The sequence below is a fragment of the Theobroma cacao genome, chromosome 10 (genome assembly GCF_000208745.1).
Source record: "Theobroma cacao cultivar B97-61/B2 chromosome 10, Criollo_cocoa_genome_V2, whole genome shotgun sequence".
Classification (NCBI taxonomy): domain Eukaryota; kingdom Viridiplantae; phylum Streptophyta; class Magnoliopsida; order Malvales; family Malvaceae; genus Theobroma; species Theobroma cacao.
This window is the reverse complement of record NC_030859.1, coordinates 1148005-1217232: the sequence shown is the minus strand read 5'-3', so window position 1 is coordinate 1217232 and position 69228 is coordinate 1148005. Positions and strand designations below refer to the sequence as shown.

The 69228-nt window shown below is 35.3% G+C and overlaps 10 protein-coding genes across 12 annotated transcripts; 7 read left to right on the top strand and 3 right to left on the bottom strand.

Moving 5' to 3' along the window:
• On the top strand, positions 1745–5490 carry LOC18585918 (glycosyltransferase family 64 protein C4). 2 transcript variants are annotated; one of them, XM_007008994.2, is made up of 5 exons: positions 1745–2225; positions 2848–3244; positions 3953–4113; positions 4218–4288; positions 4670–5014. In XM_007008994.2, exons 1-5 carry the CDS (start codon positions 2017–2019, stop codon positions 4678–4680), a joined length of 849 nt encoding a protein of 282 aa, XP_007009056.1. In that variant the 5' UTR covers positions 1745–2016; the 3' UTR covers positions 4681–5014. The 2 variants fall into 2 exon arrangements, with proteins under 2 accessions (XP_007009056.1, XP_007009055.1); XM_007008993.2 differs by lacking the exon at positions 4670–5014 and adding an exon at positions 5044–5490 and having other exon boundaries at positions 1746–2225.
• LOC18585917 lies at positions 6319–9538 on the bottom strand. The gene is made up of 2 exons (XM_018128680.1): positions 7194–9538; positions 6319–6890 (listed from the first exon to the last, which is right to left on the bottom strand). Exons 1-2 carry the CDS (start codon positions 8327–8329, stop codon positions 6635–6637), a joined length of 1392 nt encoding a protein of 463 aa, XP_017984169.1. The 5' UTR covers positions 8330–9538; the 3' UTR covers positions 6319–6634.
• Positions 10650–12797, bottom strand: LOC18585916 (nematode resistance protein-like HSPRO2). The gene has a single exon (XM_007008991.2). It carries the CDS (start codon positions 12717–12719, stop codon positions 11289–11291), a length of 1431 nt encoding a protein of 476 aa, XP_007009053.2. The 5' UTR covers positions 12720–12797; the 3' UTR covers positions 10650–11288.
• On the bottom strand, positions 20373–22348 carry LOC18585915 (60S acidic ribosomal protein P0). The gene is made up of 4 exons (XM_018129361.1): positions 21882–22348; positions 21718–21786; positions 21139–21237; positions 20373–21033 (listed from the first exon to the last, which is right to left on the bottom strand). The coding sequence occupies exons 1-4, from the start codon at positions 22137–22139 to the stop codon at positions 20497–20499; spliced, it is 963 nt and encodes a 320-aa protein (XP_017984850.1). The 5' UTR covers positions 22140–22348; the 3' UTR covers positions 20373–20496.
• On the top strand, positions 22721–25414 carry LOC18585914 (syntaxin-31). Its single transcript, XM_018129360.1, has 6 exons — positions 22721–22943; positions 23363–23613; positions 23734–23879; positions 24222–24260; positions 24548–24745; positions 24947–25414. The coding sequence occupies exons 1-6, from the start codon at positions 22721–22723 to the stop codon at positions 25104–25106; spliced, it is 1017 nt and encodes a 338-aa protein (XP_017984849.1). The 3' UTR covers positions 25107–25414.
• Positions 32608–37292, top strand: LOC18585913 (auxin transporter-like protein 2). Of its 2 annotated transcripts, none has more exons than XM_007008986.2 (9): positions 32608–33247; positions 33532–33714; positions 33836–34021; positions 34129–34241; positions 34363–34546; positions 34641–34738; positions 35418–35625; positions 35715–35972; positions 36742–37292. In XM_007008986.2, the coding sequence occupies exons 2-9, from the start codon at positions 33544–33546 to the stop codon at positions 36946–36948; spliced, it is 1425 nt and encodes a 474-aa protein (XP_007009048.1). In that variant the 5' UTR covers positions 32608–33247; positions 33532–33543; the 3' UTR covers positions 36949–37292. The 2 variants fall into 2 exon arrangements, with proteins under 2 accessions (XP_007009048.1, XP_007009047.1); XM_007008985.2 differs by having other exon boundaries at positions 32608–33257.
• Positions 39085–41387, top strand: LOC18585912. Its single transcript, XM_007008984.2, has 5 exons — positions 39085–39270; positions 39491–39586; positions 39709–39783; positions 40238–40604; positions 40950–41387. Exons 1-5 carry the CDS (start codon positions 39244–39246, stop codon positions 41219–41221), a joined length of 837 nt encoding a protein of 278 aa, XP_007009046.2. The 5' UTR covers positions 39085–39243; the 3' UTR covers positions 41222–41387.
• LOC18585911 (probable zinc metalloprotease EGY2, chloroplastic) lies at positions 42359–47139 on the top strand. Its single transcript, XM_007008980.2, has 12 exons — positions 42359–42680; positions 42761–42833; positions 43138–43281; positions 43839–43889; positions 43987–44097; positions 44392–44466; positions 44552–44657; positions 44744–44837; positions 45182–45335; positions 45790–45997; positions 46252–46412; positions 46606–47139. Exons 1-12 carry the CDS (start codon positions 42526–42528, stop codon positions 46852–46854), a joined length of 1581 nt encoding a protein of 526 aa, XP_007009042.2. The 5' UTR covers positions 42359–42525; the 3' UTR covers positions 46855–47139.
• Positions 55580–60322, top strand: LOC18585910 (anthranilate synthase alpha subunit 1, chloroplastic). Its single transcript, XM_018128631.1, has 11 exons — positions 55580–55853; positions 56361–56545; positions 56653–56842; positions 57567–57718; positions 57846–57961; positions 58056–58302; positions 58399–58455; positions 58579–58731; positions 58966–59046; positions 59400–59486; positions 59706–60322. Exons 1-11 carry the CDS (start codon positions 55703–55705, stop codon positions 60027–60029), a joined length of 1743 nt encoding a protein of 580 aa, XP_017984120.1. The 5' UTR covers positions 55580–55702; the 3' UTR covers positions 60030–60322.
• On the top strand, positions 60853–64076 carry LOC18585909 (putative receptor-like protein kinase At3g47110). The gene is made up of 7 exons (XM_018128756.1): positions 60853–61181; positions 61266–61468; positions 61536–61763; positions 62105–62485; positions 63124–63358; positions 63509–63570; positions 63853–64076. The coding sequence occupies exons 1-7, from the start codon at positions 60853–60855 to the stop codon at positions 64074–64076; spliced, it is 1662 nt and encodes a 553-aa protein (XP_017984245.1).

Below are 69228 nucleotides of genomic sequence, written 5' to 3'. Positions count from 1 at the left end.
CTCTTTTTCTTTTATGATAATAAATATTAGATGATAAATTGATAATGATTCAGACCTTAAGATATCATTGCTGTCTAAATAAGATTTAAATATTTTGCTTAAGGATGAGAATTGATGAGGATATAAATGAGTCTTGAAGTTTTTATTACTTGATTATATACTTATGTTTATGGGATAATAGTTTGTGTTAAAGATTTAAACTTTATTTATGTAATTTATTTGTTTATTTATATTTGGTTTTGTAACATGTTTTTATTATTCAATTTATGAATAAAATCATAGAACAATTTTATTGATAGAAAATTTGTTAGGTAGAATTATAAAAATAATTTTTTTTGAAAAAAAATGGACTAACCCAACCAGGTCCATGGGCTAGCAAGAGGTGGGTTAGACTGAGGTTTTGATGGCCTATATAAAAAATGAGCTGACCCGACCTATTTCATATTTTCTTAACCCACAAGGGCTTGGGCTGGGACAATCCATATTGACACATCTAATAATTATGAGCCCAACTATGTTAAACAAATGAAGTATTATTACCAGAAAATTACAAGTTCATTGAATTTGTTTAAACAATTTAATTGGTAATTGCATTGTACTACCACTTGAAGATCAAAACTATCATGACTTCTAATTAAATTTTGTAGATGAGAATTTCGAGTTAAACGATGAGGATTAGACATGTTTGTTAGGTTCAAGACCCATTTTCTCATTCACCTACAATAGGAAAAGGGAGTCATCTTGATTTGGGTCCTATCTCAATCCTGTTATGTTTTACTATGAGGATATCATTTGTTACGAGTCTACATTTTTACTCTAAAAGATTTATTTGTTAAGTGAAGAAAGATTTTTATTTTTAAGCCCAATTTTGATTTTGGGCATAGTCTTTCAGCCCCAATATCTCTTAAAATGGGTCAAAAAACAAGGCCTGGAAGTAGCAGATTTAACCATCTGCCAAGCCCAAGATTAGAACAAAATTTCACATCCAAAAAGAGCAAAATCAACAAAATTGTCTTCTGCAGCAGCAATTTATTAATTCTGCCAAGCAAGCAACTCTCCTCCAGCTGTTCATAGTTGGTCCCACCTTCTGCCTGACCAATTTTAAAATATTTTTTCTTCTCTTAAACGTATAGAATTTCTTGGCGCATGCTTTTACGTTACATTCAGTGGTCCAATCCATTAAGTCAATTTTTATGACTTTTATAAATTGTCTCAACAGTCACTGCTAACCGTGACCGACACCAGAAATTGTTAAAATATAATCACATTATATATTTTAAATTTTATAGTATAATAATAAAAAATTAAAAATTAAAAAATGACTGTCGTTTACCGTCACTTCGTTATAAACTAATCAATTTTTATAAAAGTTTATAATTACATTATTTCAATTTCGATTTTTTATATAATAATTTATAATTTTTTTAATTAGCATCGTGTGAATATTATTATTTAATAATAAGTATATAAAATCATTTGACTAAATAACAATGGCATGTATTTTTTATTTAAAAAATTGAATTTGACTTTAATTTTTCTCGAAATAGAAAAGAACATAATAATCCATTACTATTCTTACTTATGAAACCAAATTAAAATAAAAAAAATGTGAAAAAAAAAGAAGAAGAAAAAATTTACCAAAATAAATAAAAGAATAAAAACTTTGTAAGTTTCACTGATTTCAGCCAATAGTCTTCCTCCACGTGTTCACTTAAATCCATCTAGGGGCATCTACTCCCTTAACCCCCTGCACTTCACCACGGTCCATCATTTCCTCCTGCCGTCGTCCTCCCGGCGAGAACCGTACCTTCACATCACCTCTCCGGAACCGAAAAAATATATATAACAATTATATAGTAACGGGATGAAACGGTCCGTTTCGTGACTCGGGCTCCATTCCAGAGTCACACGTCTGGAGTTCCGACCGAGTAAGTCCATTTTTTTGTCTTTCTTCTAATAAGAGAAAAGGAAAAGAGAGAGAGAGAGAGACAGAGAGACAGAGAGAGAGAGAGGGTGATGAGAGGCAGCTTACCGGTTAACCGTCGAACGGTTTTCAAGTTACGTCAAGTTGGGATCTCGACGCTCGGATCGGTGAAGATCAGGATCCTTCTCTGCGGTTGCGTCGCGTTAACTCTACTCGCGGTCGCGAACCGTAATCGCGACAGTTCTTCCTTTATGAGATGGACCGATGACGTTGATTCGCTCCACAGCTCTTCTTCTTCACGGTACGTTTCGCAACTAATCTCCTCTGAACTTTCACCTTTAAGTGTAGATTAGATAAATTAGTGAATCTTCCATTAGAATTCGTTGAGTGCTTTCCAAGGTTAAATAAAGCTTGATTCTTTTGAAACTTAATAAACTTAATATCTAAATTAGGAGTGTAATTAAAATCTGATTAGATTTGCAGATAGTTTGGTTAATTAATAAAAGCATCGTTAAAAGATTTTTATTTATGGAAGTTAACACTTTTAAACCATAAGAACAATTAGGATCTGAGACTAAACCAGTTTTCAGCTAAAAATTCTACTAAGACATTGAGAAATGATTGGCATTCAAGTAAAAATTCAAAAGCTTTAAACTTTGTTGAGTGTTCATTATGTTTGGATATTAATTAGAATATTGCCAGAAGGTTTATGTTTAGGAAAGTTAACATCTTCAAAATTTTTAAAGAAAATATTTAGGATCTCAAATTAAATCAATTTGAGCTTAAAAATGTTACTAAAAATATCTAGAGATGATTGATATTCAAATAGAAATTTGAAATCTACTTAAGTCAGTTTGATGCAAATGAAATTTGATGATAAAGTGGTGATGTTCGTTGCTGGATTGTGTATTTTTGTTGTACAGGGGAAGATATGCGATTGTAATGAACACTTGGAAACGATATGATCTCTTGAAGAAGTCCATTTCTCACTATGCGTCATGTCCTAGGCTCGAGTCTATTCATCTTGTGTGGAGTGAGCCTGATCCTCCATCGGATTCTCTTAAAAGATTTCTTAACCATGCTATACAATTGAACTCAGGAAATGGTCACCGAGTTCAGTTGGTATTTGATATCAATAAGGAAGATAGCTTGAACAACAGATTTAAAGAAATTAGAGATTTGAAGACGGATGCTGTTTTTTCGATCGATGATGATGTTATATTTCCTTGCTCTTCAGTAGAATTTGCTTTCACTGTATGGCAAAGTGCCCCAGATACAATGGTGGGATATGTGCCCCGTATGCATTGGGTGGATGAAAAGGTATGCAGCTGTCCTGCAAATTCTTAGTTTTAATAATTTTTTCTGTTGATTGCGATGTTAGCCTTGCTGTAAACTCTTGTTATCAGTTTCCTTTGTTAAGTTTCATGGTCATAAACTTCAGACTTCAGACATGTAATTAGAAATATGCCTATTTCTGGTGTCAAGCTTCGTATTTGTTGTCATTGTTCTCTGTCTTAGAAGATAAATTTCCTGTAACTTAACATTTAAGCATTGACTAAAAGTCTAACCTCATGCTTCTGATTGACTGAAGTGGCTCAATGTGTTGGGTCTTGAAGTTGCCATTTCAGTTAATTTCCATGTCTCTAGATCTGCATGAAGTCATATGAATTCCATTGTTGATAGCCTTGTTGATAGTACACATTGCCATAAATGGAAGGAAAAACTATAATAACTACAAAAAAAGCGAAGCTTGTAGCTTTTTCAGGATCTTGATATCGTTATGTCTTATGGATGAGATTATAAATGAAGCTTAGAATTCATTGAAACTTTTACTTGGATTATAGACTTTACAAAAGACCATTTATAACTTGTGGTATCAACTGATGGATTGAATTCTGGAACTAGTATAGATTATGCATGAAACCTTTTTTCTTTTTTGGCATGAATTTGACAATCATAAGCCTCCTGGATGGTAAAACATGGTAATTAGTAAAAAAAGACCTTCTTCATATGTTCATCTCTATGCAGAAAGGCAAGGATAATTACATATATGGTGGATGGTGGTCTGTTTGGTGGACTGGTACATATAGTATGATCCTCTCAAAGGCTGCCTTCTTCCACAAAAAGTATCTCAAACTTTACACTGATGAGATGCCCGCATCGATTAAAGAATACATAACCAGGAACAGGTCCCTCTTTATTTACTACCATTGCAGGCTTTTTAAATGTTTTCATCATTTTATGCATGTTACATGTTTTATTAATATACTAACTCCTGTGCTGGATTCACCAGGAATTGTGAAGATATTGCAATGTCATTTCTTGTTGCAAATGCAACAGGTGCTCCTCCCATATGGGTGAAAGGTAAATCTAAAGGAGTCTTCAACATATTATATATTTTTCGTTCTCTTTTGTCATTCATGTTCTGTATGTGAAAATGATTGGAGGCATGCATATGAAAATCTTTGAAAAAAGGATAGGAAAGAAAGTTAACACTTATCATCAGGCATCAAGGAAGCAGCAATCCTTGTTAAAAAACTGGATATTAACTGATAGCCAGCTGTGACAGAGTTGACATGAGACAAGTCATAGTTTACTTCTACTTAAAGAAGCAAAATAGCGAATGGATAAAATGGAGAACATTACAAACATGATGTTTGCCAATAAGAACTACGGTCTGTTAGACTATATTTTTGAACCTACAGACATGCCATGATTGCTCATTCCTGTTAGATTGCTCATCAGAAGTCCTATGAGGGAGATGCTAAAACTGTATGCAAGTGATGATGTTCGTTCTGTTTGATCTCTCAAAAAGATGCTTTTCTTGGGTGCTCTCTTCCAGATACTTGAAGTTAAAGCCGTTAGACTTTAGATGTCAATCGATGATATGGCTACCTTATTATGCATCCTTAGTTGTCTCTGACTAACTTGTACTTCATTCGTTGGGGAGAGAAATTTAATCTTCAAACTGGTTTGAATTGAATTCATTCTATGATTCAAAATTTTAATGATAAACCGCTTGTTGCTTACTAAATTGTGAACAAGCTTTGCATGTTATATTTCCTTTTAGGCTTCAATATCCTAATAATGTTAAATAAATTCTTCTGCACCAATTGTAGGTAAAATATTTGAGATTGGTTCAACTGGAATTAGCAGCTTGGGAGGTCATAGTGATAGGAGAACTCAATGTGTTAACAAATTTGTCGCCGAGTTTGGTCGAATGCCCTTAGTATCTACTTCTATGAAGGCTGTCGATAGCCGGAATGTCTGGCTTTGGTGATGCTGGAGATTCGACCACATTTCGATTTCAAAATTTCCACTCTTTTAGCTCAGTAAGCAGTTGAGATATTCCAACTCTCTTTTTTTGTTTTTGGTCTCGAGTTGTATAATATTGAAAATAGCTTATATGTTTTGGGGATACAGCTTTTTTGGTCCTGTTGCTCTTGTAGCCTTGATTTTCTTGTACTCTTAACAACTATGGCAGTCGCCATTGGAGATTACTACTTGAAGTCTTTTTTCGTCTCCGGTTCTGGAGATCTTATGAGATGTTCTTCGCATTCGTATCAGTGTATTTCTATCTTTGTATTTCGCTAGATAACACAGAAAATAAAAATCTCATCAGAGGTGATGTCAGGGCATTTGATCTCTTTCCGTCTGGCTATAGGGTGTGATAGCCAGCAAAAATCATCTGGTTATAGGGACATTGCCCCTTTCAAGCAACAAAGTAAATTTGCTCAGTCACGGGATGAGGGAAAAGGGTTTCCTTGTCAATGGTGAAAGATGAAGTTGCTAATCTTAATAATTTTGCACATGTGAACCCTAGAGTCTTGCCATTACCCTCAAGGTACAAATATTTTGTTTATATTAAATTAATTAGCGCAAATCTCGGATATGGATAGGTAGATAATTACAAATAATTTTAAAGTCTCGTAAACCAAAAAACAAGTTTTCAATCGAAAATCAAATTGATATCAGACAAAAACACCGTTTATATTATATGTTCAAAATATCTGACTTAATAGATGTAGTGAATTTTGTCGAACTTATCGACATTAATACTTACCCTTTTTTATCAACTCGATCAAAACGTTAGGTTTTTTGTCAAAAAAATCGCATTAAATTTCCTCCCATTAATCTTGTCCTTTGACTTGAACCATGTCGTTCGATGTCAAAAAGATAACTTAGTCAGGAAACCATCCTTATTGAGCTATCCATCAGGATAAATTAGAGCTAAAGATTTTAGCAATAATTTCAGTTTAAGTTCTCATTATTTTGAGATTGTATGGTAACTCATCTATGTTAAGCTTTGGAGTGTGATGCTACTTTTAGGAGGTTTGAGCTGACAATGGCTGGACCGTACAGGCCAAGAACAATACTTCGAAACTCAGCATTACCACAGTGTCCATCTACATTAACCCATATATTTATATAGAACAAGAAGGAATTTCTTGGCAGAAGCCTTTGATATCATGCCAGGTTTATATCCCAATTAGCTCCAAAAGCATTACAAATCTATGCATCTACATTTGTGCAACAAATTCTTTTGGGAGTTTCTTTCTTACATATTTAGTTTACTGCATTGATAGCTAATAAGGTGACATATTTTGGGGTATTGGTCTGATCCGATACACGAATGCCAGAAGGATCAGATGAACAAAAATTCCAGGGGGAAAACATATTGCTCTTATGATCAATCCTATTTCGACTAGATTAAGAAACCTTGTTATAGCTGTCATGAGGAGAGCTGAGAGGGAAACAGATATCTTTAGCACCAGTGCTCCATAGGAAATCGGCATACTTGGATGCATAATGAGGGTTTTCAGGGTCAGCTGCAACTGCTTGCAGGTACCTTTCTTCTGCCTCCCAATGGTCATTCCTCACCTTCCACAAGAAGTCAGCGTATTGACCTAATGCCTCTGCGTCTGGTGGTTCGATCTGAATAGCACGTTTGAACCACTCCTCTGCCCTGCATAATCCCAAAAGAACCAGAAGCTACAATATCAGCAAGCTATTTTCATTTTCTGAAGCCGGTAAGAGCTCTGACAGTTTAGTAATCTGCTATACTAGAAGGCAAAGAACTAGATTGCCAGTGAATTAGGCCATGGTATCCTCCCACAATTTCTAAACATTCAACTTCTTTTGCATATGCAGGAATGATATACTTATCCCTAGCATTCAAGCTATAGTCCTACCATTCATAAGGAATTCATGAGAACGAAAAGAGCTTGAATACAAACTCGAATCACATAAAGAGGACCAGGAATTTTACCTGTCATGGTCATGGGCAACAAGGTAAAGAAACCGGGCATAATTTACAACCAGAAGAGGATTAGTCGGCTCCTCAGCTATACACATCTGGTAAACGATGTTCCTTTTGACAAGCTCCTCATGGTTATCTGGTCTAAACTGCATATTTATCTTCTGATGATGTCCTCCCTGCATTCTTGCGGCCTCCTCCACCATCGACTTCCATAAATCTAGCTCTCCACTAGTATGTTGCAGTGAAGTAGAAGAACCACTCCCGGATGTTTCTTCACTCTCTTCCTCTGTAAGAGACATGGTTGCTGCAATAGCCTTTTGAGTGGTACTTGGTTGTTGAGGAGCCATGGAATGTACAGAGAAATTGGCCAAAAGAAGCATCAAATAGACCATAAGTGTGGGTGTTTTCGAGAACACTTGTTGGAATAGCCACACAAACATGGAATTCAAGTCTCCTTGCATCTTAGTCAGAATCACCCGCAAGTCTTCAGGCTGTAGATTCTCTCTTATCTGCCATGTGTGGTTCTGTAGCTCTCTGATGATGAACACCAGTGACGAAAAAGCATTTTTCACAGAGCAATATGCATACTCCCCTGCATCCACAAAACCCTCTTTCCATCTTTGCTTCTTCTTTATGATCCTCAGAGAAAGGGGGATGTCTAGACTGTTTGCTTTATGCTCAATGCTGATCCTGCTGACCTCATCTCTCTCAGGCCAATAAGGTGGCTCCGGCCTGATTCCAAGCAGATAAGGCTCGAGAAACTCAACCTTCGATGGTAAAAGCTGCATTGACAATTCCATCTCTTTGCCCTCCTCACCACTTTCTTCATAAACTGCTGGGGCAGGTTCCTCTTCATGGTTTTCTTCATCTTCGGTATAATCAAAAAGCTGAAAATCTCCTCCAAACCATTCCGACGATTCTCCATCGGAGAAATCATTGAATCTTACACAGCGAGCAAGTTTCAGGTTATGTCCTCTAAACTTTCTTGAGCTAAAAAGAGTCGAACGATGGACCAAGCAATAGGCCAAAGGTTGCCTGCGTCCACCATGAGTTGCAAACCACACAGAGGAGATGAAAGAGGCTGGTTTTGGGAGGAGTTTGAGCATTGACATCTGCATACTCTTTGGTGCAAAACTTAGCTCCATACCCTTTAATCTGGTCTCAATCTGCTATAAGAAGATAACAACCAGAGAAACCCTGTTAAAGCAAGGAAAGGGTTGAAGCTGGCAAAACCATTAATAAATAAGAGGAAGCAATAGGGAAAACTTGGGTCAAAAGTCCCATGATGCCCGTGTAAGGGAAAAGGTGTTAAAAGGGTTGAAACTTTTGTTTTCTATCTGATATAAATCTAAACGGAAAAAGTCAGATCCTAACAAAAACAAAGCTGTTAAAAAGTCAAGAAAAACAAATCACAGTCTCCCTCCAGTACTACCCCTTTCACACCAAACAAAGCAATTTTCATGGAGAAGAACAGTTTACCCTTCAAAGGATCAAACAAAGTTGACAATGGAGATTGAAAAGCTTATCGGAATATGGATATTTGCTTGGGGGGAAGGGAAAAAAATAAAAAAAATTAAAAATCTTTTGGTTCACATCAAACATTGAAAGAGGCAAAGGCTCTGACAAATAGCTTATTCTAAAACAAATTTGGTTTTTTTTCCAAAAAAAGGCACATCTTGTGAAGTGGAAGAATCATTCAAAAACTCTTTCACCACTCCTTTCCCCTTTCTACTGGTTGTCCAAGGTCGAGAGCTTTTCTTTGGTTGGCATTAGACCCACGTGGTTTAACTACATTGTTTGCTGAGATAGGTGAAAGCCCCATGGCTCGCTTTTGGTGAAAAAAGATCCGATGATCAGGTGTACTAGCTTAGCTTTAGGCGGTTTAGGTCCGATTCATGTGCCATAAAATTGCAGGAAGAAGCATTGGAAACTGGTTTTTGGGTTTTTTGCTATGACACTTGGCGTTATGAAAAAGGTGAGTAGGCAAAAACTATCAGAGAGACACGTTGCTGCTGGCCATGCATTGGACTGACAAGTGAAAACCATGGAAAATTTGGGATGTTTTCTAATAACGAGAAGGAGCCTGGTGACAAACTAAATTCGGGATTTGCTTGGAAAACCCTAGACTCACAGGAGTGTGAATTGCACTCTCAGACTTGTCCTGAAGTTAAACCAAACCAATCCAATCCTGGAAAAAAAGCTGGCGCCTGGAGACAAACTAAACTTCGAGATTTGCTTGGAAAGGAAGGGACAGTTTGGGTGTCTTGAAGCTGTCAAACTAGCCTCACAGGAGTGTGAATTTTTACTCAGACTTGTCCTGTAGTTAAACAAATCTAGACCCGGAAAGAAAAGCTGGAGCCTGGAGGCATACGAATTCAGCACTTTTCTACGAGTTTTGTTGAGTTTTAAGTCGGTTAGAATTCTATATCTTATTTGATTAAAATTTTTATTTGTATATAATATTGAGTAGTTGTATGATTTTAAACTTCTTAACTTATATCGAGTGTTAATCACATTCTATTTTAAACTTTTATATTATAAAAATGGATCTATAAATTTTAGAATTATAAGTAATGCTTTGAGAGCTTTAGAGAATGGATACATTGTAACTCTATCTTTTGTTTTAGGTGGAGTTAGAGTGGTTTGGGTGAGTGTTTTTGAGAAGTTATTGAGAAAAAGTGTGGGTTTAAAAAATCATAGAGATTAATTTATTATATTTTAATTTTTCAATAATAAAAAAACAGTTTCATTCTATGGATGTAGGTAAGAGGCCGAACCACATAAATATTTGTATTTTTCTATTTGCTTGATTTCTTTGAATTTTATTTTTATTGTTTTTTGGGTAATTTTCATAGCAAGTTAAGTACAAGTTAGTTTGATCAAAGACAAAGCCTGTTCTTCCGTTAGGTATTGGAGCAATTTCGTCACCAAGCAAGCAAACAATAACATAAAATCGATACCAAAGAGCAAAACAGAACACAAAGGATCTAAACAGCTTCTTATCAGATGACATGATTATGATTTACATAGACAAAAAAAAAAAAATCAAAACATATATTCAAGAAAGTAAAAGAAAGAAAATCTTACTTTACCAAACCTTTTGATATTTTAATGATATTAAAATCAAAGTTGTCAATATATATATATATATATTAATTATTTAATTAGAGTTATAATACAATACAATACTATTAATTATTTAAAGTCAGTTCATGAATAGGATTAAGTTTATAAATAAATATATCTCGTTCACTTATGTAATATACACAATTTAACTACGTAATTAATAATTTATTTTATAAAGAATTATTAATTAAAAAATTATATTCTAATGATAACAATTCAGCATAACTAAAATTTCTTCAGCTATCAAAATTTCTACACATTTGTATTCTTATATTTATATTCAATTTGATCAAATTAGAGTGATCCAGTTAAATACTAAGCTTAATTCGTTATAATGTATAGAATTTAAACACGAGGATGCATCAAATATTAAATTTTTTTCTAATTTGGGCCAGTGGAAACTATGCCTAGAATTGCCCACCACCCAACAAACCAGCATTCAAGCACAAGATTAAATGTATGTGTCCCCATATCCTGATCCTTGGTGGTTCATGGCATACACTGACTTTCACATGCAGCTCAAATGGGGAAAAACCAGGCTCATATCTGGACCAAGAATCATAAATTTTTCCACAGTATTGGTGTCCTGTTTCCAACTGTTATCCCATGTAGCAGTTCGATGGAGTTCGTTTTCCATGTCCTGTCCGCTGACGATTTTCACATGCCAAAGTTGGCAGCGGGGCAAAGCCATGCACGACCCAACGATCTATGGATCCTGTCACTGTCATAACCTTTTTGCAGGTTGCCATTGTTCCAGGTTTCAGCAGAGAATTGGATTAAAAGAAGTGGATAGAGAAAGGATTTAGTGGGCAAACATGGGATTTCCATTTTACAAAAATTTACCAGTATACAAACAATAATCGACCCCCAAACATTTAATACTACAAAAGAATAATTAATCTTTACCCTCTCCTTTTTCTGTTAATCGTTTTTCTTTTCTGTAATTTATCTCTTTAACCAAGAACTGGTACCGAGTCATCACTTCCTCCACCGAGTCCATCCAGACCCACCATGTTCATGGCTCCAAAACTCGCCCAAAAAAGTCTTGGCCGCATCCAGGCTGGGGAAGTAAGTAGGCTCCAAGAAGATCTGACTCAACGAGTCACCCATGTCGGAGCTCGCCACGACTCGGTTCCCTTTCGCTTCCAAACTCCCCATCACTACCACCAGGACTTGCTTGAACCCGTAAAAGAACCGCTTCAAGGCTCCTTCGATGGCTTGCAGGGCTTGTACCAAAAAGACCTTACTACCCTCCTGTTTCTCCGCGTACAATCTCATCGCAGCTTCTTGAATCCTGGGACCTCCCTTGGGATCCACTTCGACGCCGAGGATGAACGGGACCTTGTGTTTCAGCTCCTTGGACATTCTCGTTATTTCGACCAACCCCTTCGATCGGAAACAGAACGCCTCCGTCTCGCTGACGGACTTTATCAGTAACTGGCTCTTCAGGTGAAGGAAATCGTCGGGGTCCATCAGGAGGTGGAGATCTTCGATTTCCGCCAGAAGCTTCCAGATTTTTTCCATCAGGTAACAGTCGCTCGCGGCGGCTTCGAAGCTCTCGGCGTCGATCCTCGAAGCAATGCGTTTCAGCACCTGTTTCGCCGATTGGATCCACGATTCGAGAATATGATGCGTCGTGTACAGCGTCGCGTTCTCGTGGTTCTCGATGTGATCGTACGGACTCTTTTTAAGCTCGTGGAGTTCGTTCGGCCTGCAAACGGCGTCGTAGTCGAGGTTCGGTTTGCCGGAAAGGTTCGGCTCTCCCAGACCGAGAGTGTACGGACACCGCCTCATCTCGCACTCGATGGAGTAGAGGATTTTCTGCGCGACGTCTTTGGATTTCTGCCACGTGGCTAATCGAGGCAACAAGCTGGCTTCGCTGGTCCGGCTCACCACCGTCGCTTCTCCGTGAATCTTCCACACCTCGGTGGAGCTGCTCTCGCGAGCTAAAACTCCATTCGACGATGTCAGATCGACGATCGGCGCCGTACCCGCGGCGGTTTTATCCTCGTTTTCATCCTCACAGAGCAAAGCGATGAGTTCGATCTGACTCGTGGTGAGTGACTCGAGCCTACGCGTCCACTCCCGACGATTCGAATACGGCCTGGGATCCGACAAAACAATCGAAATAAACCGGAACGTGATCTCCAAAGCGTGCAAAGCTGGCTTCAAAACGCACTCGTTTTGCCAACCCGGAAACTCCTTCGTCTCCCATAACTTCCTAAGCTCCGGTAGCCGAAGATAATAGTCGTAATCCGAGGAAGCCGAAGCGGAAGTCGAAAACGGAGACGAAACATTCGAGAAACGAAACGACGTCGGAATCGAAACTTGGAGCTTGTTAGACAGCTTCGCAGATTTGTTCGGAATATCGGAAGAAACCATCTTTGCTTTCCAATCTAAATCAACCATTTTCCAGAACAAAAAATGGGATTATCTTTTCTTTTTTCCGGGATTTCAATTTCTGGGATTTTCTTGACTGTAAGGGAGAAGACAGATTGGGGTATTTATAAGGCGGGCGATTAAGCCAAACAGGAGAAAAGGCGTGTGGAAAGAAAGGATTGGGTGGGGCTGGGCCTGACGAAGAAACAGAAATTTGAAATTTTAATTTTTAAATTATTTTTTTTTTGGGGGGAGGTAACTAAAAAAATTGGAAAATAAATGAAGCTTATCCAAAATATATTTTTTCAGACCGAACTTGGGAATCTCATGGGGTGTTTGGGAAAAGTGGAAGGGAACCGTTCAAGTGAGACTTTGGTCGTTGTCTGTTTTCTAATGTTCAACCAAAGTCCGCTTGGCCAAGTTGATCAGCTACATTGCTTCTTAGCTTATCCACTCATCTCTCCACCAATCATCTTCCGCCACTTAGTTCTCCCAATTTTCTTCACAAAATTTTACATGTATTTTTGAAATATCACAATTTTCGTATTTGTTTTGTTGAGTTTTCAAATTTTAAACTTATTTATTAAACAAGATGATAATATATATAATTCACTGAAAGTGTATTGGTGTTATATATTGATTATGTATCAAATATAATTTAATTGTAAGATATGAGTGAGGTAAAAAATAAAAAAGAAACCCTTAATTTTCATTGCAAAATCTTGATTAATTGAATTATATTAATATCTTAATAAGGTCTAATATTTATGATATAAGTAGTTCATAATTTTGTACATTTATTCACGTAATTTTGTAGAAGATGAATTTAGAGAAATTTTTTTTTTAAAAAAAAAGAAACATCTTTTTCATGGAAAATAGGAAATTGATAAAAATGGAATGTACGATTAAATTAATAGGTAGTGCCGTAGCTGATCCTTTACCCCTTCCCAAATTCGAACAATTATTCCTGTGGAGTTCATGGGATGCTTCCTCAGTGTTCCCCATCGAGGGGGGTCAAATGTCAAGCGCTTACCATCGGACCTGACTTTATCCACATTTATGCCCATCGTTGTGCACTATTTACGATCATGCCATTGTCGGTTCACCGCCTTCTAGGGAAACTTATTCAAATTTACCAGCCACTTGTTGGGGTGGTGAAATTTGACAACGACGGCAGCCCACCCTCTTGATTAACTCCAAAGCTGCCACCCAAAGAAACAGAAGCGATCTAACATTTGCGCCGAACCAGTCATGAAAAGTCAGAACCATTAACGGCTATGAAAGGGCTTTGATTGAAGCCAATTTAGTCAAATAAGTTTTAACACCAATTCCATGTTTGCAACTCGGAAACATCAAACGTATGTATGTATGGATTAAGACATTTTAGGAAAATATTGACAATTTTTGCATTCAGTAATTTTAATAAATAAACAAATTCAATCAAAACTTATCACGAGATTATTGCTCTCTTCTCAAAAAGTTAACTTAATAAGATGTGTAATTCACGTTTATAAGTTTTTTTAAATCGTGAAACATCTTTGTTTATTTTTTTTAAAACGTTTAATATGACTTTCCCCACTCAATCCGACATCCTCTCGATGTTATCATTCATTTTGCTTGTCTCTATCTAGAAGTGCTTGGGATGAGTTGAGTCTAAATTGGATTAATTCTAATATTATTTTACCACATAATTGACTTTATATATTTCTTCGGAAAGGTTCAACCTGACATCAACGTGAGAATAATAGAAAATACAAAAAAAAATTGATAAATTAATTAAATTCGATTTTGGATAGCTAGATATTGATTTGTCACGAGAAGATATATGGAGTTGATTTTCATCAAGAATATATCAAGATCATTGCCTTAGAAAACTATCTATTTCATTTAGTATCGGATATTGCTTTAGTTGCAAGAAACATTAGAAAATCTTTCATATATTCTAATTCTAATAGTGTTCAACTACCAAAAGAAAACGAAAATGGTAAGAACCACCCCTTTGTATTTGCACATGTTCTCATATTCTTGTGTTGAATACATCTCTAAAGGTAGCCATACAAACAATTGCCTGATGCTGATTGTTAACAAATGTTGCACGTTTAAATAAGTTTGACATGATAGGTTTTCTAGCAAGTTCTTGAGGGACTTTGATTCTCCGCAATGTATACCTAATAGTTTTTTTTTCGTAAATTTTGAAGACGCGTTATATTTATATATAAAAAAATTACTTACATTTCATCTTAAAAAATACACATGATCAAGAAAATTATATTCAATAATGAAGTTAAGATTGTGACGACTGACACTCTTTAAATTTTTAATTTTTAATTTTTTTATTATTAAATTTATATAAATTTTGAGATATATAAATTTATAAATACATTTTAATTACCCTCTTATGCAAAATCATAATCCGTCATTATTTATATTTGATGCATTATTTGAGTATAAATTTTATAAGTGTTAGTATCTTAGGTGGTTTAAATGTAAACTTATGATAATTATTATCAATAAAAACTTAGGTATTGAAACTATTTTTTATTATTTTAAATTTTTATTTGAAAAATCGAAACATGGACAGATCCTTTAGTTCAATCAATTGTGAAATAAATGTTTTGTGGATAAGTCTTCTTTCTTTTTCTTTTATTTTTTATTTGGGAATTTGTCTTGTTGCAAAACTTCCAACCTTTCTCTCCCAAACCATATCCAAAGAAGCTTCCCTTAATTGGACTCAATCTCCGCGTTTACCGCCCCAACCCCGCCGAAAAGGCACAGTCCTTTGATTGGAGATACGTGTCACTCTCTCATTGCTCTTCCCCCTAGCCGACTCGGCCTTAATGCTCTCCAACTCGGCCGCGCTTGTTGTATTCAAGCGCCCACAGAAGGTAACACGCGGCCCTATTTTATTGGTCCACATCCATCGTGTCCGTCACGTGTATCGCCCCCCACTCTCACCTGTCGGCTTCCACTTCCCACGGCTTGCCTATCAGGTTCATTTGGCGGTGCCAAGTAGGCGCTTCTGATCTCGCCACGTGGCATTTAATTGCCTTGCACGTCGGGATTTAAACCTTTGATTTATGACCAGCCGCCAAATTCTGAAGGCTAAGATAATTAGATAAACAGTATACTCTTATTTCTCCTTGATTAATTCCATTACTAAATAAAGTCCTTACATTAAGTATAATATCTTCTCTATATTAAAATTTATCATATTAATAGTCAATTACTACATTTAATTTAAAATTTTTATTAATTAATCTTATAAGATGCTTAATAGTTTGATAATTTGACGATTGCTAATACAATGCCCTTATCCGACCAAGATAATATGAAATTTCATATTAATGTGTAAAAGAGGGTCTTAAGTTTATAAGCGTGGAATTACATATAGTAATAAATTAATTTTTTTTTAAAAATAATAATCTTGTGATAAAGTGTTATAAAATTGATTTGGATATGATAATCATATCATGTTTAAAATTTTTAATTAATAAAATAAGTAAGGTGATCAACTTGTAACGACAACATCGTGAATTCAAATAAAAGAAAATATTAAAAATCCCACATTAGATCGTAATTTGCATGAAAAGTTTGGAAAGAAAATAAGAATAAAATAATATTATCCAGTAAGGGAGAATAATCCGTTGTTTTTTGACTTAGAAGGGTGGGCTGGGGTCAGGGTCATTAGGATGAGGGAGGTTTCCTAGAAAGGCAGCATGCTTCGAGGCTGATGTCAAGGGGGCATGTGAAAGAGAACATGCACCACGATGTGAACTGTAATGCACTGCTCCCATTTCCCTTCATTTATCCACTTCTTCTTCTTCTCTCTTTATTCTTTCTTTATTTAATATATATATATATATATATATATATATATTTATATATATATTTTAACCCATTCCAAATTTAGATAGGGAAGAATAAAAAGGGGTAATTCACTTATCCTGAATATGCTTTGCTGTAAGGGTAAGCAATTGCTCACCACAGCATATTGAGCACATTGGTTTTTGTAGGAATGGGGAGAAAGGTTTTCTTTATATGCTTGCTAGCTAGCACATGCAGCTGGATATGTATGGAGAGCTTCTTGTTTGCCAAGAAAATTTGCTTCACATTCAATGGATGTGTACCTTAATTCTATCATTCTATGCACCTAAAACGTATGCTTTGAACATTTTCCATCGAAAAATTTGTATATATAACTTACCCTTTAACATTTTTAATAAAAGATACGATTTTGCAATTTATCATCAGATTAAACACCGAATATCAAGTTATACCGATAAATTACAAATAAGAGATTGTGATCAAGAAAAGACCCAAAGCAAAAAAAAGACAGCTAAAAAGAAAGCAGCATGATCAAATCGAATTGGGGTAACATTTGGAATATGTAAGAGATTTGTGTTCCTTGTTCTGTCGATTTTCTTTATCATTATTGTCTGATTTAGTTGCCATTTTTGTCTCCTTTATCCAAAAAATATACATCTCTTTGTCGATTTAAAGTTAAAAATTTAATCATCATCCATTAACCTTTTTGGCTTCTTTAATTTGATACACACCAACCAATTCATTCTCAAAAAGTTAAAGCAAGAGAAGAACAATAAAGTGAAGAAGGGTTTAGCATATTCAGGGGAATTCAAATGGTAATTTCTTCATTTGAATATTGCACTTTGCATGGCTTGTTGATTGTTGACTTAAGTCTTCCAATTAGGGTTTCTTTTCAAAGAAGAGATTTTCATGGAAATTGTCTTAAAACTACAAAAGCAGGCAAACTATTCATATATATTTTTATATTTTAGGGTTGATTTTTCATTTCAATGACCGCGTAATTTCAAAATTTAATAATTGAAAAAAACAAACGTATTTTAATCTTTGAACATATCTCTCCAAGTTCATGTAAATACTTATTTTGAAGCAACATTATTTTAATCCATTTATAGTATAATACAAAGATAAAGCATAGTTCTTTCATCTTTTCAATCTACCCATTTAGGTGAAAATTAAGGGTCAAAAACCAAAAATATAAAAAAAAATGCGGATAAGATCATTAATACTTTAATTTTAAATTATAAAGTCAAATCAAAAGTCGTACTAAATTAAAAGTTTTAATTTATTTATTTACAGTTGAAAATATTTTAAATATTTGAACAAGTAAATATTTGAGGTTGATACTTACCTTTATTAATAGTACCTTTAGGACAAAAGCATTAGGTTTAACTATTCCTACATCATATTATTCAATACAAAACAATTGATTAGTTTTAAACATTGTTTGTTGGAGGATAACAACGTGGAAAAATCATCTAACCCACCAATAATTTTTTAAAAACAATAAAAAATAAAGACGAAGACCGGCGGCGTCATAGGTATTGTTAATTGCTTGTATTAAGATTAATTTAATTAGGAATTGAAAATTCTCCTTGACAAATTAATATATAAACAAAAAAACAAACCAAACCTTGGTACGACCAGTCTCCCAACTTGTTTCAACATGGTCTTTGTAGTGGATAGCCATTCAAGCAAGAAATGCTGCCATTTGCCTTGGGGGGGACCCAAGTGTTAGTAAAGAATTAGGCAAAAGGATGAGCCCACCCTTATCCTCCTAGCCAGCAGCCTTTTTATGGGTTATCAGGTAATTATGAATTTAATTAGTGTTGTCTAATTAGGGTGTTTTCATTGGTTTGGGACATGATTTATATGCATGCACTTAATCTTTTAAGGATTATGCATGAACTTTATGAACTTTAACACACTTAATTTCCAGGAATCAAGGGGCATAATTTTGTTTCTTAATTTTTTTTTCCCTAAGAAAAAAGAGCTAGCTGGAGCTCTATCCTCTAGGATCAAGTTTGCCCTAGCTATCACAATCCATAGAATATCAAGTTTGAATTTAAAGTGAATCCATATCTTGAAAACATTGAAGTGATTTTGAAATCAAAGATTAATTCATGGGGTCTAAATCAATGACCAGTTTTTTCCTTGTCAAGATCATATTCCTACACTTTCAAGAACCCACTTTTGCAACTAATTCATAGTGCTAAACAACCTCAATATATGGAAAGAAAAGAACAAAAGTAATTGGCACAATTGTTTATAAAGTTTGTTTTAGATGTGTCAACTGAATAAATAAATTACGATTTAGACAATTTTGAATCCGATTCAAGTGTTATTGTATTTCAAACAAATTCTCTATCATTTGGGTTTGGATCATTTTCTTTTGTTGCCCTACATTTAATGTTTGTGTAGCTCTAAGTTGATATCAAAGTTTGTGATCAATCATTTGGCCTCTTGTATGATTGAATATCGGGACAACTTTTTTTTTTTTTTGGAAAGTGAATATTGGGACAACTTGAGCAAGTCGTTTAAGTCATGACTTCTTGCCAAGTACCTTCTAATTAATTCCATCAATTTATAATAAATATTTGGTTAATTAATGAAACATAAAACTTATCCATACCACTTGGAAGGATATTAAGCAAAGATTCTCCAAGGCTCCAATCCTACCATCGGATGTGACTAAAGATGTAACATATCCTTAGCTACTTAAAGGAAGGAAAATCATGCTTCCAAAGAAGAAAGCAGAATCCCAGTTTGAGTGCTTATACCTATAATTTAATCAGACAAAAACAATGACACACGGTACTGCGTTTAGTTCCTTGTGGTATGGAGGAGAGAGCATATCCGAATCCGAAAGAATCTGAAAAGGGAAAGGGACAGGATCTTATCCCTTTGCCTTTGCCTTGATCGAGCTCTTTCTCCCAGTAAGTTTTTTGTCACTGCCTGATCTCATTTGGCAAAGAAACTAGCCCGAGAGAGAGAGAGAGAGGGGGGGTGGGGAAAGTGAATGTGAACAAGGTCTAATCCTTACTTTAGTTCAAAAATGTTAAACCACAGCATTAGACAAACAAATCTTGGATCATTCTTGTGGGACAGCTCCAAAAATTCATCTACCCCACGAAAGAATTTATCAAGAGATCATTACCAAGCAGAATTTGAGTTGTTGGGGTCAATAATTCTTATTTTAAAGTATAAAGAAATGTTTGGAAAACCCTCTATTTCAAAGTTCTAACTTGTCAGAGAAGAGCAGATAGTGACTCTACAATTGTTTAGCAATGAGCTATAAATAGATTTCAACATCAAATTTCACGTGCAAGACTTGAGACACTAACCTTGAGTGTAAAGGGTACCCAAATATTGTGTTCATAGTGCTTCTTCCATTCAGGCTTTGCCACAGGCTAAGTTTTGTTATCTCAGGATTATTTGAGTCAATTAGAAATTCTCGTCTTTCTTACATTGTGTATTTCTTTTTTCAATCATGTTTGAATAGTGAGTCCTTTGGATATAAAAGGGGAAAGGTCCAACATCCTATTGTGGAGTTAGGGATAAGGGCGTAAGGTCACATCTCATTCTTGGAGAAAATGAGATTGGGATAAGACCAAACTTGTCCTCCTCTTTTTCCATGGAAGTTCCCCATGCACATAAACCAGTTTTAGCTTTACATCAAATTGAAAATGCTGCAGGGAACCTTGTCATCAAATAGGAGATCTCATATATCAATTCACATAACATTCCCTATGTTTCTAATGACCAAAATGATGGATTTGGGACTGTGTTTAAATGATGGGTTTGGGACTGTGTGTTTAAATGATGGATTTGGGAGCATAATTCGAAATGCAAACTGAGATATAACAGACAATAAAACTAAATTAAAACGTTCATAAACTTATGAATTCTCCAAACATTAACAAATCAAAGTACACATAAAAAAGAAACTAAGCAAAACAAATCCAAGCAGTTGATGATAAAGAACTTAGTCAAAGAGACTGAATCCCATATCGTCATCAGACTCTTCTTCAGGTTCTGGTTTCTTCTCCTCCACAGCAGCAGCGGCAGCAGGGGCAGCACCAGCATCAGCTGCAACAGGGGCGGCAGCAACTGCAAACTTACTTGGATCCGCCAAGTATTCCTTCACTTTGTCAGCCTGTGGGAATGAATACTCTGTCGCAATAGCAAGAGCCAAGACATTCTTGTAGGCATTGATGAACATGTGTGGTGCAGCAGCAAGGGTTGGGTATGAGATGGCAAGGGACAATGCAGTAACCATGGAGACACCAGCAGCAAATTTCTCAACCAGGTCATCCTCAGTAAGATCCAATACCTCAGGGCTAAAGACTGAGCCATTGTCATAAACAGACAGGACAACAAGACCATATGAGAAGGGCCTAATTCCAAGCTTGGCCAGAAGTGCAGCCTCAGAAGACCCAACCTTGTCACCTTTCTTGATAAGCTCCACAGGGGTGATAATTTCGACAGTACCCTTGTTAATCTTGGTAGGAATATTGAGCACCTAAAATATAACAGAAATACGATAAAAGAATCCAACAAATCCTTTAACAAGGAGCACCAAAAATCAGATAAAAGAACAACATTACTACCAGAAAAATATCGGTACCTGGAAGAAGGAGGTCTGTGATGGATCAAGCCCGGTGTTGCCAGGTGGGACAACAACATCAATAGGTGCAACCAGACCAACACGAGCAGGGGCTCCAACCTATTCATAAAGAAAGATAAAATTAAGTCCAAGCATTTTGAGCAAAAACGCAAAACAAATAGCAAGAATCAACTATACATCAAAAAACACTAAACTTAAAACACCAACAACAATATAGTAACAGAATCATTTAAAATTTGAGACATGACTTCTAAAAAAGAACATGGAATTGGACGCAACAAAGAGAATGGTAACTAATCTATTGTCAAGCCAATAAATAGTTTTTCCTTGCATGCCTTTCCCTAAGCAGCAATGTAATGCGGGTTCTAAAACAGAAGTAAACTATATTAACAAATATAATCTAATCATATATACTCCTATGACTGAACAAAATTAAACAAGTTCACATGTTCTTTAGATTATAAAGCAAAATTTTCATCTATCTACTAATTACTATTTAAATCATCATAAAAAAGAACTGATAAAATAGTTCTAGTTTCAAGTATTCCAACTTCCATTTATCGAATAACAATTACCCACCTTGTACTTGGCAACCTCCTCGCTAACTTCCTTCAAGTCACCCTTAGTAAAGATCAATCCCACATTTCCCTGTTTCAATAAATAACAGGCAAAGACGCTTACTTTATCTGTCAAACACTAAAAACCAAAAACAAATTACAACAAATAGTTAAACTTAAAAGTACCTGGAGCAAAGGGATGAGGTTAAGGAAAGCCGTATTCCCGGTCTTCTCAGCGTGCATCCTAATGGACCTTTTCATCATGGTATTCTTACCCATGAGAACAACAGAGTCACCACGGAGACCTTTGCGGATGTTCTGGAGCTGGTTCGAACCCACGTTGTCGGCAGCCGCGATCAGGATCTGGGTGTACTCGTCTAATAGCTGGCATAGCTTAGCGTCGTACGCGATCTTCTTGTCGGCCTTGGAGGGTTTCACCGCCATTTCGGGAAGGAAGAAGAGTTAGGAGTAAAGATACAAAATTTTACAGTGGGCAAAATCGAGGGCCAAGACGAAGCGGGTTGCTCGGTCAAGGCGGACAGCGAAACAGTGCCGTCTCTTTAACCTCCGGTGGATTTGGGAGTGAAGAAAGAGTGAAGAGAGAGATAAACCCTAGAGCGATTGGGAGGCAGGTGAAAGTGGAGAAATGGGTTACAGTTGCTTTATAGAGCAGAAATTAGGGTTTTGGGTTATGACCTAGATCGGACGGGTGAGATTTGTTCCGACCATCTGATTGGCTTGGGTCGGGTTCTTGAATTATGGGTTTTTTTGGGCTTCATCTGTTTTGAGCCCAAAAAGAAATATGCCCGGTTAGAAGGCGGGCCATATTCAGCGTGTTACGTGGCGAAACATCATTGGACAAAGTTAGCAACTGAAGACCCCACTAAAACGACCAAAAAACCACCGCGAACACTTTGTTTTGTTTCTCTCCGGCAATCTTTCCCTCCAATTCCTACGTTAACATTCCCCTCTCCGACAACCGAACTTCCCCTTTCGCGCCACCTTAAACGGCAGCGTTTTCCTCGATGACCTCCCCGTACAGAGATCGGACAGCCGAGTTCCGATCACTACTCCAAACGCTTCAAAAGATCGGAGGGATCTCATCCGTCAATGATAGTCATCTCCAAAACGACCACGTTTCCAAACCGCCTCCTCCTCTCTCTTCCAGATCCGAGTTCAATAAGAAGGCTTCCCTAATCGGATCGGGTATCCATGAAACCTCTCAAAAAATCGTTAGACTTGCCAAATGTAAGCTTTTTTTTTAATTGTTTGTTTATCTGAATTTCTTTTATTTAATGATTTATTCATTTTTTTGGCTTAATATTTACTTGGATTGTTGCTATTGGGAATTAAAATTTGGTTAATTTAAGTGCTAAATATATTTCCTTTTAGTTGTTTAAATTTTGTAAAATGGAATAAAAAGGTGTTTTTTTTTGGTAAATATGTATAATTAGTGTGCTAAGTAAAATGTTAATCTTGATTTTACTATTGGGAATTAAAATTTAATTTATTTAAGTGCTAAAGATATTTCCTTGTAGTTGTTTAAAATTTAATTAATGGAATAAATGTCTTTTTTTTTCCTAAAGGAAAGAATCAGATTAGTAGCTGATTTTGCAGTGGTAATTTTGAAATACTGTTATCTTGATGTTTTAATGTGATTGTTGTAGTGGCAAAAAGGTCATCCATGTTCGACGATCCGATTATGGAAATACAGGAATTAACTGCTTTGATAAAGAGTGATATTACGGCATTGAATATGGCACTTTCGGATTTGCAAACACTTCAAAACATGGAGATTGCAGATGGAAATTATTCCGAGGATAGAGTTGTTCACTCGACGACGGTTTGTGATGATTTGAAGGGCAAGTTAATGGGTGCTACGAAGCATCTTCAAGATGTTTTAACTGCAAGAACTGAGGTTTGTGCTACATTAGAATTATAGTTGTTTATTGAGTATTAAGAACTAATAACCCTTCATTGTTGCTCTTAGGTTGCTTATTTATTTATTTATTTTTTGGAATGTGTTGTGGTTATGCAGAATATCAAGGCTCACGAAAACAGGAAACAGATATTTTCTAAAAATGCATCGAGAGAGAACCCATTTCAGCGTCAAACAGAATCTGTGACTGAGCCACCTCCTTGGTCAAGTTCTTCAACTGCCTCTGGGAGTTTACCACAGTCAGGGTGGGTACTCTGCATTTCTTGGTGCAGTATTATTTAGTAGATATAAATAAACATCCAATAGGCGTCTACTGTCTTGGTTATTATCCTGTCTTCATGTGCAGGAGGCAGGATCAAGTGTTTCCAGGCTATTATTTCTATGAATCTAAGGAATCTGGTATTTATAATACATTTGGTGTGCTAGACTGTTGCTGCGCTAATAATTTAATCAATTTTGAGTAGCATCTAGCACAGTTGTAGATAGTCTCATCAATACACACTGATCTCTCTTTATGTTTTCCTTTAACTGAAAAACCATTACTACTCTTGCTGTTTGACTAATGTCTACCTTTACTTTATAACCAGACTGCCACCAAATGGAGTTCAAGCTGGCAGCCAACTCAGGTGTGTTATGTTATGTTGTGTTTGATTAAAGTTTGTGGTTTATACTTTTCCCATAAATCATGTTTTCTACTGATCGGTCATATCGTTATGTCATCTTATGAAATTTAGACCCATAAGTACCTATTCACTGTGGTTTTACTATGCATTAGGATTGAAAATTTTCTTTATATGTAGGTATATCCCAAACTCATGCCTGTTTCTTCTATATCTATGGGCCTCATTGTTGTTTCATTTGCACTTCATTAATAGTCATTTTTCTCTATTACATCTTTTATTGACCAAAACAGACGAAGGCCAGCTGTGGATGGAACACCTTCCCACCACATGGAAATGTCCATGTTGCAGCAGGTAGTTCCCAGGCAAGAGCACTACTCACAAAGTAGGGCAGTTGCTCTTCAAAATGTTGAATCTACAATTTCAGAACTTAGTGGGATCTTTACACATCTGGCTACAATGGTTGCACAGCAAGGAGAACTAGCTATCAGGTCTGCTGCTTTTGCCCATACTTTTTGCTAGTTTCTTTTCATTTTTAGATCTGGAAAGTTGCTATTTCCATCAAAAGTGACAATAAACTAAATAAGTATGTCATTTCTCTGGGCACATCTTTATTTTGAAGTGTTTGTTATATGAAATTAGGTATTTTGAGTTGTTTACAGAATCTGCCTGGTTTTGTGACTTGTGAGCAGGATTGATGAGGACATGGATCAATCATTAGCTAATGTTGAAGGTGCTCGCAATGCTCTTCTGAGGCATCTTAACCAAATATCATCCAATAGATGGCTTTTAATCAAGATATTCATTGCAATCGTCTTTTTCCTGGTGGTCTTCATTATCTTTGTGGCTTGAATGTGATAACTTGAGATTCCAATATATCCCTTCTTGTTGTTGCATGGAGTTGACATCCATGTATAGCTTACTTTGTCATATTCATTCTGTATATTCAATTGGCATTGCCATTATTTTCGGATGGCCCTAGCTTGTATAAAAGATGCAGGCTTCTAGTTGTGTTGAGAGAAACATAACTACAACATACCTTATTGCTTGTAACCATGTTGAAAACCCATTTTGTGCATTAAGAGGTTGTTGTAATTTGCAAAAAATGATTAATTGATATCAAGTCATGCAATTATAATTCAAAATGATTTTTTTTGCTTCTTCTATCTTTCATGTTATCTTTTGTATTTCAAATCCAGATGAATTTGCACTGTGATAACCGATAGTAGGTTTGAAGCCCTGGAATGATCTTAGTGCTCTGCTCATTGATTAGTGGGCTTCAAGATGTACAGGCTGGCATCAGGCCCTACTGCCAGTGAAAGAAGCCAACACCTGTCCACCCAAGTTAGAGGATTCCAACTCGGAGTCTGCATCGTTATGTTTATGTTTTATCCATTTAAGTCTTATGGCTGCGAAGTAAAAGCCTTTTGTCCAAGTCCCAGGGCAAGAAAAATGGGCATTGAAGCACATGTCCTGCTATAGAAGTAATTCGGGTCATCGGATATAAGGTTTCCTGGAAACTTGTTGATCGTTCATCCTTCAACCATGTGGGTTGCCTGACCTTAGAAGGAATATTGTTCTAACCCTTGAGACCAGTGGGGGTGCTGTGATAGAAGCAACTAAGCGCCAAAAAGACACTGTTTTACTTGTGCAGGTTTATGAAAGGAATAGTTTTTTTTACCCTGTCTCTCCCTTCTCTTCTCAATCTCTAGTCAACAACTTCACTGGCATGAGACTTCTTATGCAAACAGTGTGGATCTTGATCATTGATTTCACTATGAACTATGGATTAAATGTCTGTTTTTATAGTTGATTCCTTCGATTTAAGGATGAGCATGAGGTAGATCCTATATTCTTCTGTTCATAAGGATGGTTGTTTCTACCAACAAGTTGCTTTTTTATATCATAAGTTCGCATACCATATTTGGGTGTTCATAGAGAATGGAATTTGTCAATCCAAGATTACTACGAAACTACATTTTGCAGATTAAAAAAGCTAAACAGAGAGATTGTAACACATGGTGGGCGAATCCCACTAAGTTATCTGATGCAAGCCTTTTGCTCAGAATCTTCTTTTTCAAATCCCCTAGAATTCTTAAATCTATTGTTTGCCACAATCATTCTGACTCACAAAAGTATTTGTTAAAGAAAACAAGTGGGAAATTAGAGAATGAAAGAATCCAGAGGACAGGTCAGGACAGACTTTTGACTGCCTTTGTATGCATCAGGAACAACTAAACTTTTTGATACCAAGTGGCAACCTATCCTGAAAACATGAGATCTTTCCTCTGCAAAGTATTAATTTTTAAACGATTAAGTGATACATATTGATGAAATTAAAGGTAGCAGAAAATGTGGGTTTTGACCAATATATCTGAAAATAAGGATTGGGAACCACATCAGAGATATTTTAATAAGGCTGAAGTTTGTTTCACTTTTGGAGAATGGAAGATCTGTTTTTTCTTGGAGGCAGGTTAGACAGGAAGGGGATGACTTAGATTACAGGCTACAAGATAGAAATAAATGAAAAGCTGGAGATAGAGGGAAGGAAAAGTTGATATAACATGTAAAGGTGGGGTGTGGGAGGAAAAAGAAATGAACCAAACTTTTCCTTTTCTTTTGCACTCTGAAGTTCATTATCACTGGTAGGAATCAGGATAAGACACTTCCACATTGCTTAAGATTCTTCTTTCTTACGAAATTTCTGAATAGGTTAAAAGTGGTGTGTATGTGTGTGTGTGTGTGTTTTTTTTTTTTTTTGCAAAGCTTTTCCCTGTTGGCTGCCAAACCTTACAGCTTTTTGTCCTCTTGATCTCTATCTCTTTATCCTTGATTACCCTCTTTTCAGGCTAATAATTTGCATTGACAATTATAATTGAGTATGTGTGCAGCAAGGAAGCACACCCCAAGATTGAGACGTGAAAGCACCACGCAATAAAAACCCTTTGTTAACTGTCATGGAAGATGAAAAATTCAGATAGAATTTGGAGTTTTCCCGTTGCAGAATTATATGCTGCAACCTATCTGGCATCCAGACTGATAAAGTTGGGAGTAAAATTTTGGATTCAAGCACCTCTATGCTTCCTTGCTTGCTCTTTAATGGGGCACAATCAGATGACAATTTTTTTCATATCTAGGGGACTTCCGAGCTATAAATGTCAAGCACTGCCTACCTGTTTTGGTAAAGTGAAGCAAAAACAAATGCTTGGGGGTATTAGTTGCTTCTTTTCCTGAGTGACTGGACCAGGTTGTTTCCTTTTTCAAATGTTCCTGATTATGCTAGACAAACTCAATTGACTTACACCAATTATTACTATTGAAAGGGGCAAAAAAAGAAGATAAAAGAGATGGTGTTACTTGGTTTCTTATTAAGCAGAATAGAAAAAAAAAAGTTATAGGCTTATAGCAACATTTGATGGTAAAAGTGAATCTTGGGGAATGAATGAAGTTCCAAGTTGCAAGTGATTAAGTTTATTTGGCTTTATTTTCGTGCCTGCTTTCCTCTCAAGACTCAATTGAGAACAAGAAAAATCCAGTAATGGCAGACACAGCAGAAACATCTTCAAATCTTCATGTTCCAATGATAGATTTGGTAGAGGGTGGAAGACTGGGAGGTGGTCATTGAAAAGACTGACAAGCAAAGGGACACTCTGGAAATTTCTCCACTATTAGGCCAAAGGAACTCAAGCCTTACACAATGGTTGACAAAGATGCACCAAGATTCCCTCCTAAACAGACAAATCATAGACAAAAGCTCTCCCACGTAACATTTATAGTGTAAGAAAGAGATATGCAGAGGGGGAGGGGGATGAATTTGGTGGTTTTGCTGTTTGTATTGGGCATGTGAGCTTGTTGAGTGGAAGAATGATAATGGATTTGTCAAGGATTTTCAATCAATTGATGTTCTTTGCCTGCTTTGTTTTTTCCATGCGTAAGTGTGGCCATTTCTTTGATTTTGGTGCAACAATGAGTTGGTCTTTGAATGTTTGAAGTATCAGCCAAATGGTGGAAGCAGAACAGCTGAACATGGTACGAATCTTCATTTTCCAGGTGTCTTTTGCATAGTTGAACAAGAAAAAATCCTGCTTCTTTATAGCCAGGATGGCCTTAAAAACATTAGAAAAAACCATAGAAATATACAAGAAATCTTTCTTTAAGAGCCCAGTATAAATTACTAAAAGCTTCTTGCAAAGTTGGATTATATGTTGGAAACCTGACAAAAATCTCAAGACAGATTGGACTTTTGATGATCACATAATCTCAGATTCCCTACTTCTTCAAGGAAAAATTAGTACCATGGTGGTTGAATTTTCACACCAAGTTGAATGGGAAAGCATTTTAAGGTTTTGATCATCATTATGATCTTTAATGGACTATGAAAGCAAGATTTTCTTAGTTTCATGACCTCATGGCAATGCAGATTAGACCTTGTAAATGTGTTTTCCATTGACTTTAGGCCTTTTGGAGATCTTTAATTCAATTAACCTAACTCAGGAGAGATCTCTCCCTGGCAAATTACAATTAATAAACACATGGATTTTTCCAACTGGAGGCACAATTTTTGTCCTTTTTTTGAGGCATAATTCAATGTTGACACTTCCTCAAGGTCCTAAAGAAGGAATTTTGCTCCACTAAGCTAGCCTTTATATGATGAAAAAAAAAAGGGTTGACCCCATCACCAATTATGTTCTTGTCACTTTGACAGTCATCTCCCATGAGTGTTTCCAATTAAAAAAATCTCTGCAAAAATGGGTCCTTACCCAAGTTTTTGGATAAGTCACATTCAAGATCTCATATCAGTTTGAAGAATAGTATAATATCAAATAATTGTAATAATGTACATATGTTACACGGTCACACATTAAACACGTAACGTATACATACTAAACACTTACAAACCCTTTCATAGTTCTTTGGATAATGGTTTATTATTGATTTTGGTCATGCTAGCAAGTAGTTGTCCATGATGACCGGACAGCCCTAACTCCTAAACAATTAATGTCTCTATTTCTTTGAAATAAATCAAAATGATTAACAATAAGTTCATGAATTGTGTCTTAAGAATGGACAAAATTAAAGTCCCATACCCTACATTTGGGGCAGTTTCATTGCTATTTTATGTCTAAAACAAAATGTTTAGGGGGGGAATTGAATGTAGAAGGAATGAATAAATATGTCACAATAATGATTTCAATCCCATTTAATTATCAAAGCAACCCTTAAAAGAAGCATATTTTGGGATGCTTGTTCCACCCTTAATCAAATAGATTCTTGAGCCTTAGAAAGTGACAGAAAATACCCAAAGATAAAGAAGAAAAAAGCTTGCAGCTCAGCTCTCACTATGTAAATCCCAAGGGAAACTTTTGAAGATTAGGAAAAGCCAAGCCAAATCCCATTTTTCTCTGTCATATCACATACCCATTGGGTATTTTCAAGTAAATATTCTTTCTCACTTGTTAGTGTACTCAAATTCCTTCTAATCATCATGGATTGCACATATCCCCCTCTTGCCTTGTCTAAGGCTATTTGTCATGCTGATGTATTTAGTATCTCAAATTATTTAACCTACATTCAAATTTAAATCGTCATTTGAGAACTTAATCACATAATTAACAAACACAAATTTTTTATATGATTTTTATTTATAGTATTAAAAATTTTTGTATATAAACATGTCGGATCTTATATGATCACTATTAATTATTTGGAACTTTCTTAAGCAAACGAGAAGGGACCCGTATCGTGTTATTCGATTAATCATTGTCATTCCCACTAATCACTCGATAAAGTTAAAAACTAAGCTAGTTAATTATTGGTGAAATTGAGAACAATCCATAAGCTAACAAAAAGGGTGGGAGGGAGGTAAAACTTTGCACACAACAAGATGTGCTACACAACCTTCCTTTGTCTTCTTTTAGAGCTTCCCCCACATGATTGGTCTCAAAATTCATGCTTAAAACAACACATAAATGTTGCTTAATCCCATTTTTAACGACGAATTAGGTTATGATTAAGTGGAATAATTAAGGTTTGGATAAATGATTCTTTAAGGTCACCAATTAGGATTACTAGTCAAGAGTCAGAGATAAAGGGAGACAGAGAGCATATTAAGGAAAAGTTAAATAAAGTTGGAAGTAGAATGGGGACGGGAGGAGGAGAAGGTCCCTCCACCCACTAAACATGGTTTAATTTACCTAATGATAGAGGAAAAAATAGACGTTAATGAAGCTATGAATTTTGATAAAATGGACTAAGATGCTTTCGGGGTACTTTTGACTCAAAAAGAGTTCACCAAAATCATGGTGATGAGCTGGTCCTTTTCCACTTGCTTATTTTTATGAGTTAAATCAGTACTTCTACTAGTATAATACTACTTCATATGACCTATGTTGAAGGTATAATTGAGTTGAATGGAATCGATATAAATAAGATGTTAAAATTTGAGTTTTTCAATTTTTGAAGTTTAAGGGTAATTGAGTGATTTGGGATTTGACTCAATTTATTATTATTATTATTGTTGATGTTATTTCTCGACCTTACCCTATTATTTATATATATTACAAAAAGGGTATTTTTGTTTTATTTAAAAACATTTAAAATATTATTGAAAATTGAAATATTTCAAAACCCAACCTTGTTATATATCTTTGGGTGATATACTAAAAAGGGTCAATGGCATTTGAATGCCATAATGATTCAAGCTATGACCTTGTACTTGAGTGGAGGAATGGCTTGGCGATACACAGTTTGCATGCCCTCTATTGGGCCTCTTTTCTTCCCTTGCTGTGGATTATTATGGCATGATAGTCATTCAAAGAAGTGGCAAGAACCATGAGTATTTGTCTCTTTAATTTTATTTCTAGAGAACTCTTTCTCTCTCTCTCTCTTTGCATGCAGACCATAATGAATAATAAGCAACACTCAAGAGCATTCACTTATTATTTTATCAATTCCCAAAAAAATTAAAAATGTTGGTAAAGTCACGCGTAATTTTATTTTTGAAGAAAGATTATTCAACTATGATTATAATTTTTACTTATACGTAAAATTTCGCAAAAGAAAACATAATTATGTCAAATATTAATCCCATTTCTCTTACTTTGTTTGCCATCTTTCCTCCATTTTTCCTACCTTAACCAACTAGCTAGTTTATATGACTAAACCCCCACAATTGAAATATGAAGTGGTTGGTCGAGATAAGATGTGTGAGAGGACTAAACTTCCATGTCTGATTATACATTTCTTAAGTTTTTAGGATTTTGTGGTTTTACTGCTAAATGCTGATGATATCAGATTTTGACATTTTGATTCAAATGGCAAAATTATTTGTTGGTCAATAATCAGTTGGCTTAGCCTAAAAGGCAACTTGTTTTGCTTCCATTAGTTGTTTTTGGACAATTAAAGCATTGATGGTAAAGGTTGACAGAAAGCAGAAAGATCCCTTTTCCCCTATGACATCTTACCATACTATTGATCATCATCAAAGATACATTGTTTCTTCTATAATTTTGTCAATGGCATTGTACCTTAGAAAACAACATCAAATGTAGAAATTTGATCAGATCTTATGCTGTAATTTGGATTAAAATTTACTAACACTGAAATTTAAGTGGCTTTTTTCTTTGGTTGAACAAAGGCAAGGGAACATATTGATCAATGAATATCATTTGGACAAGCTTTGGTTTTTGTTTTATTTTTTTATGTTGATGTTGCTGATTGATGATGCTATGGCAATCATGGCTGTAGGCTTGTAGCTATGAAGTGCCAGTGATTAATTTACAATTTCATTTCATGAGTTATGACTACTAGCAGAAGCTACGCAGTTTATGATCACGATGATGCTTTTGATCTATGATGACCATTTCTTTGTTTTTCTTTCTTTACTTTCCTTTTATCTTGCCTGTCAACAAATTTTTCTTTTCCTGTATATGTTAGAATTATTATTAGAAGTAATTTAAGTTTAAACAAACAACACTGCAAAATGATGAAGTTTTCTTCCATAAGCAATTGCCATAAAAAATCATAGGAACACCAAACACTCTATCCTAAGGCATTTCTCCAATGATGAAAAAAGGGTAGATTAAGCATACAAGAAGTAAGTAATTTCATTAACAATTGTAATGAAACATGTAAATGTGAATGTTTGGTTTAATTCTTTTTTCGTCTTTTTGTTCAGGGAATGAAAATTGAGTGGACTTTTTACCAAAAGTTATATGAATCATTAGCATTGGGATTAAAAGTAGGAGAAAATTTTGAGTTAAAAGAAAAAAAAAAGTTAATATTTTGGTACTGTTACTTAAGATTTGGGTCAGTACCCAATGAATTAAACCATTTAAAAAGGCTTATTTTCATAGGATATCCGGATATAGTAACTGAGACAACACCCAAAGAGACTATGAAACAGAGCGAGAGAGTTCATACTGTGTGAAAAGAAGAAGCTAAAAGGATCCCTCTGCCACTCTTATGTCTTAACAGAAAACTCAGACACAGAGTTTGAAAAAAAAGAGAGGAAAAGATTTGTTCTTGTTCTTGTTTTTGTTTGCTTAAAAACACTGAAAAAGGATGCAAGCAAAGCTACCTTCCCTAGTTTCCTAGTTAGCAGCTACTAGTACCCTATTTTGCTTTTCTCAGGTGGTGCTTTTCCCTGGCAGATCTCGTTTTTCAAAAGAGAAAAAAAAAGGGTTGTTTAGTTCTTCTTCAAGAGAAGGAAAGGGAAGCTATTTATTGCTTGTTGGATTTTTGAGTGTGAAAGAAATGGTTTTTGGTAGTACAACAAGCATTTTAAAGGGTTGTTAGCTGGCTTTTTGAGGGAGTTAAGGCACTGCCAACCTTGGAATTAAGACTTCTTTTTGAAGCTGGGATTCTTCTGTCTTCTTGTTAAGTCATTTATGAATTACAAGTGTTTCTGAGATATAAATTTGTAACCTCCTGGTGAACCAGAAAATTTAAAGCTGTAACAGCCACCCAAAAACTGTGGTTTCTTGCTTTTAAAGGTAAAACAAGGTAAACTCACACAGACACTCTCTTTCTCTTTCACTCTTTCTTTGAGAGAACTTAAAGAGGCTGAGCTGATTTTCGGGTTGTCTCACATTTGTCAAGAATCTCCCTTTTTCTTTCTCTACTTCTCTCCATTACAAGCCAATAGGCATCCTTGAAATAAAGTAACATAGTAAAAAATATTTGAGGTTCATGGTCTAAAGTTGCTTGCTTTTGTGTCTTCTTCCTTGGTTTTGGCTTGTGTGTTTGGTTTGATTTTGTGTTTGATTTTGATCTATAGAGAAGTGAAGCAATGTCAGGACAGAAACAGGCTGAGGAAGCAATTGTTCCAAGCCTTAATGAGGCTTCTGAACATGAAGAGAAAGAGGAAGAGAAGGGAGATCATTCCATCTTCAGTGTTAAGAGCCTTCTTTGGCATGGTGGTTCTGTTTATGATGCCTGGTTTAGCTGTGCTTCAAATCAGGTACTAAATTCCCAACTCAAAATTGTAATCAAAGCAGTGTAAAAACTATTTCCTTTTTTTTTTTAGCTGACAAAGATTCTTTCTTCTTCTTCTTGTTCTTCTTTTGGTGGTGGGGTTGCAGGTGGCTCAAGTTCTGTTAACACTACCATATTCTTTCTCTCAAATGGGAATGCTTTCGGGGATTATTCTGCAGATTTTTTATGGCTTTCTTGGAAGCTGGACTGCTTATCTCATCAGTGTTCTGTATATTGAGTACCGAAGCAGAAAGGAGAAAGAGAATGTCAGCTTCAAGAACCATGTCATACAGGTTAGCTTTTCAAGATCAACAGCTTTAAAAAATATACCTACTTGAAAAACAAAAAAAAAAATAAAATTTCACATATCATCCTTCAATATAATTTTTTTTACATGCAGTGGTTTGAAGTGCTAGATGGTCTCTTGGGACCTTACTGGAAAGCTGTTGGATTGGCTTTTAACTGCACTTTTCTGCTCTTTGGATCTGTCATTCAGCTTATAGCCTGTGCCAGGTCCCATTTCTTGAATTATTCCCCAACTTTTTTTAATTAAATTTTAGACTTTGATGGATTAATGAAACTGAGTTTTGGCATTAATCAACTGATTTCTGATGTTTCTATGAGTTGATTACAGCAACATATATTACATAAATGACAAGTTAGACAAGAGGACATGGACTTATATCTTTGGAGCTTGCTGTGCTACCACAGTCTTCATCCCCTCATTTCACAACTATAGAATGTGGTCTTTTCTGGGGCTCGGCATGACCACCTACACTGCTTGGTATCTGACCATAGCAGCCCTTGTCCATGGCCAGGTAAAAACAAAGAAAGGGTTCTGATATTTCCTCAATTTTTGATTTGATCTCTTTCTTTTCAACTTCTTCTAGTTTTACCTTCTTTCTTTTACAGGTGGAGGGTGTAACTCACCAAGGTCCAACTAAGTTGGTTTTGTACTTCACTGGCGCCACCAATATCCTCTATACTTTCGGCGGACATGCTGTCACTGTGTAGGTGTTATTATTATTGCTACAGTTCCTAAAACAATATAATTTTTTGCTTTATTTTATTGAACAGAAACTTTGCAACGGCAGTAAAATATTTGTTACAGTAGGATCTTATTCGCAGCTTTTGCTTCCCATATTTGGGATTTGAGAAAGAGACTAGTTTAAGAAACAAATTCATTGATATCCTTTGTTCACTTGGTAAAGTTACCCTTGAATCAATTCTTCTGGGTTGGTACCTTTCTTGTCTCCTGTGTTAGTCAAAAGTTGCAGTAAATTCCTTATTAGAGATTTTGCTGCAGAATCATCAATCCTGGTAGGTTACCAGCTCTGCTGGTTATAAATGTGTGCATCAACTTGGGTCAAAATCATCAAAAATTAAATACAACAGGGAAAAAAAGAATATGATGGAAGTGGTGAAATAATGAAAACTAGTACTCTTGGTTGGGTTGAGCTTTTTGAAATCCACTTCCTTGAGTGGGGTTTGCAGCATGATAATTGCAGGGGTCCTCTGCTACTTTAACCATGGATTTTTTTTTTTTTTTTGCTTTAGGAGATCTTTAGACATATTCTGTAACCTTATTAAAAAGTGGCAACCCTGGTCCCTTTGGTTACCTTTGACTAAACCACTACTAGTTGCAGTTGAGTAGAACTGAGTTTTGGACAAAAATTTTTATGTTTGCAGTGAAATTATGCATGCGATGTGGAAGCCTCAGAAATTCAAGTGCATATACCTATTGGCCACTCTCTATGTTTTCACGCTAACCATCCCATCTGCTGCTGCTGTCTATTGGGCTTTCGGTGATCAACTCCTTAACCATTCCAATGCCTTTTCACTCCTTCCACACTCTGGATGGCGTGATGCAGCAGTTGTGCTAATGTTAATTCACCAGGTTTATGGATATCCTACAAAACCAATTTTTTTTTATGCTATCGGAACCTTATTGGATTACTTAAATTGACATGATCAATTGTTTCGCAGTTTATTACATTTGGGTTTGCTTGTACGCCATTGTACTTTGTGTGGGAGAAAGTGGTGGGGATGCATGATACAAAAAGCATATGTTTGAGGGCAGTATGCCGCTTACCTGTGGTGATACCTATCTGGTTCTTGGCTATCATATTTCCTTTCTTTGGTCCCATTAACTCGGCTGTAGGATCTCTTCTGGTCAGCTTCACTGTCTACATCATCCCTGCCTTGGCTCATATGCTCACTTATAAATCAGCCTCCGCCCGACAGGTAAATCCTGAAAATGGTCCAGTTTCTTCATTTCTTATCTTAATTTTCTCTCCAAATGTTTTGTGCAATCCGGCTGGCATTGTCGAATGCCACAATAATGTTGCTACTCTATCATTATGAGCCATCCTTTCCTAGCCATAATGATCAGATGAGTTCCAATAGATACCTGAGGTAATTTTGATGCTTAGGAGGTACCTTGGTCTGTAGGACATGCCCAATGAAGGGTCCTCATCCATTATTGGCTTACCTGATTAGATCATCCTGATTGCTACATATAATAATTCCTAGTATCTAACTATCTCCTGGTGTAATCTATCCAAGCAATCATGCAATGTTTTCAGCTGTTTGTGACAAGTCAGGAGAGTTTCCAATTCCCACTATAGTTAATACACCAGTCTTGTGTTCAACTCTTCACAATTTCCTGTCCTTACAAGAAAATCGTTTTCAAAGAGGCTGTGAATCAACTAGGGGTGCTCTGTCATGTTCAAAAACTAGTAGTACTATTTCGATACAATGTAAGGTTGTAGGTCATTTTCACCTCTTAAGTCCCCATGATTCTTGTCCCACCAGTGGATTTAACAGTAAATATACGCACAGTATATGAAACAAAGATGAGGGTTGGTGGCATATCCTTATCACTCGGTTTAAATTTTTGTGCTGGCCACATCTTAGAAAGTTAGCTGGTAGGCTAAACCATCAAGGTCTTATTCTTCACATTAAATGATCAACTTACTTTGTTTGTTCTTTTGGTAATTTCTTGTGTGGGCAGAATGCAGCTGAGAAGCCTCCTTTCTTCCTCCCAAGCTGGACAGCAGTGTATGCAGTGAACACATTCATTGTGGCATGGGTCTTCGTAGTTGGCTTTGGATTGGGAGGTTGGGCTAGTATGACAAACTTCATCAAGCAAGTCGATACATTCGGGCTCTTTGCCAAGTGCTACCAATGCCCACCCTCACCATCATCAAAGCATCACTGAAGTATTTTTTGTTATTCTTCTCATTCCAATTACAGTGCATTATAGCATCCTTTTCTTTTGTATTATACTCCTGGGAGGCATCTGCACCTCTCCCATACATGCAGTGTGCTGTAGTTTCCATCTCTTTTGTTCTACCTTTTGCTACAACTAGTTGGTGAACTGTGAATGGGTTGTATTTCCTCAGTATTCTATATTTTTGTCAATGGGAAGAAGCAAAGGGTAAATCTTTTCAAGCTGCTATTCTTCTTCACATGGCTTGTAAACATTTGCTAGCTTCTCTCTCTTGGAACCCCTTTTGGCATGTGAGTTGATATCAATCCAAATCATATGATTACAGTTTATAATCTCAAGTCCAAATTCCTTTTGACCATCTCATGTGTTTCAGCTGGTCAAATTTGGAACTAATTGGCAAAGGGCCCCCTAGATTTGGGGTTTGCTGAAATGGTTGTTTTCACTGTCGTTGGGTATATGTTCCTTTCAATCTTTATCCCCATCCCCCATGCCTATGAACCTTTGCTGCTGATGCATCTTCATGAGTTCGAGTTCTATGATACGGTTGAAACACTCGAACATGATAGACTTATCATATCTTTACCTCTTACATTTTAATTCTTAATTCTTTGAATAACAATTAAATAATTTTGTATTTTAATTATTAAAATAATGTGTCTATCATATGATGGGAGAATGCGAGATAACGTTTTGCTTAAGAAGAAAAATTTCAAAAATGATGATAAAAATCGATAAATTTTATGTAAAGAGATTTTTAGAAAATGTGTGTTTCGAGTAAAAGAGAGGGAGACCCTAGGATCACAAGAATGTCTTCATTTTCAAAGACTCTTTTTCCCTTTTTCAAAGGCATGGGGCTTTTTTTTTCAACTTTTTTTTCCCACATATTAAAGTGCATAAAAAAATATGAAATTACCTCACAATGCTTGGCACAAAAGGGTCTATTTCATGATAGTGTTAATCATATTTTCACTTTTCTATTCTTTTGACTTGGAAGCCTAAGAAGGGTCCCCCTCAAAGCTTTGGATTTGAACTAAGCATGGGCGTGATTTGTAATAGTACACATCCATTCTTTACACTTTTCTTTCCCCACTTTTCTTCTTCTTCTTAGTCCTCCATTTCTTTGGGTTCTAAGTTCTGTTATGGCAGGCTTTGTTATGTGGGCTTAGCTGTGGCATGGAGATTGGAGCATATGGGTTTCCCTAATGGAATTTAAAGATATAGATTTGCCCATTTGCTTGAACCTTACATAAGATTGGGGGTGTTCTTCTATTTCCCTCTGCAAGTATTAACTTGTAGCTCAGACCAACATTTTGACAGACTCCACTGGAGATGTTCTGTCAGATGTTGCTCATTCAGTGAGCAGTGATTTGGTACAGAACTTATCTGATTCTGATTGCTATATGGATTTTGGCTTAATACCTTAAAAAACCTCATGAACTATATTAGATTTATGGTTGTTTGACAGGGTTTTGAACCATTAAAATGTGTTAGCTGCCACCTGCAAATGCTTCTTTTTGCAGATTGAAGTGAAACATATATGCATATCAGTGATTTTACCATAACCTCGATTTCCCATACTTGCCCTCTCCTTTCATAACTAGCCCATGACCAGGAATGGACAGTATGCTTAGCTTCTCAAATGATGAAAGCTTCACAAGATATGGTTGGAAAGACAGATTCCCTCTCCCACAATTTATCTTCATCAGCAGGAGTCACATTGCACATGCAATCTCCATGAACAGTGGATTCCCACCCAATTCAGAGCCAGAAACCTTGGAAGATCTTGTCTACTTAAAACACCAGCCGTTGGCAAATCTGTTTACCTGTCCATTTTGATCTTCTGCATTACTAAACTCATGTTCTTTTGGTACTAAACTTTGATGAGAGTTGAAGGCAGAGTTCAAGCTTCCATAATCAACATCCAAATACAGCTACTAAAATGAAACCAACTGTTTTGATGACCCATTTTCTGTCGGAGCCAGCCACCACCCATGGTGGAAGTGGCATAATCAAACCCCTTCATTTTTATTTTTAGCTGAGTTGGCTCTTCATCTCAACCGTGTATACTTTGGACTACTCCCATGGTTACACGTGCACAAAAAAAAACCAAGTAAACTTTCCTTCCCCCCATTTGGTTTGTAACTCACTCTGCCTTGCGGCCTGTACAGCTCCGCTTTGTCACCTTCTCTCTCGGGCTAAAAACCAAGCTGAGTGCTTTATAAAGTTTCTATTTTTCCTCAGTGTCAACGGAGTGTGAGTGAGAGAGGCAAAAGCAAGATAGTAATGGCTCCAAGAGGACGTTCAAGAAAGGTAGTTTCTTCCATTTTCCTTTCTTTTCTCTCATTTTTGATTCCTATCAAACCATCTTCACTCACGTTTCAAGAAAAGTTGTTTCCTTTTGGTTGTTTCTTCACTCTTCCTTCTTTTTGTTCTTATTATTTCACTGTTTATCTTTCAGGTCCTTGTTTTCAGTGTTTTCCCCTTTTTTTTTTTTTTTCTAATTTTGCTCTGTTTTTTCTCTCTGTTGCAGAGGTCTAATACAAGAATGGCTGCAGCCACTGATGCAATGAAGCCATTTGGATTCCCTAACAACTTGGTTGTCAAAACCATCAAGGAACTCCTAAACGTGGGTTTCCTTTCCTTATCTTAAAGAAAAAAAAATTGCTTTAGAAGTTTTGAGTTTCTGTTTTCTGATTAAGGAAACAAGCTAAAAAGAAGGGAACTTTTGTGCGTTTGTTTGTGATTTAGGTGTATGGGGAAGAAGGGTGGCCCTTCATTGAGGATGCTGCTTACAAGGTTCTGATAGAAGCTATACTTGAAAAGGTAAAAGCTTTATTCGTTTTCTGCTTCTTATAAAGCTTGCTTTTGTAACTCTTTTTGCGAAAAGCTGAAATTCTTACGATTCATGGTGTTTTGAGGAGTTAGATGTCTGGTCCTCATGTTTGTTGTCTTCCCCCATCACCTGATTTTTCTTCCAATCTTTCTTGGCTGATATGCTCCTTCCTATCTGTTACTCATGAATTGTTTGTGCTGCTTTCTGGATTGCTTAATTGTTTTCTTCTTTGGGAGTTTCTTATGATCATATGGCTTCATTGAACTGATCAGCGATTTACCCTTTTCCATCATTTTGGAGGTTTTGAGCTTGGGGCCTCCCTTTTGGAGGGGAGGTGGCTACTGGTTATACAGATTACAGAACACATGCTAACATTGCCAGCAAGCATATTGTTAGTTTCATTGACTATTTTCAACATTTATTTGTTTCAATCCTGTTTTGAAGGACAACGGAGGAGAAACAAGTCATTCCAAGGAACCAGCTGCTGAGACTTCTGGTGGGACTCTTGCACTCGCATGCTCTGATGTGAACCCTCCCAACACCGCATTGCAGATCAGCAATGACTTGGACCCTGCATCAGAGACTTCTGGCGGGACTCTTGCACTTGCATGCTCTGATGTAAACCGTCCCAACACCGCATTGCAGATCGGCAATGACTTGGACCCTGCATCAGAGACTTGTGGTTGGACTCTTGCACTTGCATGCTCTGATGTGAATCCTCCCAACACCGCATTGCAGATCAGCAATGGCTTGGACCCTGCATCAGAGACTAATGAGGCTTTGGGCACTGCAAACCTGTCAAATGAATCTGGTAACCAGTCTTCCCATTTTTCCCATTGAAAATTACAGGTTTTGGTCAATTTTTTTTGAATCGATTGAATCAAGTAGCAGTTTGTAACTTATAAATTTGAGAAACATAGAGATGCATTTCATATCGGACCTAATAAATGAATGAAAAACTTGGGAAAAAAACACTTCTCTACCTTTTTATATTCAACTTGCCAATGTTTGAACACAGGGCATGTTACGATTGACACATTAAACAATCATGCAACTTGTTCCAATATGCAGAATTGCATCTGAACTTACCAATGAATTTCATTTTCTTCACACTGTAAATACCCTTGTTTTCATGTTGGTAAACGTCTCCGATCAGTCGAAGCCGGAGGCCCCGAGAGAGATCCTATTCAGCATCCTGGGAGCACTAGCCACTCTACTCCATCTCTTACTCATACCCCACCAATGCCAGAGAGCAATTCAACTAGGCAACGCAGGCCTTACTATGGCTGGATCTGCAGTGATGATGAGGAGGATCTTGTGGAGCTAACACCAGGGCCATTAGCTGAAGAAATGGAAAACTTGCTTTTAAGTCTCAGGGGACAGAGAGAGAGAAAGCAAAGGTGGAATGTAAAACCTGAGGATATCTGAACTCTTTTCAGCTGTAAATTCTCTAGCAAAATAGGTATATATTTACTGGGATTTGGCTTAAAACTCTGCTTATGGAAATTCCCAATGGAAGAATATTCATTCATGATGTATATCGAATGTAATCTTGTCAACAATCAGATGAAATCCAATTCCATTTTTCGGTTCATTGGCTTTGATGTCATAAAAATACTTGGATGATCGCTTCTTTTTCCTTGCTGATTCTCAAAATTTGAAGAGCAAAGCAATAATTTTTCTGGCTCAAAATGGCAAGGGTGTAATGATAATCTCGAGTTTAGATGAAACTTGCTACCCTAATCCGTTTTAAACCCAAATATAAAATACCCCTATATAGGATCGAATAGTCGAGGGTATTCCCATTGCCATCCCTAGTTTAGATGTTGGATGATTTCAAATTTAAACTGTATAGTAATAATAACAAAAAATGTTTGTTAAGACCATATTTAAAGAAAGAAATTTGTAATTATTGTATTGTTTTTTTTGAATTTTTGAAAATAGTGCATTAAATACAATAATAATTTCTATATATTGAGAACACGAGAAAACAAAATCGTACCTTTTATCTTAACTTTTTCCTAGTACGTGATTTGTGAGAAAATTATGAAATAATTTTATAATTTTGAATTTTTTACTTAAAATACGAATTAGATAATGAAATTTAATTGAGATAAGATCGTGTTTAAAATCTTTTAATGATTATATTAAATATTGTATAAGATCGAATATTATGTTCATTATAAATATATTATAGATAGGACTCAATAATAATTTACATACATCATAAATATTAGGAGATAAAATTACTCCTTTTATTTTAAATTTTTTATTGATAATTTGTACAAAAATCACGAGATAATTTATAATTTCGAATTTTTTTTTCTAAAATACGGATTAGAAAATTAAATTTAATATTGAAATAAGACGTGTTTAAAATCTTTGACAATATATTGAATATTTAATTGTATAATTATGCAAGAAAAAAAAAGAACAATAATGGAAAATATTTTAATTCTTGAAATATCTAAGATTAGCCACTCTGTGTACGTGTCCATTTTTTATTGGCCCAACTGGGTTTGCCTTTCAACATTCGGATCTCCCATAAAAAATATCGTTCTCGCGGGTTCTCTCCTTCAAAGCAACGAACCGAAACGGATAAGACTTCCGAGGAAACCAAAAGAAAATTTGAATTTTCTTCCAATGGGATTGGAGCTTCGTTTGAATTAAGAAAGCTTTTTTCGAGAGCTTCGGATTTCGATTAAAGAGAGAGAGAGAAAAAGGAAAAAGAAATGAATTTCGCAGTAAGTTTTCGCGGGAACTTTGGTGTGTTATCGCAGTGTAGCTCTTGCTGTGATCTTCGGTTTCAGCCATTGTTAGCTTCTCCAAGTCTTGCTAAGTCCAAACGGTGTCGTTTAAGGAACTTGAAGTTTTCTCAGCTCTCAAGGTAACTTTTGTTTTCTTTCTTTTTGTTTTTGTTCTTTAGATTCTGGAGAGGAATGAAAATGAATTAATTTCCTTTTATAGATTTTGCAGGCGAAGAGAGATTGTTTGTAGAGTAACAGAGACAGAAACTGAATCAGATAGTAACAATGAGAAGGTGATTACTTCATCACTAAATTTACTCTTTTTTTTCCTTAATTTTTTTTATTTTTTTGCTGTTTTATTATGGAATTGTAATTATTTTTGCTTAAAAAGAAAAAATACAGAGTATTTCAATGTTTATGATGAATTAAGTGAATTATTGCATTTTCACTGATGAATCTGTCCAAGAAGTTATGAACGGCGCATTAAAGCATAGGTCTTTGTATGAATGAATTATGAACACATCCTCAACATGTGATGATTTATGTTTTCGGAGGGAAAGAAAGCGTTCTTGATGTAACATGTTGGATGTTTTGTAGGAGAAAGAAGAGAATGAAGGTGGAGAAAATCCAGATACTACTGGTTCTGCAGAGCGAAATGATTCCCAGATTGATCCTCAGCCCGTGAATGTAGAGCAAATAAAAAATAATGGTGCAGAAACTATAGCTCAAGGTGGTGTCCAGGTATTTTAATTTCTGTTGTGTAATAATGCTTGTATGGTGACAGAATAGGGCAATAGGCCTGCCCCTTGATTACTTGCTTCTCAAAGGAAGATCTTGCAACTGATCTTTTCGATAGGTTTCACATCCATTGCCTTAAATTCTTAACTAGAGTGTGTTTTTTATAATTTCCTTTCTCTATCTTGACAGAATATGCTTTTGTCCCATTGAAAGCTAGAGAGTTATTTAACTATGGCAACACCTAGCAATGGCATTATGTTACACTACATGAAAATATTGGCCCTTGCATGTAATATATAAGCTTCTATCTTTTTCATGGTATTTAATACCTACAAAGTGAATTATTATAGTGCATCAGTCCTACATTGAACTGCCATCTTTATACTTTATAATCAATGGACTTTACATAGTTCTTCCTCCAAATCTACAAAATGTCAATTCACAACAGAAGAGGTTGAATGTTCTAAGCTTTGGCTCATGCTTTTTCATTTTGGTTTGCTTTTTGGCTTTAATTTGAAGAGGAATGACTTAGGTATTAGCTTGCTTGAACCTTATTACAGGAGGATGGCGATGTTGAAGTTACTAGTGGATCACCTCTGCCAGGTGTGAAGGTGATCATGATGCTGTATTACTTCCTGTACTGGAATTTACAAGAGAGATCTTCTTTCGCTGTTTCCTCTTTTTCATCTTCCTATGTTTCCTCAACAGCCGCAGCAACTGGATGAAACAATGAGGATACCAAAGGAAACAATTGACATTCTTAAGGATCAAGTATTTGCATTTGATACTTTCTTTGTGACTAGCCAGGAGCCATATGAGGTGAGTTAGCTATCTTAATAGCTCTAGGCTTTCTTAACCCTTCCTTTTTCTTTCAAACTTGTATTTGGAGGGGCTGAAATCAAATTAGATTGCCTTATTGGAACCTTCAGCAATTGAAGTTTATAATATTTTCATGGAGATTGATAATAGTTAAAGAATGGATTGTCTCCTCTGGATAAGTATTTTATTGTTCTTGGGAATAAGATAAAAGAGAACATTCAGTTTTATTGTGCTCTTTTTTCCTAACTGGGGGTTTTAAATTTATGTTCTTGTTTACCGGCATAATTTTGTTAGGGTGGAGTGTTGTTCAAAGGAAATCTGCGAGGACAGGCTGCTAGAAGTTACGAAAAAATATCTACTAGGATGCAGGCATGTATACTCTGTTTCTTCCATTGTACTATTGTGGAGCTTAATGACTGATTCTTTATTCAATTTTTTCTAAATCAATATACAGAACAAATTTGGTGATCAGTATAAGCTTTTCCTTCTTATCAATCCAGAAGATGACAAACCAGTGGCAGTTGTTGTTCCAAAAACAACTTTGCAACCAGAGACAACTGGTAGTTGACTATGCTATTATTTTATCAAAGTTCACTGTTGTCATGAACCGAATACCTGTCATTGAACTAAAGTATTTCTTTTTCAGCGGTCCCTGAGTGGTTTGCAGCTGGGGCTTTTGGTCTGGTTACAGTGTTTACCTTACTTCTTCGAAATGTCCCTTCACTGCAGTCCAACTTATTGTACGACTTCTTCTATCACTTATCATTCCGACTTCCTAAAAATATTAACTGTGGCTTGTTCTTGTGATCATAATCAAAGCATAACAAAGACCAAAATGCTCCTGTTTCTTGACCACAGATTCTTCAGTCTTCTCTCTCTCTCCCTCTCGCAAGGAGGATTCCTTTCTATCATCATCATGTTATTAGAATAAGTGGGGATAATTTTTATCATCTATGTTGCATACTAACAATATGTTTTCTGATATTTTACCGTGCTTCCTTGTTCTTTGAATTATGAGAATTTCCATCATATCAGTTCAGTTTGTCTTATTGTAATTACTGCCAATGGTATTTTAACGCTCCAGATCAACATTTGATAATCTCAACTTGTTATTGGATGGTCTACCTGGAGCCTTTGTTACTGCACTTCTTCTGGGGTTACATGAATTTGGCCACATCTTAGTAGCAAAGAGCACTGGAGTTAAGCTTGGTGTTCCGTTCTTTGTCCCCAGTTGGCAGGTGATATATATGGTTCTCTGCACAAAATCTTTTAGTTAAAAACAATCCCACTTATGTTTTCCTTTTCCTTATGAGTTCCTATTATTTGGTACCTTGTCTCTAGAAAGAAATCTTTGTTGCATTCTACTGTGGAAATCATAAATAAGAGCATCACTTTGCCTCTCTCTTTATAGTAACATGTAATGCATTCACGGGAACACACTCCATGTCAGATTTCCAATTTTTCATTTCTATGTAGATCCCTATTAACTTCTGTGCTTTCTTTACTTGAAGCACATGAGTAGTCACACCGAAGCAATTTGTATGACAAACAGCCTTGTTACCAATATCACTGGGCTTCTCATGACTCTGGGATCCTTATATAAATTGCAACCATTTGCCCTTACATTTTGTGATCTATTTGATGTTCTGTAAACATGCGTGCGGCAAGTCTAATGGACTGCTTTGATGGCAGATAGGCTCTTTTGGTGCCATAACAAGGATAAAAAGTATTGTACCCAAACGTGAAGACCTTCTGAAGGTTGCAGCAGCTGGACCTCTAGCTGGCTTTTCCTTGGGTTTTGTTCTATTCCTTCTAGGTTTCATCTTGCCACCCAGCGATGGTATTGGAGTAGTTGTTGATGCTTCTGTGTTTCATGAATCATTTCTTGCGGGGGGTGTAGGTAAGCACTTGTGCTATCAGAGATACTTTGCGTCTCTTACATACATGTTTGAATTGTGATGGGTCTTCTGACGCTTTGCTAAAGTGCCTGTCTCATATTCTGTTAGTTTGCTAAGTTGTGCAGCACTTGCATTCATGTTCTTACCCGGCTCATGCATTATATTTTTCAGCAATCAAGTTAACATTGGACAAATGCTTTAGCTTATTCAGGTCAAAAAGACGTATTCTGATTGTGGGCTTTTTCACCTTTTGCAGCAAAGCTTCTTCTAGGTGATGCATTGAAGGAAGGCACTCCTATATCACTTAACCCACTTGTAATTTGGGCATGGGCTGGACTTCTCATTAATGCCATCAACAGCATCCCTGCGGGGGAACTAGATGGGGGGCGAATCTCCTTAGCAATATGGGGAAGAAAGGTATTCCCATTTCGAGTAAAACCAAATAAACCATTAGAGTTGCACAATTCTCATGCCAAACAGGCTTTACGCCCTTCACCTAAAACTCTTCTTGCAGAATATATCACCTGTAAATTCTGTTTTTTATCTTTATACATATTGATTTATTGTGGAATAACATGAGTTAAAATTGACCAAGTTTCTAATTGGACAGGCTTCATCTCGCTTCACAGCAGTCTCCATTGCGCTGCTAGGAATCTCATCATTGTTCAATGATGTTGCATTTTACTGGGTAGTTCTCATATTTTTCTTGCAGAGGGGGCCAATTTCTCCACTCTCTGAGGAAATTACTGATCCTGATGGCAAGTATGTTGCCCTTGGAGTTTTAGTTTTGATCTTGGGATTGGTTGTATGCTTACCGTATCCATTCCCTTTCACAGATGAGTCCATTACAAACTTTTAGTGATAATAGTTTATACAATAATCAAACCTACGTAGAGTCAAACTTGGATTCCATTTTTAGGAAGATTTGTCGGAGGAAATGGCCATGATATGCAAATCGGCTTGTAAAGTGGCTGTTATTACATAATAGTGATATAGAAAGAATAATTTTGAGAGTGATGGCTAGTTATGTTTGGAAGTGTAATGATCAGTATGCAACATGTGCTAGCTGGTTGAAACAACTGTCAACTGAAATTAATAGCTGAACCAGTGGTAAGTAAACAGCTCTCTGGTTATTGCAGAACCTTTCCCCTCTAAAAAAAGAAAGTTCTTTGTTTTCTTTTTCATTGATTTACAGGGTTTTGGAAGAAGCATGTTGGGGAGGCAGGGGGGGGAGTATTGTTATATAAACTTCTGCCATTAAGTTTAATCTATCTATAACTATAATTGTATATTTCAATTTGTTTTCTGACATAGGAATTGGAATCTTCCTCACCAGCCCGATCCCAACCACCTCTGCTGTACATTTATGGTTCTTTGGTTTGCTTTCCTCTCTGTCCAATTTTTTTAGGTTAAGGGTCGGCAAAACAGTACATGGACTGTTAGGGAATTTACTTAATTTGACTTGTCATGTACTACTTCACTATCATAAAGATGAATCCATAGAGGTATGCTTTAGTTTTCCCATATTAACCTGATAGTAAAAACAGTGATGATATGCCAAAGTTATATGATAAAAAGCTTTTTTGTTTAAAAACAAAAATACCCTTATATGATAAAACTTAACTCTAAGTTATAATAACTTTCATTGAATTGTAAATAATGAATCTATAAAAGGAACTTTTAATGTATTTTATTGATGACTAGGGATCTCTTGTGATTTAACTCAGGATAGATAGCAGCATAACTGTGCTAGATAGAATTTTAGTGGCAGGAATTTTATATTAAAGAAAAGTTTGGAAACCTGCCCACTTGGTCTTGGACCAAAGTTCTGCTTCATCCGGGTAACAGACAATTTGGTCTTTCAGGTCAAAGACTAAATAAAAATGGCCAGCCATGTGAAAGTGGCAGTGAATGTTGCTCATAACTAACTAACATGGTTGTATAGATCAATCAAAAGGAGTTTGGGTAGGGTTAGGTGTGACATTGCAGCTTCATAAATAGCCTTAAAAGGACTAACATTTTAAAAAAAAAGATATGGTCTGGCTGACTCGAGTTTGAATTTTCTTTTCTCGAAGAAATTTCCAAAGATGGAGTTGGGGGTTTATACGAACCACTGATTGAATGAAAGTTTAGGAAGAGTCGTGATCAATTTCCATTTTCATTCATCGGATGATATAAGCATATACACATTTAGGTATTGAAGGTAGATCTCAGTTTATACATTTATGTAGTAGCATCCCCTTTCATCTATGCATTGCCTCATGTGTATTGGAAATGTTCTGGACATTACCTATTCAGAGGTAAGGTTATAGACTATAGTTTATATTTGGTTATAAATTCTTTGAATTATTAGATGTTTTCATATTTTTGTTGCCTTTGTTATCTTGCTGTAGATATGAGGGTAGAGCAAACGGTTATTTCGATTAGTTTAGTTTTGGATATTTAATAACTGAATTTATATTTAAAAATAACCAAAACCGAATCAAATTTCATAAATAACTGAATTAACTGAAATCGAATGAATTCGGTTAGTTCGGTTTTGTTTTTGAAAACCAAACTTGACAATTTTTTTTTTGTTTGTATATATTTATTTATTTTGCATTTTTTTATAATCAATACTACAAAAATATTAACAATGATGATATACAATTAGAATAAATAAGATGGATATTCACACACACAACAAATAATTAAAAAATATGAATAAAAACAACAATAAATAGTTTATAATTTATTTTTCATGTAAAAATCCCGTTACACTCTTATTCAAGTTCAGTTAAAAAAATTTCTAACTTGAAACCGATCGAATTAACTCTAATAATCGAATTATTAGAAAAATCGAACTAATCGAACCTAAAAAATCAAATTCATTTCGATTTGATATGGTTTATATTTGCACACTTTTATATATGATTGAGGTAAAAAAGAGTACAAGATAGTTTATGTTTCAATCTCACATCGAGACATGTATATAATTATTGAATCGTAAACTTTTTTATTATCTTTTATGAGTTCAGAATCTAATATTGGATACAAATGTATATATCTAACGCGAGTTTATCATGTTTTTTATAACTCTTTTTACGTCAATTTGATGATTTCTTAAACCTTTTGAAAAAGAAATTATTGCCGTTACGTGCAACTTTTTGTTTTTGCCATCGTGGGTATTTTATATACGGTAACACCATGGTCTTTTTCTGTTCCTTTCTCTTTCGACCGAGCTTTTGTCATGAAACCATAGTCAAAATTTCAAATAAACGCACGGAAAAGAACAATGAAGGAGACGGTTGGTAAAATACAAGAAGGAAGATAAACACATGATAAACAAGCAACGAGGGGCCAATTGGTGGTACAAAAAGAGAGGACATGGACCTAGGAAAGCATACCAGGGAAACATAATTAGCCATTAAAAGGTACTATATCTTTTGTTTATTATTTCTTCAAAAAAACTTACATAGTACTTTGAATCTTTAGTTAAAGATAAATTATTTAGTACTTGATATCTAAAAAAACTTTTTCCGATTTCGGTTTAGTCAATTTTTAGAGAATAATTCGATCGATTCGATTATTTTCTATGGAAAAATCGATTATTTTCAACCATTATATCATTATTCATGTGTATAAAAAAGAAACATAAACATGGTGCCCAAATTTTGTCTTGCATGTGATTTTGATTGGCCGCCGATTGCTCATTGCTAGTGGAGTCTTTGATGTATACTTTTCCATGTGGGAAACCTGAAATTAATTTTTAAATAATCATACGGTCAAAGCTATCAATTATCAAAGATTTAGTGACCCTGGGACCCCACCAAATCTAAGCATTATTCAGAGCCAACATTTTTTATGCTTCTCTCACTTTCTAGCTTTCTTTTTTTAAGGTCTTTTATCTCTCATGTTTCTTTAATTATGTTAAACTTATCCTAATGATTTTAAATCCTGAATTTTGTATCACAGATATTTAGAATACAAAAATATACTTGATCTTTTATTCATGATTTGATTACAAAAACAATATTAATAAAATTAATTGTGTGATTCTGTGTATTATAAGATCTTCCTTTTCCTTATCTACATCTCTAAATAAGTGGGATTCTCAATATCTTTTAAGCAGGAGAGAATATTTAGTCTTATCTTTAAGTAATGAATTCTTAATCCTACTTATTATATGATTTAGAATTTCCCTTACATTATTAAGCTCAAATATAATATTGGAGTCCAATATTAATTGTGAGACTCAGCATATTAAAATCTTCTTCTTCTTTTCTACATCTCCCCAGGAGATTCTTAACATATTTTAAACACGAGAGAAGATTTAATCTTATTTTAATATAATGAGTTCTTCATTTCATTTATTTATAAAATTTAAAATTTCTTACACAAATCTATGTTATTAAGTTCACATGTATTATCGGAGTCTAATTTGCTTTATTATATTATATTATGGATTTTGCTGTTGATATTGACATTATGCTATGCATATACAGTTGTAATAGTTTTTTATTTTTTCGTTTAGGCCACACGATTGTAAGAGTTTATGGGTAGAGAAGAAGGATGAAGATAAGAAATTCCATCTTGTCGTGGCATTTTCATTCTTGATAGTTAGGTAACCATCAATGCAATAGAAGCAGCTAGCCTGGCAGGTCCATACCATGCAACACGTCCATACATTTAACATGGTTAGCAGGTAAGCCGACTATTAAATTTTGGAGAAATAAAAACAATAAAATAGTTTTTTATCCAATTAATTGAATTTTTTAAAACATTTTCTTAAATAAAGAAACATCATTAAATTAGGGTAAATCATACTTCTATATGTTGCAAGACATAACATTTGAATAAATGTATTATTCTAATAATTATTTTATGAAAAAAATAACCATTTATATCGTAAGATATCACCTTTGAACTGTAATATAAAAGATAACTTTGCATATCTATAGTGATATTTTTTAATTATTTCATAATCTTTGATTTAAATGTGTTTTTTTAATGTCACTTTATCGAAAGACAACATTTGATATGAAAAATCACTTACAATTTAATAATTCAATAGTCACATTACATAACATATTGTTTCAATTGATAAGACTTTTTAATAATTACAACTTTTTATATAAAAAATAATTTTTTATTTTAAAAATACACCAACATTATGATGTGATGAGATTAAAAGAGAGAAATAGACAAAGAAGGAGAAGAAAAACGAATGAACCATTATGCTTTTCAATACCAGCATGAAGAGAACACGAGGAAACGAAAGGAGGAGAAAATGGAAAAAAAGAAAAAAGGAAAAACAATTAAAAAATTATACCTAGTTTAATTAGAATATTGTTAATTTTTTTTAAAAAAAAATTATTTCAAATTTAATCTTGATTAAACTATTTATTTCTTTTAATTTTTTTCTTTTTTCATCATTACGTGTTTTTTTTAAGTTGATAAACGTTTAATAAAAAGTTAATTAAATTAGATTTTGATTTTTTTTCAATTATTTGAGAGTAATTATTATTTTTTGTATTTGTAAATAATTATTAACTAATGGTAACTAAAAGTCAAAGAAAGGTAATAATGTATTTTGAAATAAGCGGGACCAAAGCGTACTGTAAAGGTGTATTAAGGTTTATTTTTTCTTTTATTTTATCCCATTAAACTATGTATAAACATTAACAGCAAATAATAATTTGAAAACAAGTAATTCAATTCAATGCATATCAAATGAACATGTTGACAATAGCTAAAGTTAGTACATAATTAATGATAAAATCAAGACTTAAGCCTAATGTTTAAGTTATATTGAAGGTGAAGAGTAGTAGTAATAGTAAAAATTATACTATTATTTTAGGTTTATTTGTTTCCATTAATAATGTGTAAAAAGGTTATAAGTGATAAATCTCAAATACGCAATGAAACTTAATGATTGATAGGGTCACACTCATGAAATCAATCTATTTATTAGATATAGATGTTTGTTTCTAACAAACACAATTGTCCGTTTCTAACGGACACAATTGTCTTGGTTTTTCAATAACTGTTGTACGGACATAATTCTCTATCTAAACAGACATAATCGTCTGTCTGATCACACACATCTATTGATAATTAAAAAAAATAAAAATAATTTATTATTTAATTGCACCTCTTACAATTGAAGTGTTTTTAATTTAATTAATTTCAAGACCAACTAAGATTTTAAAAAGCCTAATCATCGTCAAATTCGTACTTTAACCCACTTTAATCTAACTATAATGAACTCATTCTTCTCTTTATATAAAAAACTTATTCATAAGATTTAAAATTTTATGTTGATATTGACCTTCTGCTATGGATATGCAGTTGTAAGAGATTTTTCTTCTTTTTTTTGGCCACACGATTGTAAGAGTTTATGGGTAAGAAAGAAGGATAAGGATAAGAATTTCCTTACTTGTTGTGGCATTTCCATTCTTGTTAGTTAGGCAACCATCAATGCAAGAGAAGCAGATACCTTGGCAGGTACATACCATGTAACTGGTCCATACATTAAACATGATTAGCAGGTAAGCTAACTATTAAATTTTAGAGAAATAAAAAAAATTAAATAATGTTTTTTCATCATTAAATTAAAGTAAAATACATTTCAGCATGTTGCAAGATACAGTTTTTTTTTTATAAAAATATTATTTTAACAATTATTTTATGAAAGGATAATTATTCATATCGTAAGATATCACTTTTATATTACAATAGTAGTGTTTTTAATTATCTCATAATCTTTAGATTATGTCCAAAAAACATAATTTTTGATATAAAAAATCGCTTATAATTCAATAATCACACTGTATGATATACCTTTCACTTGATGTAACTTTCTAATAATCATAATTTTTCATTTACAACTTTTCATATGAAAAGATATAATTTTTTATTTTAAAAATTACCCCTACATGGTGGTGTGTGGAGATCAAAGGAGCGAGAGATAGACAAATAAGGGGAAGAAAAAGAAAGAATCATTATGTTTTTCGATACTAGTGAGAAAAGAATGAGAAGAAAGGAAAGAAGGAGAAAATAGGAAAAAATGGAAAATAATTAAAAAATTATACCTAATTTAATTAAAATATTATTACTTATTTTTTAAAGATTCTTTTTCATTTCAAAATTATGAATTTTTTGAATTGTTAATAAAATAATCTTGATTAATCTATTTGTTTCTTTTATTTTTTTTCCTTTTTTAACATTATGTGTCTTTTTTTAAAGTTGATAAATGATTAATTAAAAGTATTTTTATTATTATTTAATTAAATTAGATTCTGATTTTTTTTTCAATTATTTGAAGATAATTATTACTTCTCATATTTGTTAATAACTATGGACTAATGGTAACTAAAAGTCAAGAGACCTAACAATGCATTTTGAAACAGAAAGAGACCAAAGTATAGTGTATTGACAGGTTTGTCCTTTTTATATTTTACCCCATTAAACGATGTATAAACATTAACAAGCAAATAACAATTTGAAAAAATTAATTCAATTCAATGCATAGAAAATGAACATGTTGAAGTTTGTACTTAATTAATGATAAAATCAAGATCTAACCCTAATTCTTAGGTTCTATTGATAGGTGAAGGATGGTATTAATAATAAAAATCATACTTTTGTTAGAATAAAGTCTAAGAGTTAGGCTTATTAATTAGGATTTTATATCTTCACAATTTTAGCTTCTCTTAGCTACATCATTCCAATGATAAATGTCCACGTGGAATTTATCATTTAGGAATTTGAAAAGAGAGATTCGAATTTGATATATAATAGGTTTACATAAATTTCTTGAATATGATATGCCTGTATTTATTATATTAGAACACATGACTCGAAAATTGATAGTAAATGGCTTTAAGGCGTGCATTGATGTTATTATCTTTTAAAGTTTTATTTGTTTTTATTTATAGTTTGCATAAGGGTTATAAGTGATAAATTTTAAAGATACAATAAAATTTAATGATTGACTGTTTTGTACTGATGAAATTAATCTATTTATAGATATAGATATTGTTTTCGACAAGCACAATTATCCGTTTTTAATGAATACAATTATCTTTTTCAACGGTTACAATTATTTTGTTTTTAACAAATATAACGATCGAATTTTCAACATGTGTATATACGGATATAATTGTCTGTCTAAACAACAATAACTGTTTGTTCGAACAAACATACCTATTAATAATTAAAAAAATTAAAAATAAATATAATTTATTATTTAATTATCTCTACTTGCACTTTCCACAAGTGAAGTGTCTTTCTTTTAATTAATTTCAAAATTCATCAAGATTTTAAAAAACCTAATCATCGTCAAATACGTAGTTTAATCCACTTTAATCTAACTATTATGAACCCATTTTTCTCTTTATTTAAAAAACTCGTTTATTTCTTTTCCATTGCAATCCAACATTTATAATTACTTCAATTATAACCCTATAAAAAGTTATATCCCATCTTTGGATAAATCCACCTACATTTAATTTAATTAAATATAATTATGTGTATTAATTTACCACTCATTATTTTATTATATTTTTTAGGCAAGTACCTTTAAGATAGGCCTTTCTGTTGAAGAAAAAAAAACACACGTGGCCTTTTCACCATTTCCAACGATTATTAAATTGATTAAAAACAAAAATAAAATAAAATTTCGGTTACTTTCACATCTTCCGCCCTTTCTCTTCATTCAATAACTGGGACAGATAATCATACGTCAGTATAAATCACTTAATAATAAATGTTATTTCATAAATATATAAAAATAAAAATTTTAAATTTTTTTAAAATAAAATATTTTTAAGATTATAAATATTTATTTTTAAGAATTTTTGACTTTTAAATTTAACCAAAATCTTAAATAATTTGACCACGATTTTGAGAAGGTAAATCCCATATAATCAAAATTTTTGACGTTCTTCTAATTTTGTATAAATATCATATCATAAATAATTTTATTAAAGATATCGAAACACGAGTTTTTTAAAAATATAATTATAATAAAAAATGGAAGCAAATAGTTGCTTATATTATGAAAAATTAAAAAATCGATAATATTTTCATTCAATGAATTTAATTTAATGATCGATGCATATATTTTTTACTTAAAAAGAATCGGGTTTTGAATCACTTATACATAGTTGACAACTCAAAACCCATTTCAAAAACATGAAAAGAAACAAAAAAAAAAAAGAAACTGATAGGATGAATGTATCCATTTTTTTTTACCATATTCATATAAAAAAAAGGATAAAAATTCATTGATTTTTTTCCTAATTTTGTTGGAGAATTATGGTAACTTCAGTAGGATATTAAGTGTAATTTTCTCTTGTTAAAAAAAATTACCAAATTAAAAATTTTAAATGATAAAAATAAAATCCATAAAAAGAGAAAAAGCAAAACCATAAATTTCTTACCAAAATAAATAAATAAATAAATAAATTCCAATTAAAATTGGAGAAATATGCAAAAAGTACAAAAGTCAGAAAGGGTAAGACCGGAAATAAAAAATGTTGTTTTCTTCTCTTACATGTACATGCAACGGCTTATATAATTCTCTCTCAAACGCTTGTCTCTGCACAACTCATCTCCCCCTTTTCTTCGCTTTTTCTCACAGAAATTTAAGAGAGAATCCAGGTCGGTTACCGGCGACTGAGGAACTGTCGGTTTCAGTACGACGAGCTCGACATTTTAAACCAATGGCAATGCAGAGTAGCCTCGCATTCTCCCACCGACTGGTTCCTTCGAGAAACCGGCTTTCTCAGGTTCCGGTTATCCGCATGCCTCCGGCTCCAACTTGTTTTCGTACTTCAGTGAAATGCAGGAGCTCTCTGTCAAGCTCATCTCTTGGTAAATTTTATGTTTTATTATTAAGATAAAGATGTGTCCTTTTTTTCTTCTTTGGTTGCCCAGGAAGTGCGGGAAACTTTGAAGAAAATCTTGGGTGTGATTTGTTTGAATGAGAGAAATGATTGAAGTACATGATGATAGTGAACTGTTTTATTAAAGATAAAGTAATGAGAAACTACGATAAATTTGATTCTTGTTTGATTATTTAATCATTTACTGTTGGTAAGCTTTTTCTTTATGAATTGCTCAGACAGTCAAATAAATTTGATTTCTTTTCCCTTTGGTTACTGAGAAAATGAGGGAAAGAAGGATTTAAGTTCTTAAAATATTGTTTTTTTTCTTATTTTGTTTGATAGAATAAGGAACAATTTAAACAGATAAATAGGCACAGTGAATTGCTTTTTCTTTTTTTTTTCCTTTTTGGGGTTTAATTTTAATTGATACAATTGTATTTTAGGCTCAATTGAAAGCAAAAAGTGACTCTTTTTTCTTGGTTTGTGTTTTCAGTTGCTGATGAAACGAAGTTTGCTGAGGCAGCGAAGAAGGGAAATTTGGTGCCCCTTTACCGTTGCATTTTCTCTGATCAGCTTACTCCGGTGCTTGCATACCGGTGTTTGGTTAAAGAAGATGATAGGGATGCTCCAAGTTTTCTTTTTGAGTCAGTGGAGCCTGGTTCTCGGGTTACAAGTGTTGTAAGCGCTTTAACTATATACTTTATTGTTTTTTTCTTTTCTTCTTCGAACTGCAGGGTTATATTTATCTTGTACTTTTGTTTGTTATTGGATTTTGATTGTATTAGGGCCGTTATAGTGTGGTTGGGGCTCAACCAACAATGGAAATTGTGGCGAAAGAAAACAAGGTTATGGTTATGGATCATGAGGAAGGATGTTTGACTGAGGACGTTGTTGAAGATCCGATGTTGATTCCAACGAGAATCTCGGAGAACTGGAAACCCCAACTTATTGATGATCTTCCTGATGCATTTTGTGGTGAGAATGATTGGTCTTTTGCATGTCTAATTGTCATAAATCTCTATTTGATATGTTTTCTAGTGGCCTCCATGTGTTGATAGTTTGTGTTTCTCATCATTAATCCTTATTAAATATGGATTGACTGTGTGATTTTGTAAGAGGTTCAAATTTAGTGCCTTATTTGATCATTAGTTGAATGGTTGGTTCAAATTTCGTGCCTTTTTTGATCATTAGTGATGTTTCTTGATTGGTTAGTTCAGATTTTGTGCCTTGTTTGATAATTAGTGATGTTTCTTGATTGGTTGCTTTGATTTGCTATGCTTATATTAAGGAAAGTAGAATAATAAGTAGTCAACTGTTGGTCGGTAATTTAACGGCTGTTATTTATTGTTTATTGACACTGGCAGATGGATGCTTTGACATACAACTTTGGAGTGTATTCATTTCTATATTTGGAAAAAAGTGGACAAGTTTTTTTATTTTGGGTTGAATATAAATTACTGTAATAATTTCAGGTTTTGGAGTTATTCAATGCCACCATGTCTTATCGTGTAGTCTTAACCTATTGGTATCTAGTGTCTTAACCGCTTAGGTGCATAATTCTATTAACATTCTCCTGTCCTAAGTACTTCGTTGTCATAATGGTGTAGGGCAACTCTGATATCACTTCATTGTTGGTTGATTTGGTGTCTTTTAGAAATCTTTAAACTCACACTTTTTATTAAATTCCTGTGACGTGTAGGTGGATGGATTGGTTATTTCTCATATGATACAGTTCGCTATGTGGAGAAGAAAAAGCTTCCATTCTCAAAGGCACCACAAGATGACAGAAACCTCCCAGACATACATCTAGGGCTCTACAATGACGTGATTGTATTTGATCATGTGGAAAAGGTATTCCTTTACTCCAACAATTCATATTGTCTTGGATGGGGTGCTGAGTACAAGATTTTAGCTCCAATTATCATTCTATCAGAAACATAGACAGGGAATAATATTGATATGTTCTTTTTATTTGCAGAAAGCATATGTAATTCACTGGGTGAGGCTTGATCGACACTCCTCTGTGGAAAAAGCTTACAGTGTTGGAGTTGAGCACCTAGAGAAGTTGGTGTCTAGAGTGCAGAATGTTGACCCGTGAGCAATAGTTTTTTTACAGTAGCATTGATTTTGATTAAGTTCATATGCTTTTTAATTCTCTGACATCGTTTTGTTCTGATTTCATTCTTAGCCCAAAGCTATCTCCAGGCTCTATTGATTTACAAACTCACCATTTTGGCCCTTCTTTGAAGAAGTCAAATATGGAAAGTGAAGAATTTAAGGGGGCTGTCCTACAGGCAAAAGAACATATTCTGGCAGGGGATATTTTCCAGATTGTATTAAGTCAACGTTTTGAACGGCGAACATTTGCTGACCCCTTTGAAATATATAGGGCTTTGAGAGTTGTGAATCCAAGTCCATATATGGCTTACTTGCAAGTTAGTGTGTTCCTCTTTAAGTACTTATTTAGTTTTGAATCTGTGAATTATTCAGAAGTTGCATTGTGAATTTTGTTATTTTGCATGCTCTTTCAGGCTAGAGGATGTATTCTAGTTGCTTCAAGTCCGGAAATTCTCACCAGGGTGAAGAAGGTAAACTTTTACACTTTTTTGATTACTGAGTTTTTCGTTGGCTGTCTCTTTTTACTGATTTAAAATCGTCAAGCACTGTGCGTAGCTATTTGAAGATCTGAATTTTTGTATTGGCATGAACAGAACAAGATTGTGAATAGGCCATTGGCGGGAACATCAAGGAGAGGAAAGACACCTGCTGAAGATGAGCTAGCAGAAAAGCAGTTGCTAAGTAATGAAAAGGAATGCGCAGAACACATCATGCTTGTTGATTTGGGACGCAATGATGTTGGAAAGGTCTTTCCATAGCAATTTTAATTCTGTATATCATGCCATGCATTTTTGGAGATTATTTTCTTGTGCTCTAGCTTTGTAGGGGTATTACATTAATTCCATTTTCTTCCTGTGCATGACAGATTTTCCTTCTAAAGAAATCGAATTTTTTACTTTCACTTGAAACTTCATGTTTCCTCTTTTATTACCTCAGAAAGGTCAGGAGTCTAACTGGTTGTTTTTATATTATTCGTGTAGGTCTCCAAATATGGTTCTGTGAAGGTGGAGAAGCTGATGAATATTGAACGATATTCACATGTTATGCACATGAGCTCCACGGTAAGTATATATGCTTTTCGGATCTAAACATTTGTTGACTTATTTTCATTATGTTAAAAGGCATTTTAGGACTGAAATTTCTCGGGATATATAGCATTATTTGATAATTTTATTGCATTTCTAATAGGGGTGATTTAAGGATTTATGATGTCTTTCCAATTGCTGTCTAACTGATATATTCTGATACAAATAATGAACTTGCGCATTCAAATACTTTAGAATGTTCTGATTAGTTATTTGCTTCATTTTGGTTTCTTAATGTCCCACAACCCAAGGAACTGGTTTTAAACATTCTTTTAGTAATGTGACATACAATTAAATGATCTTTTCTATTTTTAATTTAAATTATGCAGGTTATTGGGGAGTTGCATGATCATCTCAGTAGTTGGGATGCCCTGCGCGCTGCACTTCCTGTTGGAACTGTTAGCGGAGCACCAAAGGTTCAGCACTTCTTGTCCTTTACATGTTTTATGCAAATGCTGTTTTTTCAAACAAAAACCGAATGCTTTCTAGTTTGCCTTGATTCTGGTGTTACAGTCCAGCCACCATTAAATAGGCACAAGTTGCACAGTCAGTCTGGACTTCTTACAAGTCATAGCTGTGTTGCCTACGTATTTCTTTCCCCCATAGCTTTGATCATGATTGGGACATTGATACAGGTGAAGGCCATGGAGCTAATTGATGAGCTTGAGGTGACCAGGCGAGGCCCTTACAGTGGAGGATTTGGGGGCATCTCCTTTACTGGTGATTTGGATATTGCTTTGGCTCTCAGGACCATGGTATTCACAACCGGAACCCGCTATGACACAATGTACTCCTACAAAGATGCTGGTAGGCGCCAGGAATGGGTAGCTCATCTTCAAGCTGGCGCTGGTATAGTGGCAGACAGTGATCCGGATGCCGAGCACCGTGAATGCCAGAGCAAGGCCGCTGGCCTTGCTCGTTCCATTGACTTGGCAGAGTCTGCATTCGTTAACAAATGATGCACTCTTTTTATCAATCATATGAGTTCCTCACCAACCATGACCAGCTCAAGTTCTCTTTCTGCTGGTTAGAATTTGTCTGCAATACAGTTGCTCATCATTTTTTAGCAGCCACTTGAGTTGTTCACCAACCATGACCAGCTCAAGTTCTCTTTCTGCTGTTTAGGATCTGTCTGAAATACAGTTGCCTTACCTCGGAAGAGATGGTAACTAAATATAGGAACCACAGGATGTAAAATATAACTTTTATATTAGTTTAAGTTTATAATAAAGTTATCTTTCAGACAATTAAACTTATGATCTCAGTGGCTATCCTTCCTGCTTTGCTCCTGTTTCCTGCTATCCTGTGACGCCTCCCCTAAACAACAGCTTAATCACAAACCTTAATGCATATAATCCTGATTATAAATGATTAATCGTTTATTAGTTATGGCTAATCATTTTCTAGTTATTTCAATGGTGACATCAAGGCAGAAGACTGCCAAGGAAAGCCCTTCAGAGTTCAGACTGGTTTTGTCAACTCTAATATTTGTTGTTTTGGCCAACCATTTTCTAGTTATTTCGAAGGTGACATTAAGGCAGAAGACTGCCAAGGAAAGCCCTTCAGAGTTCTGACTCCTTTTGTCAACTCTAATTTTTGTTGTTTTTGCCTTAACTACAATCACTTATTGAGACAAATGAGGAATTTCCTACTGGCTTGATTAACGTGACTGCAATTTTGCTGCCATTTGTCCTACTACTGGCTTGATAAACGTGACTGCCGTTTTTTCAACAATAAGTTGTCCAATCCGAGCTGTGTTTCACATAAATTTTCTAACTCAAAATGTTTCCTAGTCGTGTTTTGCCATTTCTTATGCATGGCATGGGTGGGTGTTTTCTTGTAGCGAAGCTCTGTCCTTTTGGTGAAGACTCAGAAAGTGAATGTTATTCTTTCCAACCTTCTGATCTTCCATGTGGACCTCTCATGGATGAAGTTTCCAGCTTTCCAGCTGGGGCAAACGAGTCGTTTTCAGTTATACTGCCAAGGCCTGGCCAACCAATTCTGAAGCCTTTTTTAGATGTAAGAGAAATGGGAGGACATGGACAGCAATTAAACCAGCTTGTTGCTCAATTCAATTCCTCTCCCAAGCTAATTTTCTTCGAAGAAAATGGGTACATCATGCTTAGGAAACATATGCATTCCTGAGATTAACTTGCTTCTTGGCTTTGTTATTGTACTCAGCTAATGTCTATCAGGGTCCCTGAATTTTGCATTGGCCTTGGGGAAAGAAAAACTGACAGAATAGCTTTGCTTTCTATAAAGGATCAGCTTGTTGGTGCTTATCCAGGAGCTCTCGATTCATGGAATGCTTCTCTCCACTTCTGTGAGTGGCAAGGTGTTACGTGTGGTAGTCGCCACCAGAGAGTCACTGCTCTGGACTTGGATGGCTTGAAACTTGGTGGGTCCTTATCTCCTTTGATTGGCAATTTAACCTTCATCAGAAGAGTTAATCTGTCTTATAATAGATTTGCAAGGTAACATACCTAAGGAAGTTGGCTACCTAAGGCGGTTGCGTGTTTTTGAGCTGTTTCGAAATAATCTCCATGGAACAATCCCTGTGGAGCTTGCCAATTGCTCAAACCTCTTAACAATTCGTTTATCGCATAATAACCTCACTGGGGAAGTTCCTTTCCAGTTGGGTGATTCGTCGAAACTCATCGTACTCTCCTTGGGTGCCAACAATTTGATTGGGGGTATTCTATCTTCTTTAGGAAACCTTTCGTCATTGAGGGATCTCTCGCTTTCTTATAATCATTTGGAGGGAAATATCCCTGATGCTCTGGTGGGGCCATAAACTTGAGAAACCTTCTTCTGGCAGCCAACAGCCTAACTGGTACTCTTCTTCTCTCAATTCACAATCTTTCTTCCTTGGAAATGATTTAGATGTCAACAAACAATTTCTCAGTGAGTCTTGCGGCTGTAATAGGCGTTCCTTTTCCAAATCTTTGATACTTCAGTACTGGAGGAAATCAATTAATAGGAACTATTCCAAGGTCAATATCTAATACGTCTAATCTGGAGATATTTGACATAGGTTGGAATGGTATCGGCGGATCTGTTCCTAACAATTTGGGAAACCTCAAGAATCTTCAACAGTTCATGATTGCTGGTAACTACTTGGGAAATGGGAACACAGGAGACCTGGATTTTCTTTCTTCGTTGAGCAATTGTAGCCTATTACAAATATTGGATCTAGAGGCGAATCGATTAGGTGGCCCGTTGCCAGAATCCATAGGCAATTTATCAATCCAACTCAACATGCTTTTTATGGGATGGAATCAGATTTCAGGAAATATTCCTGAAGGGATTGGCAATCTCGTAAGCTTAACTCTTCTGCATTTGCCGAGAAATGCCCTGGAGGGGACCCTTCCAACTTCTTTGGGGAAGCTTCGAAATCTTGAAAGATTGTTTCTCGGTTTGAATAATTTTTCAGGTGAAATCCCATCTTTCATTGGCAATCTCTCTCATTCGTTCGAACTTCAATTACATAATAATAGTTTTGAAAAAAAAATTCCACTTGTGCTTAGAAATTGTAAAAGTATGCAAATCTTGTTTCTTTCGGGAAATACACTTGGTGGTAGTATACCAGATCAACTATTTGGTGCTTTCACAAGTTTGACTCAAGTTGACATGTCTAGCAGCTCATTGACCGGTCCCCTTCCATCAGATTTTGATAATTTAAAGAACCTGGAAGAATTATTTATTTATGGAAATAAATTGTCTGATGAAATTCCGGAGATACTTGGCCAGTGTTTTGGGTTAAGGTCACTTGATATGGTGGGAAACTTTTTCAAAGGTAGCATTCCCTTGTCTCTTGGTTCTTTGAAATCTCTTGAAACTTTAAATCTTTCCCGCAATAATTTGTCTGGCACCATACCACATGAACTAGAAAAACTTCTATATTTAAGCAGTTTGAATATTTCTTTTAATCACTTGGAGGGTGAAGTTCCAGAAGGAGGAGTTTTCAATAAATCTAGCAGATTTTCAATTGTGGGAAACAAAAATCTCTGTGGAGGGATACCTGAAATAATGCTCCCAAAGTGCTTCAATCAGAAGCCAAAGAAAAACTTGTTGCAGTGAAGGTACTTAACCTTCAAAACCGTGGCGCTGCAAAAAGCTTCATGGCTGAATGCAAGGCTTTGGGGAAAGTTCGACATCGGAATGTTCTCAAAATTATAACTTCCTGCTCGAGCATTGATTACCAAGGCAAAGATTTCAAGGCTTTAGTTTTCGAATTCATCCCTAATTGGAGTTTGGACAGTTGGCTTCATGAGCAACATGAGTCAAGGTATTTGAACTTTGTTCAAAGGTTAGACATAGCCATAGATGTAGCCAGTGCAATAGAGTACCTTCATCACAATTGCGAGGCGGTAATTGTCCACTGTGATCTATAGCCTACCAATGTTCTTCTTGATGATGACATGGTTGCACATGTCAGTGATTTTGGATTGGCTAAGCTCTTGTCTAGCGACACAAACAATATGGGTAATGATCAAACAGGTTCTTCAATGATGAAAGGAACAATCGGTTATGTTCCCCCACGTAAAATTTTATATCTCCCTTTATTTTCAGTACCGTAATTGTAATTTAACGAAATCTTACAGATTTTAAACTTTTTAATATGTACTTGCTATTATCATGTTAACAGCCATTAAACCTCCTACTTAATAAGTTGCAAAATCACAAGAATAAGTGGCAAAATCTCAAGTCTCAACTCTTAATTAGAGCTAAAAACATATGGTTGGCATTAAAAGAAGTTGAGTTTATAACAAATTGTTGCAGAATATGGCATGGGCGGGGCAGTGTCTCCAGAAGGTGATATTTACGGCTATGGGACTCTGCTCTTGGAAATGATCACCGGAAGGAGACCAACAGATGGTACGTTTCATGGCGGCTTAAGCCTTCACAATTTCTGTAAGATGGCACTACCGGAACGATTGAAGGAGATTCTCGATTTTCGCTTGCTCGAACAAATTAGTGAAAACAATGAGAGATTAACAAGTTAGTCAAAAATGGAGGGAGAGCTCATATTGGAGAGTTTGCTTTCTTTCACTAAAATAGGAATTGCATGCTCTGCAGAGGCACCTGGTGATAGAATGGCAATCAAAGATGCTATCACAGAACTACATGCGACCAAGGCAAGGTTGCTTTGGACCAGGATCCTGTTCTTGTTAATGCAGAAAAGAGGCAGCAGGCATGCAAAGGAGAAAGTAAAAGCAATAGACAAAACAGAGAGCAGAACTTGGTTAATATCGATCCCTTACATTAACTGAGGAGAAATGCATAAATATATACAAGAGCTATTTAACTAACACTTGTACAAAAAATATCCAAGTGTTTGACACAGCATTAGAGCAAACATGCAGTGCTTACACGTCCTAGGACAAATGTGCAGCAGCATGCACTGTGAATTACCAAACCAGCACAACAAAACAAAATGGACACTTGTCCTGTACATAGTTAGACAAAATGACATTCAAGCTAGTTTTTATCTCAACACTCCTCCTAAATGCTAGCTTGCTGAATATTTAATTTTCTTCTTAGCTCTTCAAACCTGGACAAGTGAAGAGGTTTGGTTAGAATGTCTGCAAGCTGATCACTGGAGCTACAATGCTGAACAGATATATCTTCATCCTTTTCAGCTTCTCTCAAGGCATGGTATTTGACCTTGATATGTTTTGTTCTGCTATGAAAAACAGGATTTTTCACCATGGCAATGGCAGATTTGTTGTCTACATACAGCTTGGCTGGAGGCACATGAAGAAATCCAAGATCAGTTAAGATCTTCTTCACCCAAATGGCTTGATTTGCAGCTGTAGCTGCTGCTATATACTCTGCTTCTGCAGATGATTGAGCAGTGGTTTCTTGCTTCTTTGAATTTCAACAAAAAACACCATTTCCTAATGTAAATACATATCCAGAAGTGCTTTTACAATCATCCACACAGCCTGCCCAGTCACTATCCGAGAATCCAACCAACTCAACTGAACTTTCATCTATATAAGTGAATTGAAGACCAAAATTTGCAGTGCCTTTTAAATATCTAAGCACTCTTTTTGCTGCTGAAAAATGCTCAGTTGTTGGAACCTGCATGAACCTAGACAAATAACTTGCAGCAAACATCAAGTCAGGTCTTGATGCACAAATATAAAGCAATGATCCTATCAAGCTTCTAAAGGTTGAAGGATTTTCGAGTGCAGATCCTTTATCAACTGACAGCTTCTCATGAGGAATAAGTGGAGTGGCTACTGTCTTGCAATCTGTCATTTTAAACTTGTCCAGAACCTCACCAATGTAATTTGATTGGCATATGAAAATTCTAGAATTACCTTGAAGGATTTGTAACCCCAGAAAATAACTCATCTGTCCAAGATCTGTCATTCTAAATCTGCTTTGCATTTCAAGCTTGAGTTTTGAAATTCTTTGATCATCTCCTCCTATAACTAACATGTCATCAACATACAATGAAATAATCAAAGGATTTTGATCATCAGCTTTTTGTATATATAAAGTAGCTTCATTACTGCTCTTGTGAAAGCCTTGACCCTTCAAATAGTCATCAAATTTGCAGTACCAGGCACGTGGTGCTTGCTTCAAGCCATAGAGTGCCTTATGAAGTTTATACACTTTGTCTCGGTTAGGCTCACTTTCAAAACCATAAGGCTGCTCAATGAAAATTTCTTCCTGCAAATCACCATTTAAGAAAGCAGATTTGATTTCCAAATGGAATATTTTCCATTTAAACTTAGCTGACAATGCTAGCAGCAGTCGAATGGTATCCATTCTTGCAACTGGTGCAAAAGTTTCATGATAGTCTACTCCAGGCAATTGAGCAAAGCCTTTAACAACAAGCCTTGCTTTATGCTTGTTCAGAGATCCATCTGAGTTCAGCTTCATTCTAAACACCCATTTCACTCCAAGAACATGATGATGCTTAGGTCTGTCTACCAAGCTCCATGTCTTGTTGAGATTTATCATCTTCATCTCTTCTTTCATAGCTTCTTTCCATTCTGGTGACAAAACAGCTTCTTCAGGTGTAGCAGGTTCAAATGCAGCTACATTGCAGCTTTCATAAATCTCTTGTAATGGTCGAGTACCTCTCACAAGAGGTTCATCTACAATCTGTTCTACATCAAGTATCTCATCACTGTTGGCAGGTTGAAGATTAACATCTTCATCTAGAAATTTAGTATGCTGCACTTGATTATTTTTCCAGTTCTAGTATGCACCTTCATCAAATGTTACATGTCTGCTAACAGAGACTTTGCCAGATTCAATTTGATAAATCCTGTAAGCTTTTGACTGCTGACTGTACCCTATAAAAACTCCCAACTTTGCCTTGGGTTGCAGCTTGTCTCTTAGTTCTTCAGGAACATGGAGATAACAAATGGATCCAAAGATCCTCAAGTGATCCACAGATGGTCTGGTGCTGTACCAAGCTTCATAAGGAGTTTCATTATTGACAGCTTGAGTGATCAGAATATTTTGCAAGTAAACTGCAATGTTAGCTGATTCAGCCCAGAAGCTTTTAGGAAGCTTCTTCTCAAACAGGAGACACCTGGACATCTCAATAATTGTTCTGTTCTTCCTCTCACTAACACCATTCTGCTCAGGACAATATGGAGCTGTCAGTTGGTGATGAATGCCCTCCTTCTCCAGATAGCTTATGAATTCTGAAGAAGTGTACTCACCTCCATTGTCTGTCCTTAGTTTCTTAATTCTGCAGCCAGATTCATTCTCAACTTTTGCTTTGAATTTCTGAAATACTGAGAACACTTCTGACTTATGCTGTATGAAGTAAATCCAAGTCATTCTGGACATATCATCAATAAAGATAACAAAATATTTGCTTCCATTTAAAGAGGGCTCACTCATAGGTCCAGCAACATCTGAATGAACTAACTCCAATCTGTGCTTTGCCCTATTCAAACTTGCTTTGGGAAAAGACCTTCTAGTTAGTTTACCATATTGACAAGAGCTGCATATAGGACTATCTCCATGCAGTTTAGGAAGATTCAATTACAAACCAGAGGCACTTACTTGCAACAAGGACTTATAATTGCAATGGCCTAGCCTTTTGTGCCACAGGTAAGTTTGTTCTGAAAAAGATTCTGTTGCAGACAAGCACAAATTTCCCCATTTAACAGGGAAGCAATTTCTCACCATAGGAACAGACATTATATAGAAACCAGAGGGTTCATAAACTGTGCATGCATTGTTTTTGAATACCAACATGTAATCTTCATCAACTAACTGACCAACACTTAATAAATTATGAGTTATTTTAGAAACCAGAAGCACATTCAAAACATACCTGGTGCCTGAAGCAGTTTGAATTGCAATTGTTCCTTTCCCTACTGCATCCAGTATAAGACCTTTTCCAATCTTAACTGAAAAGCAGTGATCAGTATCAAGTTCAGAGAATAGCTCAGCCTTTGAGGTCATATGATTGGAGCATGCACTGTCGAGAAGCCAGTGGTTGTTGTCTGCTGAGTTAGAGTTTTCAATAGTCATGAACAACACTTCCTCTGCAACTTCAGCTTTCTCGACTTGCTTTGTAACCTGTGGTTTTTTGTTTGCAGCCTTAGCTTTGTTCTTGCAGACTTTTTCTACATGCCCTAGCTGCTTACAAGCATTGCATTTAACTCCAAGTCTGAACCAGCAGTAAGCTTTAGAATGGTTCCTCTTTTTGCAATAGGGGCAGACTGAAAACTTGCCCCTTTTGTTTTGGGATCTTCCAGCAGCTGTACCGGCTTTATCTTTCTCTTTATTTTCATTTGAATTCTTTTTAAATGAAGGATCAGCAGGAGCCTTACCTTTTGCACGAGCTTGCAATGCATGATCAACTCTTTCATCTCTTCTTGCTGCCTTCCTCTGTTCATCAGCTTCCAAAGCACTAACCAAGTCTAATATTGAAAGCTCTGTAATATCCTTAACTTGCTCTAGAGAGGTGATTGTAGGATCAAACCTTTCTGGTAGGCTCAACATAATTTTTTCTACCACTTTCAAATCAATGAGGGAGTCTCCCATGAGTCTGATCTGATTTACAAGTTTCATCAGATCTTCAACAAACTCATCTATTGTCTGATTCTCTTTCATTCTCAGAAGCTCATATTTCTTTCTGAGATTTTGCAAACGCACCTGTTTGCTCCTTGCAGACCCCAAAAACTCCTTCTCAAGTTTACTCCAAGCCTTGTTTGCAGTCTCACATCCCATAATCTTGTTGAAAACTGTTAAACTTTCAAAAAAATAAGTGAAGAAAAATGAAGGAGAGTTGAGAGAATGATTAAGAGCAGTAAGATGAAGATAAAAAACAGAACAATTTTTCATTCATATCAGTTTGCTACTTAAGCAAGTACAGAAAACATAATAGAAACTGATAACTACCCACTAAGTGAACTCAATAGATAACTGATCCATAACTGATCCATAATTCTAAATAGTAGACTAACAAGTGTCAAGTAGGGTAACCAACAATAACTGACTGCAACATAAGAAAATAAGACTAAACTTAACTGAGTCTTACGCCTCAGCATGTAGTGTTTGCTGGCTGCTCAGATAAACACTGTTAACAACTAAAAAGATGCATTCCAACTTCAACACACCTCCTTGGAATGTATCTCACACACACCAAGCATAGTCCTGAGATAAACAAATCTTTCCTTACTCAAACTCTTGGTCAGAATATCTGCCAGCTGTTCAGAAGAATTGCAGTGATACACAGCAATTTCTTTTTCTTTGATGGCATCTCGAATAGCATGATATTTCACCCTTATGTGTTTTGTTCTCCCATGATGCACTGGATTGTTGGCAATATCAATTGCAGATTGATTGTCAATCCAGAGAGTTGTTTCTTCTCTTTGCTTAAATCCAATATCTTTAAGCATTTTTCTCAACCATAAGGCGTGATTAGTAGCAGTAGCAGCAGCTATATACTCGGCCTCTGCGGTGGACTGTGCAACTACATCTCGTTTCTTGCAATTCCAAGTAAACACAGCATTACCGAAAGAAAAACAAAAACCTGTGGTGCTTCGAGAATCCTCAAGACTTCCAGCCCAGTCACTGTCGCAATACCCCAATAGATTATTGCTGGATTTTTTACTGAATTTGAGACCAAAATTCATTGTCCCTTTCACATACCGTAACACCCTTTTGGCT

Bases quoted from the DNA above. Each gene is read 5' to 3' on its own strand.
- LOC18585918 (XM_007008993.2), top strand. From the start codon at position 2,017: ATGAGAGGCAGCTTACCGGTTAACCGTCGAACGGTTTTCAAGTTACGT. The intron at 2,226-2,847 runs GTACGTTTCGCA...TTTGTTGTACAG, and splicing joins CACAGCTCTTCTTCTTCACG to GGGAAGATATGCGATTGTAA. The intron at 4,289-5,043 runs GTAAATCTAAAG...CACCAATTGTAG, and splicing joins TCCTCCCATATGGGTGAAAG to GTAAAATATTTGAGATTGGT.
- LOC18585917 (XM_018128680.1), bottom strand. From the start codon at position 8,329: ATGGAGCTAAGTTTTGCACCAAAGAGTATGCAGATGTCAATGCTCAAA. The intron at 6,891-7,193 runs GTAAAATTCCTG...GGGATTATGCAG, and splicing joins GTTGCCCATGACCATGACAG to GGCAGAGGAGTGGTTCAAAC.
- LOC18585916 (XM_007008991.2), bottom strand. From the start codon at position 12,719: ATGGTTGATTTAGATTGGAAAGCAAAGATGGTTTCTTCCGATATTCCG.
- LOC18585915 (XM_018129361.1), bottom strand. From the start codon at position 22,139: ATGGCGGTGAAACCCTCCAAGGCCGACAAGAAGATCGCGTACGACGCT. The intron at 21,787-21,881 runs GTACTTTTAAGT...TTATTGAAACAG, and splicing joins ACCTCATCCCTTTGCTCCAG to GGAAATGTGGGATTGATCTT. The intron at 21,238-21,717 runs GTGGGTAATTGT...CTTTATGAATAG, and splicing joins AGGAGGTTGCCAAGTACAAG to GTTGGAGCCCCTGCTCGTGT.
- LOC18585914 (XM_018129360.1), top strand. From the start codon at position 22,721: ATGACCTCCCCGTACAGAGATCGGACAGCCGAGTTCCGATCACTACTC. The intron at 22,944-23,362 runs GTAAGCTTTTTT...TGATTGTTGTAG, and splicing joins AATCGTTAGACTTGCCAAAT to TGGCAAAAAGGTCATCCATG. The intron at 23,880-24,221 runs GTGGGTACTCTG...CTTTATAACCAG, and splicing joins GGGAGTTTACCACAGTCAGG to ACTGCCACCAAATGGAGTTC.
- LOC18585913 (XM_007008986.2), top strand. From the start codon at position 33,544: ATGTCAGGACAGAAACAGGCTGAGGAAGCAATTGTTCCAAGCCTTAAT. The intron at 34,739-35,417 runs GTAGGTGTTATT...TTATGTTTGCAG, and splicing joins GGCGGACATGCTGTCACTGT to TGAAATTATGCATGCGATGT. The intron at 35,973-36,741 runs GTAAATCCTGAA...TTGTGTGGGCAG, and splicing joins AATCAGCCTCCGCCCGACAG to AATGCAGCTGAGAAGCCTCC.
- LOC18585912 (XM_007008984.2), top strand. From the start codon at position 39,244: ATGGCTCCAAGAGGACGTTCAAGAAAG. The intron at 39,271-39,490 runs GTAGTTTCTTCC...TCTCTGTTGCAG, and splicing joins CAAGAGGACGTTCAAGAAAG to AGGTCTAATACAAGAATGGC. The intron at 39,784-40,237 runs GTAAAAGCTTTA...CCTGTTTTGAAG, and splicing joins TAGAAGCTATACTTGAAAAG to GACAACGGAGGAGAAACAAG.
- LOC18585911 (XM_007008980.2), top strand. From the start codon at position 42,526: ATGAATTTCGCAGTAAGTTTTCGCGGGAACTTTGGTGTGTTATCGCAG. The intron at 42,681-42,760 runs GTAACTTTTGTT...TTCCTTTTATAG, and splicing joins AAGTTTTCTCAGCTCTCAAG to ATTTTGCAGGCGAAGAGAGA. The intron at 44,467-44,551 runs GCATGTATACTC...ATCAATATACAG, and splicing joins AAATATCTACTAGGATGCAG to AACAAATTTGGTGATCAGTA.
- LOC18585910 (XM_018128631.1), top strand. From the start codon at position 55,703: ATGGCAATGCAGAGTAGCCTCGCATTCTCCCACCGACTGGTTCCTTCG. The intron at 58,303-58,398 runs GTTAGTGTGTTC...ATGCTCTTTCAG, and splicing joins CATATATGGCTTACTTGCAA to GCTAGAGGATGTATTCTAGT. The intron at 59,487-59,705 runs GTTCAGCACTTC...ACATTGATACAG, and splicing joins CTGTTAGCGGAGCACCAAAG to GTGAAGGCCATGGAGCTAAT.
- LOC18585909 (XM_018128756.1), top strand. From the start codon at position 60,853: ATGTTTCCTAGTCGTGTTTTGCCATTTCTTATGCATGGCATGGGTGGG. The intron at 61,182-61,265 runs GTACATCATGCT...AATGTCTATCAG, and splicing joins ATTTTCTTCGAAGAAAATGG to GGTCCCTGAATTTTGCATTG. The intron at 63,571-63,852 runs GTTCTTCAATGA...AAATTGTTGCAG, and splicing joins TATGGGTAATGATCAAACAG to AATATGGCATGGGCGGGGCA.